The sequence below is a fragment of the Crinia signifera genome, chromosome 6, assembly GCF_055691185.1.
Source record: "Crinia signifera chromosome 6, ASM5569118v1, whole genome shotgun sequence".
NCBI classification, from domain to species: domain Eukaryota; kingdom Metazoa; phylum Chordata; class Amphibia; order Anura; family Myobatrachidae; genus Crinia; species Crinia signifera.
Window position 1 is genome coordinate 222,532,100 of NC_139222.1, and position 72,089 is coordinate 222,604,188.

General features: G+C 43.2%; 2 protein-coding genes across 6 annotated transcripts; one reads left to right on the plus strand and one right to left on the minus strand.

The window, feature by feature from the left end:
* Positions 1 to 352: 352 nt before the first annotated feature.
* RUFY2 (RUN and FYVE domain containing 2) lies at positions 353 to 47,043 on the plus strand. Of its 2 annotated transcripts, none has more exons than XM_083148954.1 (14): positions 353 to 470; positions 4,956 to 5,070; positions 13,107 to 13,280; positions 14,252 to 14,369; positions 14,484 to 14,585; positions 17,073 to 17,196; positions 18,536 to 18,600; positions 19,537 to 19,602; positions 22,366 to 22,435; positions 27,848 to 27,949; positions 28,689 to 28,802; positions 29,643 to 29,807; positions 38,709 to 38,803; positions 46,721 to 47,043. In XM_083148954.1, the coding sequence occupies exons 2-14, from the start codon at positions 4,995 to 4,997 to the stop codon at positions 46,821 to 46,823; spliced, it is 1,374 nt and encodes a 457-aa protein (XP_083005080.1). In that variant the 5' UTR covers positions 353 to 470; positions 4,956 to 4,994; the 3' UTR covers positions 46,824 to 47,043. The 2 variants fall into 2 exon arrangements, with proteins under 2 accessions (XP_083005080.1, XP_083005081.1); XM_083148955.1 differs by having other exon boundaries at positions 13,110 to 13,280.
* Positions 47,044 to 53,557: 6,514 nt separating this feature from the next.
* On the minus strand, positions 53,558 to 60,398 carry HNRNPH3 (heterogeneous nuclear ribonucleoprotein H3). 4 transcript variants are annotated; one of them, XM_083148958.1, is made up of 12 exons: positions 60,246 to 60,398; positions 59,559 to 59,651; positions 59,261 to 59,419; positions 58,746 to 58,889; positions 58,280 to 58,418; positions 57,737 to 57,933; positions 57,502 to 57,588; positions 56,316 to 56,431; positions 56,055 to 56,190; positions 55,819 to 55,923; positions 55,650 to 55,739; positions 53,558 to 53,881 (listed from the first exon to the last, which is right to left on the minus strand). In XM_083148958.1, the coding sequence occupies exons 2-12, from the start codon at positions 59,635 to 59,637 to the stop codon at positions 53,871 to 53,873; spliced, it is 1,263 nt and encodes a 420-aa protein (XP_083005084.1). In that variant the 5' UTR covers positions 59,638 to 59,651; positions 60,246 to 60,398; the 3' UTR covers positions 53,558 to 53,870. The 4 variants fall into 4 exon arrangements, with proteins under 4 accessions (XP_083005084.1, XP_083005082.1, XP_083005083.1 ...); XM_083148956.1 differs by lacking the exon at positions 53,558 to 53,881 and adding an exon at positions 54,267 to 54,545; XM_083148957.1 differs by lacking the exons at positions 53,558 to 53,881; positions 60,246 to 60,398 and adding exons at positions 54,267 to 54,545; positions 59,990 to 60,013.
* Between the last annotated feature and the right edge of the window lie 11,691 nt (positions 60,399 to 72,089).

The following is a 72,089-nucleotide window of genomic DNA, read 5'->3' on the forward strand; positions in this document are numbered from 1 at the left end:
CCCATTTTCTGCCCAAATCATTGTTGGTCAAAAGAAATTGCAAGTGGGTCATATGTAGGCAACCCCCCTGTGTTGATTTCTGCAGTGAAATTTGTGGTCCATGATTCATTAACCCTTGTAAAAGTGATTGTTCTGAATAAGAAGCTGGAGCTCGAATAAGAAGCTGGAGCTCGAATAAGAAGCTGGAGCTCGAATAAGAAGCTGGCCGAATAAGAAGCCAACTTCAGCCTCGTTCTTGTTCAGCACATTGGACAGCAGCCCCTTCCATATATCAGCGTAACGAGACCTCGCTGATTTATGTAGCTTTGCGCAAAAGTGCTATTCTCGAAGCTGCTGCGCAGAGTGGCGTGCCTAGCTGCGATGGTACGGGGATGCACTGCGCATGCGTGATTCGCACAGTCAGTCTCTGGGCGGACTCCCGGTAAACAGAAGGAAGGTGGCGGCCGGCTGGCATCATCTTGCTGAGTGAGGTGAGGTATGAGCCGGGGTTCCTGGGCATTGCCAGCAGTCATTAGGGGACAAGTAATGTAGCTGCACTTCATTGCCATCATTGGCTATAACTGCAATTGCAGTCATCAATAGAAGAGCAATTGCATTCCCTGTATAAGATCTATAACCATCCGCGGTCATGATGTAGCAGGGTGTTTTATAGTAGCGAGCTGGGCAAGGGCCAGACTGACACCAGAAGGGCAGAGAATTGCCCCATCCATCTGTGTCCCAGTGATTCCAGGGGTGCCCAAGGGGTTGCTATTAAATAGAAGGTTCCATGCAATTAAGTGTATAATGGAAGGAGATGCTGGAACCCCACCCAACTAACTCATATTATGGGTAAACTAGAAGTTTAGTAATCAGGTGTATTTTATTTATACCATAGCAACTATAAACCAGGCTTTCCTGCACCCGGTGGTGCTGAAATAGTTTATTTCTCTAAACTTAATGATTCCTATGTTGCTATCAAATGCGTGCCATTATCAGCACTTTGCATGTTGAATATAGGAATGAGCTGACCCTAGTAACAATAGCCATAATTAACATGGCAGTTTTGTCCATAGCAACGTAGAAAGATAGAATTGACATTCATATGTGTACTGTAGTAATACTGGTGATCAGGGACCTTCTGGTCATCATGTGCATACATAGAAAACGTTTAAAAAGAACTGTTGTGTGATTTGAAGTGTGACATAGGGCCTTATTTTAGTTCACTCTTTCTGACAAATTCCTTCTTAGATGGACAAAACCATGTGCACTGCAGGTGGGGCAGATGTAAAATGTGCAGAGAGAATTAGATTTGGGTGAGTTATTTTGTTTCTGTGCAGGGTAAATACTGGCTGCTTTATTTTTACACTGCAATATAGATCTCACTTTGAAGTAAAACCCCACCCAAATCTAATTCTCTCTGCACAAGTTACATCTGCCCCCCTGCAGTGCACATGGTTTTGTCCATCTAAGAAGGATTTTGTCAGAAAGAGTGAATTAGAATAAGGCCCATAGTTTGTCATGTTTGAGCGTATTGTATGTTTACAGTATACGTCAGAGTGTGTACAGTTTATCAGTGTAGATATTTGTGTATGTACGGTAGGGATGCTCCATATTGAAAATAAAAAAATGGAACATCTACAGACAGCAGTGGCATGGGTCTTGAATATGATGTTAAGAATGTTTTATCTTCCTGTATCAGACTACCGGTGGCTTGTTGTATTAGTGCACAGTACATAATGATACTGTTCTGCTTGTATCTTCATGTATGTTACAGTTCCATACATTTCATGTAGTAATATGTTTTAGAGATATAATTGTCGGTGGAGGTCACCTGAGCTAAGACAGACATACATAAATCATTGTGAGCAATACTCATTCTTAAACTGTGCAGAATAACATATTTTTGTTCAAACATATTTGCCAATATTGCAAAAGGAATGATATAGATTTTAATTTATGCTGAAATACATTGCCAGCCTCAGCTTCAATTTCAAACAGCATTTAAGCTGGCCATACATCAGAAAGATCGATCATAAGATCGATTGCGCTCATGATTGTGTACAATTTCCCTTGAAATCCCCGGCAGTCCTTGGTGGTTTTTGGACACACAATCTACTCACAATCCATCATACAATCAGTCATACAATCTATCTGTTGCATGATTGTATGATTGTGTACACAAGATATGCACACAATCTGCATACAATCCATCTTACAATCAATTGAGATTGTATGATTAGGTACAATATCTTTCTGATGTATGGCCACCTTTACAGAATGTGACTGTATTTCTGAATATGACCCACTACAACTGGCAGCATTATAGAACTCTGCCACTAGTGTTATGTAAACAGGCATGGTGCAGTGCAGGCACTTCTCCTGGGGGTTCCGTTGTTATCAGTTGTACACAAGTATCTGAGAAGCCACATATCAGTCAGAGGACCCTATTCAATTACATCACTTTATCTTGTCTCATTCTCTGACTGAGTTGTGGCTTCTTGGATCTTTTTACATAATTAGGGCCTAATTCGGGGTCGCTCGCAGCAGCGTCAATGTCTGCATATTTTGCACTGGCATGCCTGCTGCTTTATGCAAATACCCAGGGCCGTAACTAGATATTTGTAGGCCCCATAGCAAAGGTTTGTAAGGGCCCCCTATTGAACAACTGATGGTGACAAATGTATGTAAAACATATTACTTTGACAGTAAAGATTGTCCCCCTTTAGCTCTGGACCCCATAGCAGCTGCACCCCTTGCACCTATGGTAGTTACGCCCTTGCAAACAAGCCCTTACCTAGTATACAGCCCAGCATCTATACTGAGATGGCGACTTTGAGAATCTTCATACTGGCCCTAATTCAGATATGAGCTCAGTACAAATTTGTTTGGAAAATGGGCAAAACCATGTGCACTGCAGGTGGGGCAGATGCAACCTGTGCAAAGAGAGTTACATTTGGGTGGGGTGTGCTGAAACTGAAATCTAAATTGCAGTGTAAAAATAATGCAGCCAGCATTTACCCTGCACAGAAACAAAATAGCTCACACAAATCTAACTCTCTCTCTGCACATGTCACATCTGCCCCACCTGCAGGGCACATGGTTTTGCCCATTTCCCAAACAAATTTGTACTGAGCTCAGATCTGAATAAGGCCCACTGTTCAATCATGTTTGGTGCATTTTTAGACCCAACCATAAGGTTGTAGCATCAAACATTACGTTGGCCCCATGCTAGGTGCAAATTGTCCACCAGAATATAGCTTCTAATATGGGCAATTATGAGTGAGCTTGCAACCACTTTATTGACACCTCTGCAACATTATATGCCCAAATCATAGCCTATCGCCGTGCACCCACATAGACCCCCCAGTCACCACCTATGAAAGCCCAATACATTTAAAAAAAATCTGAGGACACGTTTCTCAATTGCAACTGCAACTTTGGGTTTTTTTCAGACCTGACCACTGTTGTGCGCGTTTACAAGCCGATCAGTTTGAACGACTGCATATGGTCGAGGGCAAACTGCAACAAAAAATCAGTAATTACTTTTTTTTCACAATCCCTTCGCAACTTGACTGACGAAAAGCTGGTGTTTGGGGTGGTAACCGCCCATTTTCTGGGAGTGTCTGAAAAATGAAGGCGTGACCAGGAGTTTTCATGGAGGGTCTGTGACTTCCGCTCCAGCCTCGTTCTGCCTGTCTCTATCGCAGAGTAGTAGAAGAGTCAGAGTTACGCACACTTGGACAGACTGGGGAAATCATTCCATGGTGAGTGAGTGGCAAATAGATTTGCAGATCAGCTATACATCGGAAAGTCATTCTCAGACTTGCACCGGGCGGCATTTCACTTTGTTTCTGCGGCGGCAATCTGATCGCAGTCCTCTGAAAATGTGCACAGCAGTGATCAGGTTGGAATCAGGCCCTATGTGTGCATGGACTCTGCATATGCAGTGTAACTTAAACACATGCACATTGGCAGTGCAGCCCAGTCAGAATCAGGCCTTTGGGGTCTATGTACTAAGCCTTTGAAGTGAGATAAAGTGGCATGTAACAGGTTGTGTTTGAAAAATGGCAGTTAGGAGCTAGTTAGTTTTAGTTGTGTGAATGATGAGCAAGGATACTAAATCTGGGTACACACTAGACCACATGTTTTTTATTATTTTGCTGATTATAATGGTTCTGAGCAGCAAAACGTTGAGATAACCCAGTGTGTACGCACTACGTGGCTGACGAGGTGCACTCCCATGCATTGACATCTTTGTTGGCCCTACTGGCATCTCAATCTGAGGATGTCATCAATGACAGCATATTCCTAGATGTGGACACTGACGATATCTTTTGCCAGAGTGTGTACACACTATTTCATTGGTACGGGAGTTCAAGGAAAACCATGGCTGACATTGCATCATTTGCTTGTCGTCTAGTTGTCCCCCCTGTGACACCAAGCAGCCTGTAGCCGGGTTGCATCAGCTGATGCTTGAATCCTGCACACAGGAGATACAAGAAAATGGACTTTAGACAGCTAACATGTTTTTTTTTTCTTTACAGACAAATAAGTATGTTCTCATATCAGATATTTCATGTTAGAAATTGGCTATATCCTTTAAAAGCTGAATTGATCCTGAATGGCTGCTGAGTTTCTTTTTCCAGGAAGGAGACATGTCAGGGGTCTGCTGTAGACTTCCATTGCACTAGGATTCTTCCCTTCACACACACACACATAATTTCCTAAAAAAAAAAAAAAAAAAATCTTTTAATTGCCACCCTTACTGGGGATGCTTTATCCTGGTAATGTCCCAGTGGGGAGGTATTTTCCATCTTCTCAGCATGGCTGAACAGTCCCTTCCGAAAGGACCCGCGAAAATCAACAATCCTTTGATATAACTCCCCTTTTGGGAATAGTTTGTAATCTTGTTGAAGGAGGCATGGTGGAGGTGCACAGGGCAGGAATGCCTGTAACTAAGTTGTTTTTTTCAACAGATCATTGTAGTACAAAGAGTGTGACTGCGCTGCATCACCATGACTCAGTTCGGAGCACCAAGAAACCCTGTAAACTGGGTTTCCCACATCACAGCAGCTGTCGTATCTCAGCCAGGTACTGTACATCATTTTCATTGCACTGTTATAGAGAGAGATTGTACCTGATCCGTTTATCTGTAACCCTGAGGAGCTACACTGTATTTCTAGCTCATAAGTCATCGCAGCTGCAACTATATTATCCCTAACCCTTTGCTGATCTTTATATTGTGAAAAGGGGGCAAGTGTTATGTGGTGCACGCAAGTGATGGATTTTTCTATTCGATTTTACTTATATATGCAAAGTCGAATTGAAATCGAACAGAAATTTAACGCAATCATTTAGATTAGATTCCGATGCGCAGCCACACACCATCAAAATCGAATTGAAAAATAGACTGTGCAGGCGAGACTATATAGTACAGATCTGTACTATATAGTCCAAATTGAATGCAATGGCCTTGCCGTGCGATTAGATCAGGATCGAATCAGGATTGAATAGCAAGGCAATCGACCCATTTAACACCCCTATAGGGTTAAATGTATCAATGTTCTTTAGGAGTGGTGCAGTGGTATAGATATGTACAACTCTGCGTACAAGCAAATATCTCAATTTAATTCCTTGCAAGCAATCTAGATGCATTTTTGTGCAGCTCTGAATTGCTCCAGTATTTGCTGTGGTGGCATACACCTGCAGGGCCACATAAACATCTGCTACAAGTGTTGTTCCCCTTTAATACAAGTATTAATAATTGTACCTTAGTTGTTATTACTAATAAATGGGCCACCATTATTATTTTTCATTAATAAGTTGTCCCCATTTGTTGATTCATTTGTTAATGTTTTATTTTGCTCCCCTTATATACAGGTGACTATAAAAGAAATAGTCACTTTCAACGTTTTACACAAACCAAAGTATTACTAATATAGTGAAAATACTTACATGGAGATATACATTTTTATAAAGTAGATTTTTATTGTACAGAAGTAATAAATACAAGCTTAAGATAACAAGAGAAAAAAAACATATTTATTAGCACACGATAACAATATGTAGATACAAACACATCAATGTAAGAACAGAGAACAAGCATCTGAAATTATAAGAGAATAATTATCCATCATGTATACAGTATTGTAACCTGTATCTATCAATGAAGATTTAAATATATATATATATATATATATATATATATATATATATATATAAATGTAGAGATTGGTTGGCACTCCTCCTCCAAATAACGATAGTACCCCTGGTGCCCTTCCACAGCAGCAAACAAGCAAGCATGTAAATAGGAGATAGAGACGGATGGCACTCAGCGGGATTTGCGTTGAAAATAAACAGACCACACTTGGGTAGACTTCTGCCAATGTTTCAAATCTAATTGGATAGATTTTTCGTCAGGGATTTTTCCCTGACGAAAAATCTATCCAATTAGATTTGAAACGTTGGCAGAAGTCTACCCAAGTGTGGTCTGTTTATTTTCAACGCAAATCCCGCTGAGTGCCATCCGTCTCTATCTCCTATATATATATATATATATATATATATATAAAACCAAAATACCCTTTCAATGCGCTGGAAAATATGGAAGCAGCAACTCTATAGGTCCCCCCTGTTAGTGGGGGAGAAAGATAAATAGATAGACCAAGAAACACTAGAGTGCGCTTAAGTTAAATTCACCACCATTCACTCCAAAATGACAGATGATATACAGTTCTCTCCAAGCAATTTGGAAGATTTTAATAAAAATACAGATTAAAAAACCATAAAATATTGTACTCAATCATTTGGTACAATTTGAGATGGTCCAACAAACGGCAAACACAACCCAATGCGTTTCGTCCTAACGACTTCCTCAGGGGCAATGTTCGAATACTTCTTTGTAAGTGAACGCAGATACTTTGTGTCCATTATAGGCAAGTGATCTTGTATTCCGAATAGGCTTGGAACGCCTTTCTGTCATCCTTTACTTAAAGACCATTCAATTTGTATGAGAATTTTGGAAAAAATGAACAAGTCTGGAAGGAGACCACAATTGATGGGAGACCACAATAAATTGGTCTTTCACAAATACACCTCTTTGGATGAGAGCTCAGCGTGTGGGTCCTTCTCAGGCTGCACATCATATATATAAATCTATGTGTGTATGTTCCCTATGGACTCCAAAATGGCCTGACCGATTTTGATGAAATTTTCAGGCAATCTTCAGATTAGCCCAGCGGGTGAAACTGTGAAGTTTGGTAGCGATCGGATCAACAGATTTTTTTTTTTGGGGGGGGGGGGGGGGTTGCAATTAATTGATCGCTCCACGAATGAGATTTCGTTCCCGCCAAACTTTTGTCAAATGCAACTGAATATTCAAGCTGTTGTCAGCAACGTATTCCCAAATCTAACAACCAACTACAAAAATCCAGATTGGCTGTGTGAACGTGCAATTTTGGCACCAAAAAAATGATGATGTAAACAAGCTCAATGAGCAAATTCAATTAAAACTGCCCGGCAAAACAGTGAAATACAAATCGATCGACACCGAAATGGACGATGAACAAGCCGTCAATTATCCGATTTAATTTTTTAATTCATTGGAACCACCCGCAATGCCACCGCATGTATCAACATTGAAGGTTCGATCATACAATCTGATCTGTGAGCGCTGAAGAAATAATTTGATGGTCGCTGACCATCAATGATTTCTCCCCGCCTGCAAATGGATGATTATGTAAATCATCCGTTTGCAGGCATGCGGATATTCATTGGGGATCGCACATGCGAGGGGGGGGGGGGGGCGGCGTCTGGTGGATTTGCAATGCTGCAAAATTGACAGCCTTGCGGGTCAACCAGAATAAGGTCCATAGTAGCAATACATGTGAACTTGCGGTACTTGTTTCCTAGCACGGCCACAACGATCTTGATCGTGGGCATCGTGAGGAAAAATCGGGGGCATCGCGGCTAGGGAAAATTGAAAAATGCTCAATCCCGGGATTCCCGGGATCCCGGGATTGGCATCCCTAAAAGAAAACCGCCCCTGTCCCCCTTACTTTAGTGCGGTGGAGCGGGCTGGCGGCGGCTGTCCCCCAGGAGTGGTGGAGCGGGGCTTGCAGCGGCTGTCCCCCATGAGTGGTGGAGCGGGGCTGGCGGCGTCTGTCTGGCGGCGGCTGTCCCCCAGGAGTGGTGGAGCGGGGCTTGCAGCGTCCGTCCCATGAGTGGTGAGCGGGGCAGGTGGTGGCTGACAAAGAGGAATGCTGTGTGCGGCCGTGGCCCGTGAGTGTGTTCTGGCGCCGGAGGTGCAGCACTGCGGCCTGCGCAGCGTGACCCATAGGTCACGCTGCGCAGGCCACAGCGCTGCACCTCCGGCGCTGAAACCCGCTCGTCACCCCTCCCCTCCAGTCAGTGTCACGGACACTCTCCCCGTCTGACCCCTCTCGGCCGTACCCCGCGTCGGTAACAGCCGGGCAGCGTCTGAGCGTGTGCTCAGACGCTGCCCGGCAATAGACTGTACAATCCCGGGATTGGAGTTGAGAATAGAATAGTGTGGCAAGCGCAGCGAGCCACCGAGCCCGAAGCGTGGCGAGCGCAGCGAGCCCCGCGAGGGGACGCGGATACCTGTGAAGCCCGCAAAGGGACGCGTTTACCTGTGAAGGTATCCGCGTCCCCTCGCGGGGCGCGCTGCACTCGCCACGCTTCGGGCTCGGTGGCTCGCTGCGCTCGCCACACTATTCTATTCTCAACTCCACGCCGACGTGGATAGTGGGGGTATGAAAAGGTCGGAGGACGCGTACCGACGCCCCTCGCGGGCTCGCTGCGCTCGCCACGCTTCGGGTTTGCGTTGATCGTGGGGTGGCGTCAACTACTTTTGGGGTGACATTTCACTGTTCAGGGTTGTTTTGGGGGGTTTCTGGGCCATTTACCATTGGTCCCTATGATAATTTTGTGAAATTGAGCCATTTAACATTGATTCCTATGGGAAATCGGGGGCATCGCGCCTAAATTGAGGCATTTAACATTGTTCCCTATGGGGAAATCGGGGGCATTGCGTCTGCACCATTTAAGCCTTTTTTAGCCGCATACGACGCGACCGACACGATTTTGACTTTTTATAATGCATTTCAATGGGAAAATTGGGGGCATCGCGTCGGTCGCGTCGCAGACCACTAAAAATGACACCCGATGCCCACGATTGTGGCCGTGCTAGGAAACAAGTACCGAACTTGCTGACTAGGGGGGTTATTCAGCCTTGCGAGTCCACCAAGTCCCGTCTTGCAAATGGTGACCTGGCCGCTCTGAGGGAAGTAGGCGGGCAGCTGACATCCGGTGATGTCAGCTGCCCGCCCCCTGCACCCGCGTCATCATGCCCAATAGCATGAGAATGCCCAGCCTTCCCATGGAAACGCCCATGAAACGCTGGGCATTCCCATATGCAAAATGGCCGGCCTGCCGCCCCACGCCCCTCTCCGTCCCCCGTCTGCATACTTGGGTGCATGCGCCCCGCGAACAATCTGTTCGCCGTGGACGCACGCACCCGGTGTATGCACATACGCAGAAATGACCCTGTGCATGCACATACGCCCACCATCAATGCTCTTGCAAATATGGACTAGAATAAGGGCCTAGATCCCATTCCTTGTCACCCTACATCACCTTCCCAGTCCCCACAAAGACGAGAGAGAGGGTCAATATGATGTTTAGAGAGAAGAAAGGAATAATCTTGGGCAACAGATTTCATTCTGCCCAAGTTAAGGATAAAAGTGTTAATGGGAGAGGGCAGAATTGGCGAGTTCTTGAATTGAGCCCGCAGCGCATGTCTAAGTTGAAGAAAGCAGTAGAAGAGGAAATTAGGTGAACCAAACTCATCCTTCAATTGTTAAAATTATTTCAAAACACCATCACAATAGACCTGATTTATTGTTACTATAACTTGCATGGATATTTAGTATACAGTATGTCTGAAGGCTTCTATGACTAATGCCCCTTTCCCACTGCAGGCTTTACACGGTAAAATGCCGTTTTTTTAGCCTTTTTAAACGGCTAGAGCTGCAGTGGGAAAGCTCCAGGTTGCTTTACATGGGTAACAAATACCGTTTTTTGTTACCCGTGTAAAAAGCAGTGTTTTTAACGTGTAAGAGCCGTTTTTTCGGCAGTGGGAAAGGGGTAGCCCTTTACACGTTAAAAAAAAAACGGCATGGGGTCCCCCCCCACTGCCGTAACCAGCACCAGGCTGAAGGAGCCGGGGCTGGTATTAAAAAAATCAGGAAACCCGACAAATAGGGGTTCCCTGATTTTTTTACAACCAGCCCCAGGCTCCAGGTCCGGGGCTGGTTCCCAAAATACGGGGGACAAAATGACTAGGGGTCCCCTGTATTTTAAGAACCAACCCCAGGCACAACCAGCCAGCAGGGTAATGCCACAGCCGGGGGACACTTATTATATAAGTTCCCGCGGCCAAAGCATTAACCCTACCGACCAGTCAGCCTGGCCAGGGGCCCTGGGGGAGTGGGGACCCCCCCAATAAAGGGGTCCCCCCCCTCCAGGACTTACCTGACCAGGCTGAAGCCTGGTGCTGTCCTCGATGCCCCTGGGCGGTGGGCATCGAGCTGATGGTATGGTGTAAAAAATAGAATAAAAACCATTGTCTTTTACTGGTGAACTATGAGTCCCAGCAAGCCTCCCCCGCAAGCTGGGACTTGGAGAACCACAAGTCCCAGCCTGCGGGGCATTAAAGGGCCCGCTGGGTCTTGCAGTTCCACAGTAAAAGAAAGAGTTAAATAAACACACTGACACACGTGAAAAATAAAAGTTTAATACATACATAACACATACATACTGATACTTACCTATCTTGAGCCCGTAGGTAGCCCTGGTCCTGATGTCCTGGTCCGTGTCGGCGTCTGTATCCATGTCGGCATCCCTGTCGGCGACGGCGTCGGCGGTCCGGAGTCCGAAGAAATCCATTTGGGAAGCTGTGGAAGGAAACCATACTCACCTGTCCCAGCGCGACGTAGTCCAGGTAAGGTCTTTGCAAAAAAACCGAACCGAACACCCGAACCAAGCGAACAGGCAGAGAGCCGCACGGTGTGTTTACATCGTGCGGCTCCGCCCCCGAATGCCGCTATTGGCCGCCTTGTGGCCTAGCGGCCAATAGCGGCATTCGGGGGCGGAGCCGCACGATGTAAACAAACACCGTGCGGCTCTCTGCCTGTTCGCTTGGTTCGGGTGTTCGGTTTTTTTTTTTTTGCAAAGACCTTACCTGGACTACGTCGCGCTGGGACAGGTGAGTATGGTTTCCTTCCACAGCTTCCCAAATGGATTTCTTCGGACTCCGGACCGCCGACGCCGTCGCCGACAGGGATGCCGACATGGATACAGACGCCGACACGGACCAGGACATCAGGACCAGGGCTACCTACGGGCTCAAGATAGGTAAGTATCAGTATGTATGTGTTATGTATGTATTAAACTTTTATTTTTCACGTGTGTCAGTGTGTTTATTTAACTCTTTCTTTTACTGTGGAACTGCAAGACCCAGCGGGCCCTTTAATGCCCCGCAGGCTGGGACTTGTGGTTCTCCAAGTCCCAGCTTGCGGGGGAGGCTTGCTGGGACTCATAGTTCACCAGTAAAAGACAATGGTTTTTATTCTATTTTTTACACCATACCATCAGCTCGATGCCCACCGCCCAGGGGCATCGAGGACAGCACCAGGCTTCAGCCTGGTCAGGTAAGTCCTGGAGGGGGGGGACCCCTTTATTGGGGGGGTCCCCACTCCCCCAGGGCCCCTGGCCAGGCTGACTGGTCGGTAGGGTTAATGCTTTGGCCGCGGGAACTTATATAATAAGTGTCCCCCGGCTGTGGCATTACCCTGCTGGCTGGTTGTGCCTGGGGCTGGTTCTTAAAATACGGGGGACCCCTAGTCATTTTGTCCCCCGTATTTTGGGAACCAGCCCCGGACCTGGAGCCTGGGGCTGGTTGTAAAAAATCAGGGAACCCCTATTTGTCGGGTTTCCTGATTTTTTATTACCAGCCCCGGCTCTTTCAGCCTGGTGCTGGTTACGGCAGTGGGGGGAACCCCACGCCGTTTTTTTTTTTTAAATTCTCCCCCCCCCCCCCATCTTTACACTGCTTAAACGGGTTTTTAAACGGGTAAGTGTGAATGTGACAAAAACAGCTTTTAAACGGTAATTTACCGTTTAAAAGCTGCAGTGGGAAAGAGTCTTTATGGCTCTTACCCGTTTAAAGACCCGTTTAAAAAAAACGGGTCATTACCCGTGTAGGCAGTGGGAAAGCAGCATAAGGTAAAACTGTTCTGTGTGAACCTTTTGTCACACTCCGATATCAATACGATTCCAGTTTGTTCCAAACACATCAGCGCATGTCCTCATCAACACTTGCAACAGATACTGTGACGGTTGCTACAGATTGTTGACACCTACAGGAAGTTCAAATTTATCTGGATCAAAATCTGCCTCAACAGACCAGAACATGGCACTAAAACATTGGCCACCAGAAGTCCGGATCTAACCATTCTCGACGGAGACCCCAATTCTGGCATCTCCTATCCTCTTACACCAGAGTGTTTGTTCTACTGCTTGTTCTTGCAATTTGTGGTTTATATAAAATGTTGTGCCTATTTCTTTTCTCCACTGATGCAGCAGCTTCAGTGACAGTTGTTAGCACAGTGAGGAGCTGGATCTCCCAGTACTTCTCCAGCATTATTTCCGCTCCATCGATACATAAGTTATGAAGGCAAAGAGTACATTGTACTTTACGGAACATGTTTTGTTCTTGTACAGGGCTCGTGTATTTCATATATATTGTGGTATTTTCTCAGCTTACAAATTACTTATTTAATGATATGTTTACACATATATGAAATGTATATTGAATGATGAATGATTTAGTTGTGTATGTACAGACCTAAACAAGCTTTCTTATGGGGGAGGGGGGGTGTATGCATGACTCCTGCACACAGACTGTAGAGACTGCATTCGATACATATTTTTTTATTGATTATTAGATATCTTTCTCTCTGTTTTATATTGACTTAGCAATGTGATTAAATAGTCTCATTAAATACATGAAATAGTATCATTGTCTGTATTTACTTGTGTCCTAGCAGCGAGGGACCCAGCTGTGGTTGAGAGGACAAATCTGCTGAACATGGCTAAGCTCAGTATAAAAGGACTTATTGAATCGGCTCTGAGCTACGGCCGTACCCTGGATTCGGATTACCCTCCTCTTCAGCAGTTCTTTGTTGTGATGGAACATTGCCTGAAACATGGACTTAAAGGTACAGTATAAAACTAACACATGTATAAAAGACATTATTTGTAGGGATAGGATTAGGCTAAACAGACACAAAGTGGTATACATATTAACATTCTGGTACCAACATGTTAAATATTAACATTATAGACATGTTGACATTATGACAACTTTTCCTGTCCACTTAATGTTCATGACGACATCAGACCATGTTGACATTTTGCCAGACCCAGGAGTTATCTCAATAAATACAGAATATAAGTGAAAGGGTTAGGGGGGGGGTAAGTGCTTTGTGGGGAGTTTATCAGCAAGAACGGGTGCTCATACTGTTTGAATTAGATGGGTGGCTAAATAATATTTGTGAAGGCAGAAGCCTCCATCCCTGAAGTGCATATAGAACCTGGGCGCTCAGCTACAAGAAACAGGTTATATATAGTAGAGGATGGTCTCGAATAGTCAGGGCCAGATTAACTATGGGGCAAATAGAGCTGCAGCTCCAGGCCTCCATATAAAAATAGGCCCATCATCATAGCAGCGTGATAATCCTCAATCATATATATTACAATACGGAGCTGAATTGGTTGGTACCTTATCTCTCTCCACTTTTTCTTAGTTCTTCTGCTTTAGATCAGAAAAAGAAAACTAAGGAATTCAATGAGCCGTGGTCATTTACCTCAGCCGATTGATCCCCTTGGGGCTATCCAGTTAGCCTTCAAAGCCGACACCCATCATGGATTTTTTTTTTCGGGACCTGCTGAGGTCCTTCCAAAAAAAGCCATGATAAGTGCCCTGTTTTTTTTTAAATTGTGGCTGTGTTTTTACCAAAAATTTGGGCCCAAAATCATGTTAAATGTTTTTCATTTTTCTCCAGAAAATATATTTGGGGCTTCTTGAATTCTCTCCTAAATATGACTGAACAGAAAAAAATCCCAAAATGCTGTATGGGCTACGTGTAGCGTGCAAGTGCAACCGATTTACAAATGTATTTTTTTGCAGTGAGAAAGTCGTTCCTTAGCTTTAACAGAACAATATGGGGTCCCTTGGAGATGGTGGAGAAACTGTGTCCTGGAGCTGAGGAAATAGCAGCCAGTGTGAGAGATTTACCTGGGCTCAGGTGCGCCATTTCATGTTGCTTAGCAACCTGTTACAGTGTGCTTGCTCTGTAGAAGCCTCACTTGCTGTGACATAGCTTTTGTACTTAGAATCTAATATGTTATTTTCATTCTAGGACACCTCTTGGTCGAGCCCGAGCCTGGCTGAGGTTATCGATGATGCAGAAGAAGTTGGCGGACTATTTGCGTTGTTTAATTATGCGGAGGGATATTCTTAGGTCTGTTGCTCAGTTTCATGAATTTATTATTAAATCAGTGGTCGATAAATCAAAGTTAAAAGTCGGCTATTGAGAAACCTAGTTCCAACTCCCATAAATTTAGAACAGTCAAGCCTTTCGCTGGAGGAGGGTAGGGAAGGGGGCGGTAGCAGAGGAACGCCCAGCGTTTTATGGGTGTCCCCATAAACACGCTGGGCGTTCCCCATAAACACGCAGGTGTGTTGATGCCTGTGTGGGGCAGCTGGATGACGTCACATTATGTCAGCATCCGCCCGAATTTGGTGGATAGCGGGCATCTGGAAAGTGAGTATGGACCAGAGCGAAGGCTGCAGAAATTATTCGATGGTCAGCGACTATTAACTGATTTCTTGCTCAGGCAGCCGCATATGAGAGGATGTTCACATCCCGTCACATGCGAGCAGGCAGCGGGGGCGTTTGGTGGGACTGCAGTTGGCGCTTACCTGTTTACCCTAAGTACATGCTGTAGCAGAAAACACTACACTACTAATGTGGGTAAAACCGTAACACGTAGGTACCACTGTGCTAGCTATGAAACCTGGCATGCCTTGGCTATCGGTTCAAAAAGAGAAAGAATTGCACTGTGGATGCACACCTGAAGAAAAGAATATTTCAAAAGAGTAGAGATATTCTGTTTTTATTTTTTAAAACTTTTAACTTTATTGGTTTAGTTCAATGTAAAAAAAGGGAAGATGAACAACCTGTCAGGATTTTTTAGCATATAGAATCCGTATGGTGATCTCCCCTTATTGCTTGTGAGATTTCAAAAAGAGATTAAAATGCACATACAAACATACAACATATAGTGTAATGTGCTATTGCACGAAAAGATAGAGATGGTGAATATAGGGATTTAAAAGAGTTCCCCTTTTGCTGGCTTACAAAAAGACGTTGTGTCTGAGTTAGGCTCTCTTTTTGAGATGCTCAGATGTTTTGAATATTACCCTTTTTGTAGGGTTTATACCTCCTGGGTTTACTAGCCCCCTCTCACAGGGATTTGTAAATACTGGAAGTGATTTTTAATATATGTTTTTGAAGATTTAGTATCACCTTAGTCGGAGTGTTATTTCCCAGACAGTTTTATTACTGTATTCCTGGTCTCCTTTTTCTGTATTCAGGTGATTGACTACCATCTGATTATGTATCATTTAGTATACTTTTGGTTTCTAGAGAGATTTATCTCTGACTTCAAAAGAATGCAGATTTAGTGTCATATAATTACATTGGTCACACAAAAATTCTCTTTTAATCATATGGTACTTTCTTTGTATGCAGGTTTATGTACAGTGCAGCTCTCTCTCACTGAGTTGTATGCTGTTTGTGTTTTTCCCGTCTGGGCTAAATGCCCTTAGGAAGGTTGTTTATGTGTGGGTTGTGGTGACTCTAATATTAGAATATTGTGATGCCTCTTACTCTCACTGAGTTGCTATCACTAATATTACAATACTGTATTGTAATATTAGTGATAGCAACTCAGTGAGAGTGAGAGGGGGCTAGTAAACCCAGGAGGTATAAACCCTACGAAAAGGGTGATATTCAAAACATCTGAGCATCTCAAAAAGAGAGCCTAACTCAGACACAACGTCTTTTTGTAAGCCAGCAAAAGGGGAACTCTTTTAAATCCCTATATTCACCATCTCTATCTTTTCGTGCAATAGCACATTACACTATATGTTGTATGTTTGTATGTGCATTTTAATCTCTTTTTGAAATCTCACAAGCAATAAGGGGAGATCACCATACGGATTCTATATGCTAAAAAATCCTGACAGGTTGTTCATCTTCCCTTTTTTTACATTGAACTAAACCAATAAAGTTAAAAGTTTTAAAAAATAAAAACAGAATATCTCTACTCTTTTGAAATATTCTTTTCTTCAGGTGTGCATCCACAGTGCAATTCTTTCTCTTTTTGAACCTGTACTCTAACCCTATTGCCTGGATAGCACCCGCTGCCTAACAAACAGCAATTAAAGGCCACCCCCTAAATAAAATACAGGGGATATTTCCAAATAAAAGTGTGTGCGGACTCCTAACTCCCCTCCCCCCACCCCCCTTATTGCATGCCTTGGCTATCACCAGGACATCCTGCTTCTAGTCATTCTCATGGTTAGAAATATTCATATCTGCATTGGTGAGTCTTAAAGATACAGGGGGCGATTCTCTAACAATCTCCGCCCCCCTTCGCCTCTCTTCGCAATTATAATTATCGCATATGTTCTAACATATGCGATAATTATAGCAAAGGACAGCTCTTGCGTTAAGAGCTGTCCTTTGCGGTGAGAGTCGCCGGATTTTTCTGGCGATGCCCCCCGCCACGGTAACTTGGCGGGGGATGCTTACAGCATCCCAAAATGCGGTGAAAACACTGATAATGGGTTTTTTACCGCATTTTTAGCTTAGGGAATCTCCCCCATACACTTCCAGCCTTTATGATACATACATTGCACTCGTTGTTTTTCTTTCTTTCAGTGAGTTTTATGAGAATTATGCCGTAATGATGGAAGAGGAAGGCACTGTAATCGTTGGGCTTTTGGTTGGGTTAAATGTAATTGATGCCAACCTATGTGTAAAAGGAGAAGACCTAGATTCACAAGTATGTTACACATTGCATTGCACTTCGTTGTGCGTACCTACTAATCTAATATGATATTGCATGCTGCTGTTGGCTACATCTGGCCGCCTTTGCCTCTGAGCACCTCTCTTTGCGCCTATTTTCTGAAACCATTCTATTTCTCCTTCTGGTGCTGTCATTACTTATCTGTGCTTTGATGTTCAGTTTAAGATGGGTGGATTACAGTAAGAGAAGTAAAGATGTAGAATTTTCTACTTGCAGCGATTAGTTTATTACAGGGGTCCTCAAACTATATAGCTCTGGGACCCCATCTGCAATTATACAATCGGTGATCTGTACCTCAATCATAGTCTGGTATGGCTAGGCCTCGGCTCATGACAGAATTAGATTACAGCGAATTGTAAGAGCAGCGGAAAAAATCATGGGATCGGGTCTCCCGGCGATTGAGGAGTTGTATAGGTCAATGGTTACAAAACGTGCTGAAAGAATTATCAGTGACCACTCCTACCCTGCTCATGAATTGTTCAGGAGGCTGCCATCTGGGAGGCGATACAGCTCTCAACTGGCGAGGACAGCCAGACACAGAAACAGTTTTTTTCCCCAAGCAACTTCCATAATAAACTCAAAGGTCAAAAGTCAGTGATTCCACCCCATTGCGCTAATCTCGGCACTCGACACATGACTCTAAATACAACCTTGATGCCCTCACCTTGAAATGATCCTGTGTGTATTGGTCTGTTATGTATGTACACTGTTTGGGAGCAGTGGTTATCGGAAACAAATTCCCTGTGTATTATGTATGCTGTATATACTTGGCAATAAAGTGATTCTGATCAGACAATGACAATAATGACAGGACCCCAGCAAGTTACTGCAGAAGGTCATCATATCACATGTGTAGTCAGCAGACAGCACATACATGGCAGCATTGTGGAGGCACAAAATGATGGGAGGAGTCTAATATACCATAACCCATCACATCACACGTGTAGTCAGCAGACAGCACATACATGGCAGCATTGTGGAGGCACAAAATGATGGGAGGAGTCTAACATAACAGACAATTCAACAGATGTTTCAGAGTTCTTGAATCACTGACTGAGATTAGAAAAGTCATCAGCCTGATGGTCAGCAACATGGAGTCGCGACCCAATGCTAAGAAGGTCAGGACCCACTTTGGGGTCAGGACCCACAATTTGAAAACTGTTGGTTTATTACATGCAAATGTTTCTTACGTCTCATGTGATAATGATGATATGTGGCAGCCGTCTTACTTTAAGAATATGTAGGGCATCATGAATTCTTTATTGGATGAAATATAATAATTAATTCATGTTTATTTGTACATATCCTCTGGTAGGTTGGGGTGATTGATTTCTCCATATATCTGAAATCAGAAGAAAATGATCATGACAGAGAAGGAAGGTAACAAGGCAAAGTGTTTCTCTTTTCTTTTCATATATCTCTTTATTCAGCAGGCAAATTCGTACAGATGTATCACGGTAGTTTATAATACCAATTACTGTTATATAGGATATATAGTTATATATATATAATCTATAGATTGTAAGCTTGCAGCAGGGCCCTCCAACCTCTATGTCTGTCTGTTTTATCCCAGTTTGTTCTTTCAGTGTTGTCATCAGTTGTAAAGCGCAACGGAATCTGCTGCGCTATATAAGAAACTGTAAATAAAATATATTATATAGGAATTATACAGCATAGGAGGAATTTCAGAAGTGGATGAAACATACAGTACTGCAGAAGATAAATGTAGAGAGACCAGACCAGTCAGGAAAACATGAGGCTAACATTATAAAGATGTTTCCTAAAAAATCTATTGGCTTTATGTGATCTGTTGTATAGTGATGATAGTGGAGCATTTGAGCTTTTTTGTTTCATTTGGATTCACAAATGTTACACTGAACTGTTGCTGCTATACTTTGGGACTGCTTCATATGAGGCCTCGATTTACAGAGTCCACATCAGTCTGGCCCTTAGATGACCCTCTTTTATTCTTAATTTCTAGATTAATAATCAACTTTTACATGTTACAAAAAAAATGAACAAACATAACCATACTTTGGCCAATTTATTTGCTTGTACTGTATTTAATGCAAAACAAAGCACTGGGCATTGGATTGATGGGAGAACTAGAGCATTGGGGAATGTGGACGAAATTTGCAACACAATACATTGCCCCTATGGTGGCACAACATGTAAATCCCAGGCCTGCTTCCTATTATCACTTATTAATGTACAGTACTGCCCACTCTGCATGCTATGGCACTGTGCATCCAGCCATAGCTGTCTGTCATCTGTGTTTTTACAATTTTTCTATAACATTTCTCTCTCTTTTGTTAGAAACGTGCACATTTCTGCAATACTGGACCAGAAGAACTATGTTGAGGAGCTTAATAGACAACTGCAGTAAGTTTGGGACTTAGAGACAGTCTGTGTCAGAGAGGAACACGTGGCACATATGGGGAGGGGCCCCTGACTGCACAAGCTATGTAATGAGAGGTGCTAACTTGCTGAGGCTTATAGTTCCACACACAAAGAGGAAAGAAATACAGGTGCACTGTTTAAACATAAACAACACTGTTTAAACAACTAATGACCCTTCGACCTAGAACCATGTCGACCTTTTCCCATGTTGACCTAATGGTGTCAACCTAATGAATGTTGACCATCATGCTGTAGACCAAATGATCCCAACCCTTTTCAGCATCTAAAGATGTTCATATGAGTATGGCCTCCAACACAAGTGATTAAGGGACTTATTCTGGTTAGGTCGGTGCAACGTACATACGGTCTGTTTCACCGTACGTTTCCCGTACGCGGACGGTGAGCGTAAGTCCGCCCACAAAACAGCTGCACACGGATGGTCACAAACACCGACAAATGGGAGTGGCATACACTTGAGCGTACGCCACCGTACACGGACAGATCTCCTCTTAGCCACCAATAACTGGCATACAACAGAGCGTACGCCACCGTATACGGACGGGTATCGTCCGTTTTCCCACCGACATCTTGCGTATATCTGAGCGTACGCCACAGTGCACGGACTGGTCTCGCTTTTTTTCAATGGAAAACTCAGCGTGTGTCACCGATCGTTAGAGTGAGCGTACGTCCGTGCAAGGTGGCATACCTTTCCCATATATGGCACTGCAAATCTTGCCTTTCATCTATAATTAAGACAATTAATTAATTATTCTGTTATTCAATAATTGTTTTCTATTAACTCAATTGTGTACCTTAATAAACACCCTAATAAAACAACATTTTAACCCTCATTACATGTATATTTATTATGTTCTAATGTGGCATTTTACTGACTATCTATGTGTCCCCACATTGGTTTTACTTGTTATGTTGGTGTTACAGTGAAAAAGTTGACACATGTCGACTTCTGTGAATTGAGTGTCCTGCTTTTTAAAGTATACAAAAACACTTACTGAATGGGTGTAGATGGTTATAAAATAACTACCTTGACATATATAAGCAGGTCTTAGAATGAATCTTACCTAAAATTAAAACAACCTTAACATGTAGAGAACTGTAGAAAGATATGCTTCCAATGTGTTTGAGGGCTGTGTGTGGCTTGCAGGTAGTGAAATCATGGTTTTCACTTAATAGGCTGCAGCATTGCTTATTACATTCAGGTGTAGTAATCAGTGTTAATTAGCAGACCCAGGCGTCCGCTCTCATACGATATCTCTAGGGGAGGTCTGGAGCTATCTTTGGCATCTGCCTGTTTTTGGCCCAAAATGCACGGTGCGTTTGCCGATCGAGCGGTTGTAGCACCGAAAATTTTTGGTGCACACCCCCGTGTACGCCCATGTTTACACCCAGTTTTCCTCATTATTCCGGCCGCTCCCCTAAAAACGCGCAGATATAATGTGCAGAGAGAGTTAGATTTGGGTGAGTTATTTTGTTTTTGTGCAGGGAAAATACTGACTGCTTTATTTCTACACTGCAATATAGAAGTAAAACCCCACCCCAATCTAACTCTCTGCCCCACATGGTTTTGTCCATTTGAGAAGGAATTTGCCTTTGCGAGTGAACCAGAATTAGGGCCACAGTATAGATTAGAGAAAAGTAAAGTGCATTGAGACCTATGATTAAACAGATAAGTGGCTAGGGCAGTTTTCCCAAACTCAGTCCTCGGAGACACACTAACTGTCCAGGTCTTAATGATTACCATGTTTGAGCACAGGTGGCTACATAAAAATAACTGAGGCACTAATTAAGTCACTTGTGCTCAAGCATGGTGACTCGGTGATGCTTAAAACCTACACTTTTAGTGGACCATGATTGGGAACCACTGGCCTAAGGTATAAGCATAGTTGCCTACCCTCCTGCATGAGACTCCCTGAAATAACAGTAATCTCCCTCTCTCCCTCATTAGTCTAGGAATCTCCCTCATTTCACCTAACCCAGATTACTGTACAGTACATTGTTAAATGTTTTGGGGGAAAAGGAATGAGAGAAAGATACTGTACATTTACATGGGAATCATCAGCGCCATTTCTCTGCACATTACCATGTACTGTATAGTAGCTCTTACTAACTGCTTTGGGGCTCATCTACATTTGGATATAATATACTGTACATTTTAAATGACTATTTTAAAAGATTCCTCTCAGATGTAGCAGTACACACCCACGCTTCTACTGTAGGTGCCATGTTCACAATCTCTTTTCACAATATCTCCATATACAGTATGGAACTAGACAGGCCTTTTGGGTGGAGCATGACATGCCCTCTCAACCTGTTAATCTCCCTGAAACTCATTTTCAAAAGTAGGCAAGTATGGGTATAAGTGGGACCTTGGTTGTGAACAATGAGCTGACTCTGTACAAGACAGTTGGTTCCATACAACAGAAGACAGGTCAATATTTTTATTATTATTTTGAGCGCTATTAGGATTCCACAACATATTCTTTTTCTTGTATTGTCTATTTGGAGGGGTTGAACTATCCCTCATTGTTGTGATTCCCATTGCTGCTCTAAGCGCAGTAGGCACAGTAGAAAAAATGTTTTCTTTGTTTCTGTACAAGACATGTTTGACAATTCAGCATCTTCTTGCGAAGTTTGAACCTAAGTGAAGTGACCCCTGCCTCCATCTGTATCACACAGGAATGTAGTATCGTAACACACCAACATGATATTTCTTCTTCTCTGCAGTGGCACTGTGAGCAGTCTTCATACAAGAATTGATACAATGGAGAAGTCAAACACAAAACTTATTGAAGAGGTGAGGCTTTGGCACTGAATGGCTGTGAGGCCCCATAAAGACTGTAATGCCAGATAATGAACCTAGTGAAATTGATATGATCACTATTGGACATAAATAACATGGTTGTCCGATGACCACAATCAGTCAGTATGTGTAGTCACCCATAGGTGCGGAGAGGAGGTGGCGGGGTACTGATTACTGTGGCTCAGGCTTGTTAGTTAGTCAGTTAGGATAGGCTCAGCTCTGTCAGTTGCTGATAGGACATTCCATTGTAGCATTCCATTCCATTGTTAATTTCCTTGTGTGTATAGGTGTGTGTGTGGTGGTGGTGTGTGTGTGTGTGTGGGGGGGGGGGGGGGGGGGGGTGGACGCATCTCCTTTATTTTGCCCCACCCACCTTGGTATCTGGCCTTCACTAAGCTCTCGCTAGCCCCCGGAAATCATCATATGCCACACTAATAGACTGCAGTAGCCCCAGTGTTGATTGACTGCTCTATTCCTGTCAGATAGGTATTCAGACCTGATTGCAAAGCCCTGCGACCTTGTAATCGACACCATGCAAGACAGAAATCCTGCCCTGTGCAAACCTGCAAAATGTTTAGCTGGATCGGCAATTTGCTGCAAATTCATTCGGAAGACATCAAATAATTTTTCTACTGTGTGCAGTCTGTGCGTGGCTCAGGACTTACTCGGCGGCTGTGATAGAAGCAGTTGGATCAGAGCCAGAGCTGACATCACACAACTTCCCCTCAAGTGCCTGGGCACGCCCGCGTTTTCCCTGACACTCTCTGAAAACAGACAGTTACCACCAGTGGTGCAAGTAGGAAAAAGTTCTTAGGGGTACTGTGCAGCGCGCCGGAGGCGCGTGTCGAAAAATGGGCGTGGTCAGGGGGTGTGACCAGGGGCGTGGTCATATGACACTAGGGGGAGTGGCTGGAATATTGCATGCCGAAGGCACTTGGCCAAAGTTTACACAGTAATGCCTGTTACGCGTCACACACCCAATACATATGACCCATGCCATAATGCCCGTTACACATTATTCCCCACACCATAATGCTCATTACACCGCACAACTGATGCCCATTACTAATATGCCCACACAGTGCCAGATATGCCCCCACAGTGACCCAGTGCCAGATATATGCCCCCACAATGCCACACATATGCCCCCAGTGCCAGATATGCCCCCACAGTGCCACACATATGCCCACAGTGCCACACATATGCCTCCAGTGCCAGATATGCCCCCACAGTGCCACACATATGCCTCCAGTGCCAGATATGCCCCCACAGTGCCACACATATGCCCCCAGTGCCAGATATGCCCCCACAGTGCCACACATATGCCCCCAGTGCCACACATATGCCCCCACAGTGCCACACATATGCCTCCAGTGCCAGATATGCCCCCACAGTGCCACACATATGCCTCCAGTGCCAGATATGCCCCCACAGTGCCACACATATGCCTCCAGTGCCAGATATGCCCCCACAGTGCCACACATATGCCCCCAGTGCCAGATATGCCCCCACAGTGCCACACATATGCCCCCAGTGCCACACATATGCCCCCAGTGCCAGATATAGTGCCACACATATGACCCCACAGTGCCACACATAAATGTCCCCACAGCAGCACAACTCACCAGTGCTGGCTGTGTCCGGTCCAGTCAGGTCCTCTCCCCCCTACAGTCCCCCTCTGTTCTGCTTCCCTGGGGAGGGGAGGGGGAGGGAGCGCATCTCCCGTCCCTTCTGCCTGGCTCTCTCTATCTCGCGGGCTGGCTCCTGATTGGCTGCCAGCCCGCGAGCTCTGATTGGCTGTCGCCTGACAGCCTAGTCTGAGTGACACACTGCTGAACTCCACCCCACATGAAGTTACACATGGTGAGAGATTAGACATAGACAGCCAGCACCAGAGCTTCTTGGAGCTCTGGTGCTGGCTGTGTCACTATAGGGGGGAAGCAGGGGAGCTTTACACACAGTCTGATTTCGAATGGAGGGGCTGCAGTCATGCATCCCTAGAGCAGGAGCCGTCACTGTATGTAAAGTAAAAGAGTGAGTACCAACCAATAAGCTCCTGTCCAGGGCCGGTGCAAGGCACCAGAGCGCCCCAGGCAAGTCGGGGTGGGGGCGCCCTGGTGTCTGCCGCCCGGGTACCTGTCCTGCGGCGCTGTAAAGCTGGCGGCGGCGGCAGCGGGGGGTCCCTGCAGTCAATAAGAAATAACGAGCGCTATCCGCCGGGCTATGCGGAAGCGCTTCTGTTTTGGAAACACTGGCCGCACGCTGATTGGCTGAATCTCAGCCAATCAGCGTGCGGCCAGTGTTTCCAAAACAGAAGCGCTTCCGCATAGCCCGGCGGATAGCGCTCGTTATTTCTTATTGACTGCAGGGACCCCCCACTGCCGCCGCCAGCTTTTACGCACATATACGCCGCGGGACAGGTACCCGGGCGGCAAGGGGGGACGAAATACCGCCCTCCAGTGGCCGGCGCCCTAGGCAAATGCCTAGATTTGCCTAGTGGTGGCGCCGGCCCTGCTCCTGTCTAGTACTTTATCTCTCACCACTTAGTACATCTTCCGCAATGGGGGATGTATTGCAAATTACAGGTGCCCTAAATCCACAAATACAGATTAAAACATGAAGACAATCTTTTGCATTGTGTCTCCTGTCATCGCACAGGCCATTGTTTGGGCTTTTTTTGTGCAAAGCCTTGTGATTTGCAGAATGCTATATGTATATAATGTTGGTTATATACAATTAATCACACAATAGAGATATCAGCCCAATTGCACAGTTGAGTAAATTACTCAAATTTTAAATGTACAATTGACTTTGGCTGATTTGGCAGTGCAATTTGCACTTACAAATCTGTCTATAACTTTTGGGGGTTACTAATGTGAATGGAAGTTACTTGTAGCAAGAGTTAAACTAACATTTAACACAGCATGACCTGATTAATACAATGTGCTAAGGAAACACAACATATCATTTCCCAAAGCGTTGTATTGAAAGACACAGCAATACAATTGGTTGATGGTACCTTCACAGAACCATGCCCAGATGTCAGATAAATATGAAATGTGCAGTGTGTACATAATGTTCCTTATGAAGCCGATTACTGTTTGCATCCCAGATAAAATTAATGTATTTGCAGCGTCTTTGGTCTGAATGAAGGTAACTGCCAGTCACTTTCATAAAACCATCAGTGTTCCTGTGCCTCTTCATGGACAGCCAGGCTGCAAAGCACAGTGGGGGAAATTCAGCTTGCCCTCATGCCCAATTCTGCATTACTGGGGGTATGCATGTTATCGGCCCCCGCTGTATCCAAATAAAAAAATTCACACAGAGTCTTCAGCTCTAAGACACCCATAGCGTGAGTAAGAGAAAAAAAAAGATATTTACCTTTTCTGATGGTATCTGAGGCTCCCAAAGGTCTCCCATCCATCTTCCAACCGGGGAAGGAACTTCTGGGTGGCGAGGTGACTGCTGCTTCCAACCGGGGTAGGAACTTCTGGGTGGCGAGGTGACTGCTGCTTCTCGCGGGCTGGCTCCTGATTGGCTCCTGATTGGCTGCCAGCCCGCGAGCTCTGATTGGCTGTCGCCTGACAGCCTAGTCTGTGTGACACACTGAGGGGAGGGAGAGAAGCGCAATGCGCTCCCCTCCCCTCCGCTAGCAATCAGCTGTGGCGGGGCGGCGAAAACCACGCCCCCCGCCACTTACATATGCGCGCATGCGCAATAAACACTTTGGGGGCAGATTTGTTATGGCTGTACGGGGTACCGGCAGTATTTCTTTTAACGGTACGCCGTACCACCCTGTACCGCCAAACTTGCAGCTCTGGTTACCATCCCCAAATGCTGGATTCATGTCAATCAACTTGCGTACAGCCAGCGAAAAAAAAATGTGCAGGATTTTAGCTCAGGATGGCCTTGCATGCATGCACATTCTATCAATTATCGCCCAGCCTGTGAATTTGCAGCTGTGTGATCAGGTCTGAATAACCCCATTAGTTACTGTAGATTGAACAATGATCATTCAGTTTCAGTTTGATATTTTGTCTGTGTCACCAGTTTGATCATGTTGATATATGGAAGGTGTTGACATTTTAACCATATTCACATTATCAGTCGACATTGTGACTATCGACACAATAACTAAATACCATTTAAACACAGGAAATATTTCCTTTTATTGAGTTTAACAAGTTGTTTTTTTTTTTTTGAGGAAATTTCCAAAATTTTTTACCCTGTACATTTATTGTGATCTTCCATATCCATCCCACTATTATACCAAATATAAGTTCACTTTTCCCATTGCCTGAAGTACCACAGAAGGACCGATGGTAAATGTTGTAAAGTTTGCAGAGAGATAAAGTGAAGAAAGATAAGATACCAACCAACCAGCTCATTCTTTTAAACATAGACTAACATGACAATTAGGAGCTGACTGTCTGGTACTTTGGGGTAGATGTATTAAGCCTGATGAAGTGATAAAGTGGTGATAAAGCAAATGGTAATAATGCACCAGCCAATCAACTCCTAACAGTCAAGTTACAGGCTGGGTTGGAAAAATGACAGTAGCTGATTGGCTGGGGCGTTATCACCTTCCACTTTATCACTTCTCCAGGCTTTATACATTTGCCTCTCGATCCCTGCCCTCTTTATCGCTTTCCAAGGCTTAGTACAAACATCGACCCCAGAGTTCCTGGATTTAGGTAGTGGTAGAACCATTCCTGGGGAGGGACTCTGATTCAGTGAGTAATGGAAGTGGGTATTAACAATTATACAACTCTTCTTCTGCAGTACACAACCACTGTAAAGCAATGCGTTGTTCTTAAATTATACTAATATTATCAATGTATTTACTATTTGCTCATTTATTAAGATTATGCTTGACGGGCCAAAAATCACGTAATTCTACTTCCAAGTAGCTTTTAAAGCTTAACAATTACATCAGTTTACTCATCTTTTAATCATTTTCCTTATTTCTATATGATTAATATAAACCTTGGTGGGTGTGGTGTAGTGACCTAACAGTAGAGAGTCTGACGGTCACTTCCGGGCTCGCTCTGCTCTCAGTGCTGCAGGCTCAGTGACCCGCCACAGGATCTATTTTCCCTCTATGGGGGGTCGAGGGAGAATAGTCCCTGTAAGTTGGGATCCTGGCTGTCAGGCATTTAACAGTCGGGATTCCGATAACGGGATACTGACCGTTGGGAGGTCATCCGGCACCCAGCCTTGGTACAGCAGACACCAGCCCTATAACGTATTCGTGTGTATAGCTGAGGCATCCTCTTCTGTTGTAGAATGTTATTGAGGAGCCATTAACAGGGACATTTTTTTTTTTACTTGTTTTTTTATTTTTCAAATCATGTTTTAGTTTGTTTTGTAGCACTTAAAATTTAACATTTGTTGTTTGTATTTTAGTTAGCTATAGCCAAGAACAATATTATTAAACTCCAAGAAGAAAACCATCAATTAAGGAGTGAAAACGCCATGATATTCCTGAGAGCTCATCATCACCTAGAGGTACAGAATTTACTGTTACTCCTGCAGTGCAGCTCCTACGCCTCTCTGCCTTTCTCAGGCCACAGGGATAGGTGCCTACCCTCCTGTATTCTGCAGGAGACTCCCTGAAATAGCAGCAATCTCCCTCTCTCCCTCATTAGTCTACCAATCTCCCTCATGTCACCTAGCCCACATTACACTGTTACATTTTTTGGGAAAAAAGGAACGAGAGATAGATACATTTACATTGAATCATCAGCACAATTTCCCAGCACTTTACCAAGTATAGTATCACTTACTAACTGCTTTGGGGATCATCTACATTTGGATATAAGTAATTGTAAAAGATTCCTCTCAGATGTAGCAGTACACACCCACGCATCTAGGTGCCATGTTCACAATCTCTTTTCACAATCTCCATATATGGAACTAGACACGCCCTTTGGGTGGAGCATGACACTCAATGGGGCACTTTGCAAAATGCTACTACCAACTATAATCTCCCTGAAACTAGTTTTCAAAAGTAGGCAAGTATGGGCCACAGCGATGGGTGCTGCTAGGACGATCCTCATAGGAACACCCAACCCCTGCTCTCTTTTCTCAGAGCAGTCTACTGAATAATGTATTTTTTGTTATTAATCTAATATTAAATGAGTTTTAAACACATTGTAAATAGTTTTAAAGTTCTAATTCATTCATATTAAAACAATGCATTTTAGCTGTTTCTAAATATATATACATTTCTGTGGTATATACACAGGCCGCAAAGGCTGGCATTGAAGCTGAACAGATGTACAGACAACATTCAAGACATGGACTGAGTGAAATCTTTACTGACATATGTACTCATCATGAGGAACTGCAAATGAGACAGGTGGGTCTAGTGTAGCATGGTGTACCACAGAATCCTGCCTGTGTTACTATTCCCGTTCTAGCACATACAGAAAATCAATAAAAGAGCACTTTGAGGCTTTTGCACTTAGATGAGGACAGTGTTTCAGCAGTTGCTGTAGCTTACACTGCAAGGAAGCTTTGCAGCGACTGGGCCATCACTGCTGACTACAGGAAATACAGTATCGATTCTGATATCAGCGTAATGTAATATGCTTGGGTTATTTCTATTGATAGGTAGCTGCTAGATAACTGATTTGTATTATTTTTAATTAGCAAAAAAATGTGAAGATGTAGTGACAGAATATTATCAGAATTTTAGGATACATTTGTAGAAAAAAAAACACATTACATTCTCCATATATGTACAGCAGACATATGGGACCTCATTCTGGTCCATTCGCACCGACCAGGGCGCGTGGGGCGGCGGGTGGTAGTCACGCCTCATGGGAACACCCAGCGTGTCATGGGCGTTCCCATGAAAGTGCTGGACGTTCTGATGTTAATGGACTGATGATGCGGGTGCCGGGCAGCTGACATCACCGGATGCCAGCTGCCCGCTGTGTTCCGATCCAGGGCACACGCTAGCCTAAGACACTTGAGATCATCTTAGATTTGCATGTGCGAACTTTGCAGCGCTGCGTGTCAACCAGAATAACCTCCATGGTGATTTTGGGCCAACTACACACATTGCAATTATATAGTAAATTAGTAAATAGAAAGAACTTACAACACTATCTACTGGCCATGAGTGGTAATGCAGTAGCCCTTTCTCTTTCGTTATGCTACCCTGGAATCCTTACAATGTTTTACCCTCATAAAGGACTCAGAAGCTGATCTTGTGAAAGTAAGGGTGCAGCATGAAATGGAACTTGCCGTGAAGTTGTTGGAGAAAGACATTCACGAAAAACAAGATGCTCTCGTTAGTCTCAAGGAGCAACTGGAGGAAGTGAAGGCGATAAACTTTGATACGTATCAGAAAACGCAGGTATGACATAGTCACGGCTCCCCCATCCTCCGTACTTCCTGGTTTGCTACAATAGTAACTGTCTGGCAATGGCTTCTAGCATTTCAGATCTTAACCCTTTCAGTGCCAAGTGAATTTGTCAAAAATAGGTGTCAAAATTGTCAAGCAAACATTTGAATCCATCATAATGACACAACATTTTTTACTTGAATTTATATAACAAATGTGAGTGAATCTGACATTTTTAGTGGATATTTTGCACATCTCTCACAGAGATGTTGGCACTCAAAGGGTTAAAGTAGAATGTCTGCCTTCGGCAAAACTGTTAACGGTACTTGTGTCCTAGCACAGCGCCCATCACATTGCAGACCATAAGGCATACGATAGTATGCGATGTGATGTTACGCGATGGCAGGCGATGTTATACAATTTAAACTTGTATACCATCGCATTGTATGCCATTGTATCGCATATACAATGGTATGCGATTTAAAATTGTATAAGCACCCTAATGGGTTTTTCAATGTTAAAAGTGCCCCCTATAAGATAATTAACCGTGATGGGTGCTTAGTATGTTAAAAGCACCCCCACTATCAACACCAACCCGAAGCGTGGTGAGCCCGCGAGGGGGCGGCGGTACGCGTCCTCCGACCCTTTCATCCCCTCACTATCCAAGTCGGTGTGGAGTTGATTTTCTATAGTGTGGCGAGCGTAGCGAGCCACCAAGCACGAAGCATGGCAAGCGCAGCGAGCCCCGCGAGGGGACGCGGAATACATGATAAGTAATACCCGTCCCATTGCGGGGCTCGCTGCGCTTGCCACGCTTCGGGCTCGGTGGCTCGCTGCGCTCGCCACACTATATAAAATCAGCTCCACGCCGACGTGGATAGTGGGGGTATGAAAAGGTCGGAGGACGCGTACCGTCGCTCATCGCGGGCTCACTGCGATCGCCACTCTTCGGGTTGGCGTTCATAGTGGGGGTGCATTTAACATTGTAAGCCCCCATTAGGGTGCTTATACAATTAAAAATCGCATCGCATCGGAGTGTATGGCATGCGATGGGATGCGATTATATGTCGTACGACTTAATATCGTGGGCGCCGTGCTAATACACAAGTACCCTGTTAACATATTGTGGTCTAGAGATTGTTTTTTAATCTTATTGAACATGTGTGTGTGTGTGTGTATACTTCTGTTTACTGGATATACTGGAGGAATTAACCCCTCATGTTGCATGTTGGTGGCACGAGAGCAAGTCAGCTATTTGCAAAGCATCTAAGTCCTGAGTGACGGGTCTTCCTTCTTCTGTGTGTGTGTGTGTATATATTTATATATATATATCATGTAGGGTTGGACACACAACACTTTCCAATGCACAAATGACCGTGCCCGGTTTTATAAAATCATAGTAGACATATCATCATATCCAGCAAATAGAAGGATAAACCAGCACCAGTCTTTTGAACCATGAACAAGTGAAATATTTAATGAAGCTCGCAGGCTTCAATGGTAAAAGGCAAAACAGCTTGAACAATCACATGGCAAAAATGTACGTTACTTGTACTGTCCCATTCTGGACGGCAGCCGTTTCAGTGTATCTACACCTTTTTCAACAGAATATAGCCATTACACATGATTTTAGAATGTAAGCTCTCACGAGCAGGGACCTCTTACCTCATGTGCTTATCCTTTCTTACTTCAGCAGTCTTCGACTGCACCAAAGCATGCTGTTTGCTGCCACTTTGATACTTGAGACTTATGTTGCAGCAATCGGCTGATGTTCCTATAATCATTTACCCTGTATTGTCTTCAACTGTAAGTTACTGTTTTCCAGTTTGATTATGTGTACTCTGTAACTGGGTGCTGCGGAACCCTTGTGGCGCCATATAAATAAAGGATAATAATAAATCACTAAGTGCCCGCTAGATATAGAACACATAATTACCTGCACCCGGGCATCATCATGTAGTCTGGGAAACTCATTACTCCAGTCTCTGCAAGCCACCGCACACGTGTCCGGCGCACCGAATATGAAACCGGGAAACGGATCAGATGTGCCAGGACCTGTGTGCTGGATGTATATATATACACACTACCATTGTCACCCAAACAAATTCGTGTTTTACATTTATTCATCAAATGAGTTGCAAAATGAATAGAACATACAGTCAAGACATTGGCAAGGTTAAAAATAATGATTTTTACTTGAAATAATAATTTTGTCCTTCAAACTTTGCTTTCGTCCAAGAATGCTCCTATTACAGCATTGCAGACCTTTGGCATTATAGCTGTTCATTTGTAATCTGAAGAAATGTCACCCCACGCTTCCTGAAGCAGCTCCCACAAGTTGGACTGGCTTGATGGGCACTTCTTGCGTACCATGTGGTCAAGCTGCTCCCACAACAGCTCAATGGGGTTGAGATCTGTTGACTGCGCTGGCCACTCCATTACAGACAGAATACCAGCTGCCTGCTTCTTCCCTGCAATAGCACTGGCATAATTTGGAGGTGTTCTTTGGGTCATTGTCCTGTTGGAGGAGGAAATTGGCTCCAATTAAGCGCTGTCCACAGGGTATGGTATGGTGTTGCAAAATGGAGTGATAGCCTTCCTTATTCAAAATCCATTTTATTTTGTACAAATCTGCCACTTTACCAGCACCAAAGCAGCCCTAGACCATCACATTAGGACAAGTCGGACTAGTCTATGGGCACCTTTTTTTTTACACTTATCACCTACATAAGCATTATTGGAGACCAAGTACACCAGTTTCATGGTAATGATATTTCTAGTTGGCAATGGCTTTGCAGCAGGATATTGTGCTCTGTTAGCTGCAAACATAGTTCAGGAACGGTCAGAGGAACATGACAAAAAAGGGGGCGACTTGGCCTCTATATAATTGCTGAAAAAAACAAGCCACTAACATGACTACCCAGAACTGCTGCTTGGTGCCAGGTAATACTGGACACCTTCAGAGGTCTTGTGGAGGAGGACCTACACAATATTAGGCATGTGGTTTTAATGTTATGCCCAATGGTTGTCTGTATTGTGAAATAAGTGGACACCTGCACTTACAGATGCATGGTGTGGGTGAGCCGACAGGTCCCATGCAACTCCTCTAGTGTCAGGTACCTTTTTTGCAAAAGAGTTTCTGTTGCAAGGTGCTACATCACCAGGAGACTTTTATATATGTAACATAGAAACATAGAATTTGACGGCAGATAAGAACCATTCGGCCCATCTAGTCTGCCCCTTTTTTTTACCCTTCAGGTAAACTCAACCCTTTTTACTATTTATTTCTTTGTAAGGATATTCATATGCCTATCCCAAGCATGTTTAAATTGTGCTACTGTCTTAGCCTCTACCACCTCTGATGGGAGGCTATTCCACTTATCCACTACCCTTTCTGTGAAGTAATTCTTTCTAACATTTCCCCTGAACCTTCCTCCCTCCAGTTTCAGTGCATGTCCTCGTGTTTTATTACTTCTTTTCCTTTGAAGAAAATTTCCCTACTGTACTATGTTAAAACCCCTGATATATTTGAAGATTTCTATCATGTCCCCCCTTTCCCTTCTCTGCTCCCAACTATACATGTTAAGATCTTTTAGTCTATCCAGGTAAGTTTTGTGATGTAGGCCATGAACCATTTTAGTTGCCCTTCTTTGTACACTCTCCAATGTATTTATATCCTTCTGAAGATATGGTCTCCAGAACTGGACACAGTATTCCAGATGAGGTCGTACCAATGACCTATAAAGTGGCATTATTACGTCTTTTTTTTTATGCTACTGATTCCTCTGCCAATGCAACCAAGCATCTGACTAGCCTTCCTCACTGTTTTTTTACATTGCCTCCCTGCCTTTAAGTCACTTGAAATAGTGACTCCTAGATCTCTTTCCTCCTCAGTAGTTTCCATTATAGTACCCTTGATACTATATTGAGCCTTTGTGTTTTTGAGTCCCAAGTGCATAATTTTGCATTTTTTAGCATTAAAATGTAGTTGCCATTCACTTGACCAATTTTCAAGTTTACTTAGATCATCAGTCATTTGATTTACCCCTCCTGGTGTGTCTACTCTGTTGCATATCTTTGTGTCATCTGCAAAAAGGCATACTTTTCCTTCAATACCATTTGCAATGTCACTAACAATGATATTAAAGAGCACTGGTCCAAGTACAGATCCCTGGGGTACTCCACTGGTAACATGTCCCTCCATAGAATGCACTCCATTTACTACAACTGTCTGTTTCCTATCCTGCAACCAGGTTCTTATCCATTTAATTGTTTTATAATCCAATCCCACACTTTCAAGTTTATTTAGCAGCCTGCGATGTGGGACTAAAGTCTAGATATGCCACATCTACAGCCCCGCCCTTCATCTAGTATTTTGGTCACGGAGTCAAAAAAGCCAATGAGACTTGTTTGGCATGATCTCCCTGCAGTAAAACCATGCTGTTTTGGATCCTGTAAATTGTTTAATTTAAGATATTCCACTATTTTTTCTTTTAATAGAGTTTCCATTCATTTCCCTACTACCGATGTAAGGCACTGGTCTGTAGGTTCTTGCTTCTTCTTTGCTTCCACTTTTGTGCAGTGGAACTACATTTGCGTTTCTCCAGTCCTCTGCAACTGCACCTGTATCTAGTGACTGGTTGAATAAATCTGTTAATGGCGCTACCAACACATCTTTTAGTTCTTTTAGTATCCTTGGATGCACTCCATCTGGCCCCATTGATTTATCCACTTTCAGTCTTGAAAGTTCTGTTAGGACTTTCTCCCTAGTAAATGTACTTCCATCTACCTTATTTTTATGAATGTCCTTGAAACTTAACTGTGGTCCCTTCCCTTCTCCTTCTATAGTGAATACGGAGCAGAAGTAATTATTTAGATGATCTGCAATTGCCTTGTCTCCCTCCACCAAATTCTCAGTATGTAGATCACTGTGTCTGTATAATGATGTGTTAGTGATGTGAAACTGAGATGCTTAACCAACTTGCTACATTGGGTTAAGTGGTAGATCCACTTGGGTCCTTGTTACAGAAGTTTGACTTTCATTATCATTACCAAGTCAGAGGTGGTCTAGGACCATGCTGTAATAGGCTTGGTAGAAATATTGTTACAGTACTTTGTGAAGTGCTGGATCACAGGTTTACCAAAGAGCCTTGTTCATTATTGTCATCATAGGGGCAGCTCTTTTACTTTGGAGAACAGCTACTGTCACAGGAACTTCTGTACAGGTTAGCTGTGACAAATTGTAACTACTCTACTTGCCAATCCTACCTATGAGTGCAAGAAATTAATTAGCCACAACATTACAGAGGGGTATTTCCAATGTGTGGCATTTCTCCAATACGTTAAAGTTCTCAGCTACCAGCCATCTGACTTTCCTTTTGATCTGCAGCATCCCCAAGAGGTTTTTTTTAAACGTATATTTTACTAGAATAGCCAAAGACAATAACAACAAAAAGGGCAGTACATTATAGTAATGTTAAGAAAAGAGCAAAACATATAGACAAATAACTGGCCAACATATAATAGCCTTACAAATATGGCTATTAGTTTTCAATTGTATTAATTCATTAACAAAATATAATAAATAAATAATAAAAAACATATTATATCTTTATCAGACATATGTACTATTCATATAAAAAAAAAAAAGAGTTTAGAAAAAACTGGAAAAAGGGAGGATGAAAGAATAGAATTTTTTTTTTTTTTAAATAAAAAAAGGACACTACAAAGCTAAATGGGTCTGGTGTGAGACCAGCTCACTCCTGGCCAGGTATTTGCCCCAAGTTTTATAATGGTATGGTCCATCCTCTGGGAAGGCAATTTATGTCAGTCACAAGGAACTTGCTGTAAATTATCTGCTAATAACTTCTGGAAGTTAATACAAATATGTATGCCAGTCAGAACCTTAATTGATTACTACCTTGCAACCACTTGTTCAGAATATGTTATGAGAACTGTAGGTATCAATATCATTTTGTTTCCAGTGTAATACAAAATATACATAGTAGCATTTATGACAGCATAATAATGAATACACAGTTGCAAATAAAATGGACATCTTTACATCACACCCCTGCAATAGCATTGGCAACATTTAAAAAAAAAAAAAAGGACAGGAAAGTGCATACGGGGGTAAAAACATTTGTTTTTAGTAAATATATTGTAATGATATTGTCACCAAGTGTCAGCAACAACCCATGCAATCCACTCATGCAAAGAAATCAAACTATAGATGTTCATAAATTAAGTTGTGTGCAGTAAAGTGAAATGAAACAGGGAAAAGTTTTGAACAAGCTTAAGGCTTATACACACTGGGCGATATTGATCTAAAAGCGTCCTGCTTATGGAAAGCCGTCCACCCCCATAAAAATCTCTGGGCCGGGTGAAAATCATGCAATGTGTATGTACTGAGCGATTTTCGAGCCAACGATTTTCACTACATTGCAGGCGATACATGCTGGGCAAAAACACCCAGTGTGTATGGACCTTTACTGAGATGTATTCAATACTTCGTACAAAGGCCTTTGTTGGCAATGACAGCTTCAAGATGCCTCCTAGTCACATGCATTGCTCAGGTGTGATTTTGGCCCATTCTTCTACCCCACAGGTTCCCAAAGTCGGTCCCCAGGACCCCACACAGTGCATGTTTTGCAGGTTTCCTCAAGAATCACAAGTGAAATAATTAGCTTCACCTGTGGATCTTTTAAAATATGTCAGTGAGTAATTAATGCACCTGTCGGGTGACCTGGAAAACGTGAACTGTGTGGGGTCCTGAGGACCGAGTGTAAGAACCACTGTTCTACCCTGTTGTTATGGTGTTTTGGGGGTGATTGGCAGTGCCATTTCTCCTCCAAACATGGGCTGTATTATAGCCTTCAAATAGTTCAATTTTGGTCTCATTTGACCAGGTTATACTCTCCCAGTATTTTACAGGCTTGTCCAAATGTTGTGCAGCAAACTTTCAATGAGCTTTGAGATGCTTTTTGTTCTGTGGGGAGTGAGCATACAGGCCATAGTGGTTGAGTGCATTACTTATGGTTGTTTTTTTTTAAACAATAAGACCTGCTAATTCCATCAGATGATCTCCACAAGTGGTCCTTGGACAACTCTTCTGACAATACTTTTCTCCCCTCTGTCACAAATCTTACGAGAAGCATCTGGTCGTGGCCGGGTTATGGTGAAATTATGTTCTTTTCACTTCTGACTTATGGGCCCAACAGTGCTCAGTGGAACATTCAGATGTTTAGAAATTCTTCTGTAATTAATGCTTTTTGCTTTTACCAATCACGAGATGTTTCTTGTGTGATACCTTGTTAATGAGACACCTTTTTTATAGGCCATCAGTTGAGACTGAACATCTTCTATTAATTTGCACTGACAAGGGGCATGATTGCTGATTACTAATTACTGATGTGTACATCTGCACTATTCTATGTGCGGTTGTATAGGTTTGTGTTTTTTCAAATGCTAAATATTTGTATTGTGGCTTTAAAAAAAACCAATGGGCTGGATGTAATGGAGTCTGAGTTCGGCGGCGGACAATCATTTATAAGGCAAAACCATGTCTTGTAAATGATCATCCCTTTACATACGTCCGAGTTCAGGCGGATTCCCGTGCGGCCGCCAAACTTGTACTTCATTACATTGGGCCCAATATGTATGATACATCACCAAAGTACAACAAATAAAAGTCAGATTATAGTTGGAGACAGTATACAGTCTTGTAAGGCTCTATCCTTGAATAAATCACGTATGAGTTCTGGGCTGTTTGCAGGAAACCGTATAACCAACTTTAAAAGTTAGAATATATGAAGTGGTATAGACTGACTAATGCTGCTTTCAGACCGCAAAACTGGCTTTGACCCTGTATTTGGAAACGTTTCCAAAAACGGGTCTGCCAGGTAAAACCCCTTTCACACCGCATCTCTTAAACGGTGCCCCCCCTCCCCCGGGGGTTAACACCCCCAAATCCCCCCCACCCCAGGGCTAACAAACCCCCCCCCCCCCCCCCCCCCCCCTGTGCAGCCGGTACCTCCGTTGCGTGATCCGGCACTGCAGTTGGTCGGGGAAGCACTTACGAAAAAAAAACGTCTTTCAGAAAATGGCTGCCCCATAGGAAAACCAGTTTAAAAAAAAGACAGTTTTTTAAAACAGGTTTTCCTATGGGGCAGCCATTTTCTGAAAGACGCTTTTTTTTCATAAGTGCTTCCCCGACCATACTTCAATGCCGGGATCCACAACGAAGGTACCGGCTGCACGGCGGGTGTCGACACACGCGCCGCGTGGGGGGGGGGTGTCGACACATGCGTGGGGGGGGGGGGAGGCGGGGGGCGGCTCCAGTGCTGCGAATATTTAATAAGTGCTCATTAAATATTCGCTGCTCTGAATTTAGGACCCAGCTCATTGGCTGGGTCCTAAATACCGTTTCAGACCCGATTTTGATGCAAAAATACTGGGTCTGAAACAGGTAGGACCCTCCATTTTAACCGTTTTACAAAATCGGCTTTTGTAAAACGGTTAAGGGGTCCTGCACCTTTCAGACCGCACAGATTACCGTTTTAAAACGGTAAAAAAACGGCAATATACCGTTTACAAAGTGCGGTCTGAAAGGGGCATAATAGGATTCTATACATGGTTGTATGTAAACCTGGGGTAGCCAACCCTAGTCCTCGAGAGCTACCAACAGTGCATGTTTTGCAGGTCTCCTCACAGAATCACAAGTGAGCTAATTAGCTCCATCTGTGTATCTTTTAAAATGTGTCAGTGATTAATGAGTGCAGCTGTGCAGCAGCTAGGTTGTCTGGAAAATGTGAACTGTTGGTAGCTCTCGAGGGCTAGGGTTGGCTACCACTGATGTAAACTTTTAATCTAGTGCAGGTTGTTTAATCAATGCTTCTTGATCTCCTTGCATAGCATTCAGTAGAGGATGGCAGGGATAGAGATGGAAATGAGAGGCTGGATGGGATGTCCAATCAAATGTCAGCTGCCATGAAACCTCAGGAACACAGGTAAGTGATGTATTATAACAGCATTCTATTATGACCTATTATTTGTAAAGCACCAACATACTCAGCAGCAGGGCATAGTGTAGATGAAGGTACATGAGTAGCATTACATGAAGAGGAGGTTAGTATGCTCGGTACTTATGTATTATCTGGGCGCCCGATTTTTTCATTGCATGCCATTACTTAAGGCATGCGATGCGATTTTTAATTGTATAGTCACCCATAGGTGATTTCATACCCCCACTATCCAACTATGTATGGAGAATTTTATATAGTGTGGCAAGCGCAGCGCGCCACCGAGCCCGAAGCGTGACGAGCGCACGCGGAATACTTAACATGTATTCTGTGTCCGCTCGCTTCGGGCTCAGTGGCTCGCTGTGCTCGCCACACTATATAAAATCAACTCTATGCGTAGTTGGATAGTGGGGGTATGAAATCACCCATGGGTGACTATACAATTAAAAATCGGGTCTTTACAATGAAAAATCGCATTGCATGAATTGTATGCCACTATATTGCATGCGATGCGATGAAAAAAATCGGGCGCCCAGATATTACATAAGTACCGTATGCTCATTAGAGTTTACAAGCCATTAGCCTAAAAGGTGCGTACACGGTGCAATATGGTCACTGAACCATTATGGCTTATATTGCTCAGTGACCATATTGCACGTATGTTCTGTTTTTTTTCCCATCGACTTTTGACTGACAAGTCAGTACTGAATAGTCGAAATCACAGGACCATGCTCCTGCGACCATTATGGACTGACGTTCCTTGTAATTTATCGCCCTGTACATACAAAAACACAGGCGATATGGTCACTCAGCAACCACTAACCAGCGATACTGGCTAATATTGCCCTGTGTGTTTCAAAAGCTATATTATGTTTTATATATATTTTTATTTACAGTAACAGAAAATGTACATAAACAGTCTTCAGTAACCATAAAGAATAAATGTCATAGGTACAAGTACATGCAAGTAAAAAACATGGGTATTGACAACCCTGAGTAGCACAAGTGTTTTAGCTCAAAAATGTCAAATGAGTAACTAAGCCCACAGATCAATGGGTAGAGCGACAGAAGGTACAGTACTCGCCTAACAAGGAATCGTTTGTGCTGTAATATTCTGTGGGTTTATAAAGTTTGTGTAAATTGGTTTGGGGGATCAGAAAAGATGGCAGGGAGGAGGGGAGTGCTGATCATGAGTGCCTGGGCAATCCTTTAAGAAGAGGGGTATTTGGAAACAAGACGATGGGAATGAACAGTCACATAGATGTACTAAAAGTTTAGTAAAGCCCATTCACACTAAGCGATATTATAAATGATATTGCTCATTTTGTCCAGTGGTATAGTTTATAATAGTTTATAATATTGCAGTGTGTATGCTTAATATCGTTGACGCACGCCCCCCCCCCCCCCCCCCCCCCCCACACATGTCTGTGCTGCATGCTCAATGTTGCTTATATCATCAACAATGCATGCTAGGAGCACGGGGACAGCTGATGTCACTGAACAATATGGTTACCAATAACCTGTAGTTAACCTGCAATATATACTATAAACATAACGGTGGGGTGTCACGCTTGAACCATTGACCCTGGAAATCCAGATAAATGTTTCAAGAAATAGATAGTCCTGCGCAATAGTGGATAGAAAATATATACCATATGCCCCTTGTAGATTATGGGCATCTCCTCTTCTCCAATATAGAATGCTTAGTTTGAATCCTCACACACATAAGATATGGGGGGTTATTCTGGTTGATTCGCAAGGCTTCAAATGCACAGCCTTGCGAGTCCACAAGACGCCGCCCTGCAAATGCGGATACGCATGCCCCCTCTTGCACGCCGCATTCGTACCCACTGGCTGTGAATGGCTGTTTAACATAAACATCCATTCGCAGGCTGTGGGGGAACACCCACATCATTCAGTGGTCACCGACCATCGAATGACATGGAAGGCCCACTCACATCTAAGGTTACTCTGTGGTAACCTTAGATCCGCTTGGACATCCAGAAGGAAGTGGGCGGACAGCTGACTTCCCCTGGTACCCATGTTACTGGGCAATTTCCATGGGAACACCCTTGAAATGTTGGGCGCTAACCTGGGCATGACTATACGCTGCCGTTCCACGCCCGAAATCTTGGGTGCGTGCACCTAGCGAACAGTCTGTTCACCATAGTCGCACGCACCCGGCATATGCACATGTGCAGAAATACAGCTGCGCATACACATAACGTCGGTCCCTTTGTAGACGAGCAGCCTCTACGAACGGACCAGAATAAGGTCCAGGGAGTATCGAGGACCCGGAAAAATGGAGAGAGCAGAATATAGAGTAGTACCTTTTTTTAATAAACACACAAAGTTTAAAACATCATAAAATAATCTGAACAATGAATAAAAATGGATTCCAAAGGAAGGGCATGAGTGGCGGTGAGATGGTAACAAGTGCCGGGATAGCTCCACTCGGTGTTATAGCTGAGAGTCCCCCTTTCCAATGGTAGATGATCAGTAGAACAGCACCATCCCGTTTCAAACCTTTTGCTAGGTTCTTTTTCAAGGAGCAAGTATGTTAGTGTGTCCCCTCTGGACTAATAAAGGAGTGCAGATCCAATCCACATCTCCCACTGTATAGCGGGCGTGTACTTCCGGCCCCGACTTCCGGTCACAGCGTGCTTTATGTGGGAATGAAAGCGTTACTTATAATCAAGTTATAATTTGGATAGCACCTGTGTTTTATGTAATGAAAAGCACTAAGGGTGTAGAAAAAAAGAAAGTAAGTTAAAATAACTATTGGGCTGGCAGGGCTAGTGTGAATACTTGACACAGGTCATTTACTACCTTTATTTAGATGTTTGCCTCTTTTACTGTCTGATTAAATAAAATCTTGATACTTTGAATGATCTTTGGGTGAAGGATGAAATCAAGTAAGGGTAATGAGATTTATGATTTTGTTCCAGTTGTTATCTGTCCTGGCAAATCCTTATCCTCCTTTAGACTGAACAGTTTTTTAAGTTGACTTCCATGTTGAATCCAGGGATGCTTTCCAGTTTATTTTGGGGGAGTAGAATTTTGTGGAATAGTCCAAAATAGATGGTTTGTTATACAAATTGGATCCGGCAATAAATCCTTGGTTTTAACGCCATAGTCATGAACCTAAGGGAAATAGAGGACTATTCTGCTTATTGTATTAGTTGTAATAATGGTGGAGCAAACTTGAGGGAAATATATGACACTATTTAAGTCATGAGTTACATTAATACTCAAAGATCTGACCCTCAGACTTTTGTTTACTGCAGTTTATTCGCAGTGATATTTTGTGAGGAAAATATTTTCTGTTTAGCTAGATGCTGAATATTACCCTTGCAGTAAATATAACATTACTGTAATCGGTTACTATGTTTTTAGCCAGAATGTGTTTTGTCTAGGAAGGAATTTTCTAGCAAAATGTAAAAACCAGGTAATCCTATGACTAATACTTTGGTCACATGACCTCGTATTACTCACCTGTTGGTGATTAACTCTCTTTTATGATTTGGAACAATAACATTAATGCAGAAAAACCGCTTCTGTTAGTTGGTACAGATTTTCCAGTATGTGGGTCTAACCTGGAATGTGACTTTAGTGGAGAAATGTATTGTCTGTCAGTAACTTACTATTTATTTAACCTTTCCAACTTTAACATACTATTTTAGTATTGTAGCGGCAATAAAATGCTACTTGTGCCTTTTGTGTTAGTAATGTACTCTATATATTGTAGAAACTGGTGCCTATTTTGCCGTTTCAGGGTTTTACCTAAAATACAGAACACCACAGTAATGTGTGTACATCCCAATTAATGCTTTGAAGGGCAGTTTATTCTGGTGATTCAGATTTACAAGGAGAAATTAGTGTAAAACATACTCTACCTTTTATCCCTACAATTGCTATGTACTGTGAGGGATCAGATGCCAGGATGCCAACATTGCTTACAATGTCAGCAGCAGAATAACAACTGTTGGCATCCTGATAGTACGTTTCGGTTTAGGCTCTAAGGGGGTATGTATATTAGGCTGCAGGGAGGACAATTAGGGTTAGGCTGCAGGGGTGGATGGGGGTTTAGCATACATTACATTTTTTCAATCCCAGGAATCAGGATTGAAAACTGCTTAATCCCGGTATTGGCATCCCTAAAAGAAAACGCCCCCATACCCCACTTTTACTCACGAGGGGGATTGGGGCAGACGGGTGTTGCAGGTGATATAGCAGCCGGGAGGCAGTCAAGCGGGGGGGGGGGGGGGGGGGTGTTATGTGCCACCAGGATTGCAGCCGCATTTGGGGAGCACAGGGGTCGCCGGGAGTGCAGGTGGCAGAGGTGCAGCTTGCATAGCATGACCTATGACCAAGTCACGCTGCACAAGTCGGGAACAGCCGGGTGGTGTATCCACCACTGGCTGTGAGAAAAAGGTTTTTCGACTGTTGAAAAATTTGCCACCTACTTGAATACCCCCTTAGCCTGTTAACTGGAAACCAGGTGTCCGCAGTCTAATTCCAAATCCCTGGATTGAATACTACAATCCCAGGATTGAAATTGCGGACATTTTAGGGCCAAATCCCAGGATCCCGAGATTGGCCACCCTACTGGGACCTGTTCGTATTCAGGGGCTGGAGGACCCAGGCAGCAAGGAGACCATTTTTTCCCTTGGTGCTCTGAGGAAAAGGGCACTTTTTAAAGGAGAGGGTTGTTTCAGCCCTGATTTAAACTTCTTGTTCTTTTTTAAATGTTATTCTAAACTGGGCTGTTGGTGCCGCTGCTTCTGTGACGAGCTCCTAAACCACACCTGGGTAGCCGGACCTCACGGCCACTCAAACCAACATCTCCCGTCACTTAAAGGAAGCCACGGGATGGAGGCACAAGTTAGCAGTACTTCACTCAGTGGGGAACCGACAAACGTCTCACACCGCTAGACCACCAGGGACTTGAAGGCTGTATTCAGAGTGCATTTTTTGACAGCGGCCTATTGGTTCCAGGAGGGGGGGCAGATTAAGCCCTGTAACTCTACCCCCTCTCTTCACACACACACACACACACACACAGGAAATGGCCTGACCTGGATTCCCGCCAAGGGGGTTTCTCTCCTCCCCCCATTCTCACTTTCATCTCAGGACTCAGTTCCTCTTATGGCTTTCCCTCCTGTGGTAGCTCCAGTCATCCAACCTCAACAAGGGTTGCATGTTGACCTCAGATTCCAGCCTCCATAGGTGGGGTGCTGTGGTAGAGGATCACTCCTTCCTAGGTCACTGGTCATGACAAGAAACCTTTCTTTCTATAAACATAATAGAGCTGAGGGCCATCCATTGTGCATTGTGTCACATGGGATGCAGCTTTATGGCAGACCTGAAAGGGTACAATAAGAAAAAGCAATGGCTGTCGTATACGTAAATCATCAGGACGGAATGAAAAGTCAGGTAGCCATGAGAGAAGTCACTCCGAATATTACATGGACCGAATGGTTTCAACTGGTTTTGAAGGCAGTATACATGCCAGGAGTGGTAAACTGGGAGGCGGACTTCCTGAGCCACCAAGCGAGGGTAGTTATCATTCCGAATAGTGGTCCCTTCATCACGACATGTTCTCCCTCCTGTCTAACCGATGTGATCTTCTGCAAGTGGATTTGATGGCCTCCCACAAAACAACAAAAAACTCCCCCTGTACAGACCCAGGACAAAAGACCCCTAAGCGTGTCTTGTGGATGCTCTCTTGGCTCCATGGCTGTTTCAGAAGGTTTATGTGTTCCTGTCTGTTGCTCTTCCATGTCTGCTACGGAGATTAAAGCACAAAAAGGTGGTAGCTGTTCTGGTCACTCCCAATTGGCCCTGGTGTGTATGGTACTCAGACCTTCTCCGGAAGTCCATTGCTCCTCATAGCCTCTACCTCTTCGGCCCGACTTGCTATCCCAGGGCTCATGTTGCCATCGCAATTTTCACAAGCTAGCTTTGAGGGAATGGCTGTTGTTTATAGCATAAGTACTTTCTTTGGTGTGCAACAAGGAACTTTAATCCTTAGATTTATCGTCTGTCCTGGCTTTTTTGCAGTCAGGGTTCGATATTTGTCTCAGTCGAGCTTCTCTGAAGGTTCAAGTGTTGGCCCTCTGTCTTATTTCTACGAAAATTGGCCACTTCCTCCACTAGCCATACCTTTTTGCAGGGCATTTTACATTTAGAACCACCAGTGTTGCCACCTGTACATACCCGGGATTTATCATTGGTTCTCCATTTGTGTAAACCTCCTTTTGTAGAAGTTGTTCCTATTGGCTATAGTCTCATTGAGTCTCAGATCTTGGGGCACTCTTGTGTCAATTACTGTTTTTAGTCTCCCATGACGATATGGCAGTGTTGCCTACCAGGTTGGACTATTTGTCTAATGTCTCTTGTTTCCATATTCGCCACGAGATAGTCGTATAGTATGTTTCCATTCCTTATCTGATTCCGTCGTCGGTGATTCCTTGGACGTCTTTAGGGCATTGCGCACTTATGTGTCCAGTATGGCTGATTTCTATCCTTAATGTCAGGGAGGCTGGCCGGCGTCTAAACGGACCTTGGCCGGTTGATTGTGAAATTTGATTCGCTAACCTTATCTGTTGGCTGGAAAGCATTACATGCCTATTACATGCGGTCGTTGGAGGCTTCTTGGGCCACGTGTGCTGGGATCTTAACGGAGAAGCTTTGCAGAGCAGCCACATGGTCCTCTGCTAATACCTTTGTTACGTTCTACTGATTTGACACCTTTGCCTCAAGCAATGCGGCTTTTGGTAGAGGGGTCTTACATGCAGCTCAAGGGTGTTCCCACCCATAGAGGGACAGCTTTGGGAAGTCTCACAGGTCCCAGTATCCACCTCTGGCTTTGAGAAAAACATAGAATTTTGTCCTTACCTGTAAAAATCCTTTTATTGTAAGCGAAGGTAGATAATGGGCGCTTACCCCCACGCTCCAGTTGAGCAGCTGAGTTTTTATTGTTCACGTTATGTGTTGAGTGGCATTCTTCTCTTCTATACCTATTCCTTGGCTTAAGTTAAACAGGTCTCTGAGGACAGGGTATAGGGGGCAGGTACCACAGGCTGCACTTCCTGAAATAAGTTTGTCCTTGGTGCCTGGGTCCTCCAGCTCCTGAATACCCACAGGTCCCAGTATTCACCTTGGCTACCTAAAAAATATATTACAGTTAAAGACAAAAATCCCCTTTTTTCTATGTTTTTAGGTCGAATTTACAGTCAACATATTCAATTAAAGTGTTTTTAAACTGTCAAAAACCACGTGGATCAGCACCGATCTATGTGTTTTTAAACCACTTTTGGTTGAAATTGTGGGCGTTTGTTTTCAGACATTAAAACAAAAGTGAAAAGTGATGGGCAAAAATGGACTAAGAAACGGGCGAAAACGCCTGCAATTGAATACCTCAATGGCCCGAATTAGTGGTGTTTTTTTGCCTAGCCCCAAAAAAAACAACACTAATTGAATATCCACCTTTGGGTTCTATTGTGCATAATCCTTTTAGTTTCCCAAGTGAATATAGATTCATCAAAGCAGCCTGTTCCCTCCCCAGATTGTCCTGTAGAGGGTTAAAATTATTTTAATTGACTATGGGAATAAAAAAAGGAATAAAACGCCAAATGTTTTCTTGACAAAAAAACAAAAACCAAGCAATGATAAAAGAAAAATTTGAATTGTTCAGAGATTAGAGATGTTAATTTATATGTGTAGGTTTCTAACGGCACTGCTCTAATTTGTAGAGCTACTGAATATGGCTGGTGCTTTTACAGATGAATAGAAATATATATAATAAAGTTCTCATAAATCTACATTACACTAATACTTGTTTTTCTTTTTTCATTCATTTCTCTCCCATCTCCCACACTTGATGCATTTTATCAACAAAAGTGATAGAGAGGCTTTAAACCAGCCTAGAAACATTGATATACCCTACATGAAGTGTGCAGAATCTGCCCCACAATATAAACTAATTAAAGATATATCATTCTAGCATTGTATAAATAACATTTATGTAGTTAATACAAATATACATTTTATTGATCTTTATAGTATATAACAGGTAGAACAATGTTTGTTATACTTATAAGTTTGTATTACAGTCTAAAAAAGTACCTGTTACACATGAATGTTAGAAATCTGTACACATATATGATGTATAATGAATTGTTAATTAATACTCACACCATATTAAAGAGTATTTTCATATTGTTTGGACTTGTTGCTTTTTATATTTATTTCACTTGATGTCTATTTTGCCCCTTTTTACCTTTTAACCAGTTTTATTTAGCTACACAGCTTCATAGCAAGAAAAACATTTGTTCCCGGTGAAAAGAAGATCAAAGAATATATTTAACCAACTGGAGCAAAATGTTAATTATTGCAGTTGCAAATCCAAAAAGTTTTTTTTTTTTTATTAAACACATGTATACTACTTTATACAATGATGTAGGCCCAGAGCACATGCCTCAGAGGAACATGTAAGGCATGCAGGTAATTACATGGAGTTGCATGAGATGAGATGAACAGTATTAACAGCCCAGCAGCTAATCACTTCGATATGGTCATAAATATACCCTCCAGGAAAGTGTGGTTCTGTACCTACTGATCTCCTTCACATACTGCAGTGCATAGTCACTATGGAAATCCTACGTATCGGTGTATCCTGTAGGCAAGGATGTAAAATGCAGACAATTTTGATTTGGTCTTCATTTTCTCCTAATAACTGGAGGTAAAAAAAATATACTAACTTCATTTAGTTAGTATAAGTGGTCAGCATACAGAACTGTCCACTAGCCTGACACATTACAGCTATGCCTGGAGGTAGGGCCGATGCTGGGGTGTTCGGCGGTCTGCTGAAAAATATACATTTTCTGCCCTCCCATATGTAATAGAGATGGCACATATCCAAAAAACAGGGTGGGGTCTAACAAGGAAGAGGTGTGGCCACACAATAGTACCCACAAGCAAATGACGACACATAGTAGCACAATATTTCTCACATTATATAGCATGGTTTCAATTAATATTACACCACATAGAAGTGCCCCTTATACACCATGCCCACAGCAATACCTGCAGTAGCAGTGTCTCTTACATATAATGTCCACAGTGATAGTGCCCTTTACACTACCACCCACAGTAGAAGGTGGTAGATGTCGACCCAGTTGTGAGGTCAGACAACGGGCGGTATTTAATGCGGCCGGCAAAGGTTGCCATCCTCGCCATCTAACCCCCTCACCCTATTCTATGTTCCGGAGGATTCCTTGCCGCCGAGGATTCCCCTGAATGGAAAGAATATATAGTGTCGACCATTGCCATTTTGACGGCCGCACTCGCAGTTTCCACCTCGCTGGAAAAATCGAGCGACGTAGAAACGGGGAGTGCAGGGGGTCAGTTGAATACTGACCCATGAGCTGTGATGATGCGCTATCAGCACTGCTTGCCGTCACAGCTCACCAAAGCGCATTGAATATACCCCAATAAGTAACAAGTGTGCAGGTTTAGCAGAATGGCCACTCTGTGAAGTCAGATAAGTTTGGACTCAGCCTTAGGTTTCTTTGCTCCTTTTAGTTGTGTCTATTGGCACTTGCCAAGCATGGGTAATCAATAAGTGCATTCATTAATTGGTGCCCCAACTCTAAAAAGGATTCGGATATTACACGACCCTGTTGTTGGCCCCCAAACCAAAAGGGACTTACAGGCCCATTCTAAATTTGAAATCTTTTAACAAATTTGTAAAGGTGCCCAAGTTTTGGATGGAAACATTGCAGACTATAGTGTTGCCAATGGGGTCGTGGACTACATGGTGTCTCTGGATATAAGAGATGCGTATCTGCATAACCTTATTGCTCCATCGCATCAGCAGGTTCTCAGCTTTGCCATCATGTCCCAAAACTTTCAATTCCATGCACTCCCATTTGCCACGGCGCTCAGAATTTTTACAAAAGTTATGGTGGCAGGTCTTAGGGCCTTATTCGAGTTCACTCTTTCAGACAAAATCCATCTTAGATGGACAAAACCATGTGCACTGCAGGGGGGCAGATGTAACTTGTGCAGATCTAATTAGATTTGGGTGGGGTTTTACTTCAAAGTGAGATCTATATTGCAGTGTTAAAATAAAGCAGCCAGTATTTACCCTGCAAAGAATCACCAAAAAATCACCAAATCTATTTCTATCTGCACATGTTACATCTGCCCCCCTGCAGTGCACATGGTTTTGTCCATCTAAGAAGGATTTTGTCAGAAAGAGTGAACTCGAATAAGGCCCTTAGTCTTCAAAGAATAAGGGTGTTGTTCCCTTACCTTTTCCTCTTGGACGTTTTTCTGGAGGTGTTGCCTGAGCACTTGCAGACAACATTGACGATCCTAGGAGCAAAAAACAGAAAAACTGTATAGAGCGCTGGTCAGGGTGGTTTGCTCAGGGTGAGCAGCTGCAACTGGGGACTAGTCAGGTCCCTAAATGTATGTGGAAAAAATAGAGGGTGTTGCAGCGCTCATATATTTTAATGAGTCTACCAATCAATGGAATAAAAAACATTATTTAATTAATGACACATATCATAAAAACTGTAAGTAAGAATCACTTTTAAAAAAGTGGACCAAAGGTTATGACCTGCTCTGGTAGACCTCAACAAGTCTGGAGATAAAAGTGGAGAACTGGAGTCCAATCATATAGTCCCAATATCACTGGAGGTGTCCCGGTCCAATTAGGACCGATAAGCTTGGAGGGATCCTCTCTAAAGTGCGTTGCAGTATTGATGGGATAAGATACTCCAATAAGGTTCCAATGAGCCACTGTAGTTACCCCAATCCAGAGTTTGTGCGGGGGGGCTCCTTTAGTAAAGTGCACTGTGCAAATAATGGATACTCCAAGGTGTAGAAACTTGTAGATGGGGTCCCAGAAGAGTAAGCAGGTGAAGGACAATGTCAGCAAAGGTCCAGCTTGGCTACCAACGCGTTTCGCTGTCACTAGGGGACAGCTTTATCAAGGGGTTGACGATCCTCCAGGAACATGGGTGGCTTCTCAACTAGGAAAAAATCCTTCCTGGTTCAGTCAAAAAGATGCTGCACTTGGGGGCAGTACTGAACTCCACTGGAGCGTCTTATTTCTGACATAAAACAAGTGTCAGAAGTTGATGTCCTGGATTTGCATGTTTCTTTGTTACCCCAGTGTCACAATTCAACTGGCAATACAAATACTCAGCTTCATCGTATTGGTGTTCATCATGGTAGAGTGGGCGTAGTATCACTCACACCTTCTGCAACTCCTGATTTTGACCAGGTGGGATGGCAAGCCTCATCAGATCAGGTCGCAAACAATAGGGGGGGGGGGGGGTGTCAATCCTATTAGCTGCAACAGCACTCTGAATTAAGCTGATCTCGTACCCTTCGCTGGGTCGAATTTTGGATCCACAACTGGGTTCTTCTAACTACGGACTCTACAAGGCTGGAGAGCCATAGTAGAATCCAGATCTTTGCAAGGAAAGTAGACCTTGGCGGAAGCTCAATTGTCCATCAAGGCAGACCTGTACAGTTATGGTCAGACAACGCTAAAACAGTAATTTATATAAAGGCACCAATCACTGTCAGAGTTAGTATCAAGAATACTTACATGGGCCGAACAACACATACCATCGTTGTCGGCTGTGTTCATCTCTGGTATTCTGAACTAGGAAGCAGATTTTCTAAGTTGCCAAAACATTCACTCGGGAGAATGGTTGCTTCATCCAGAAGTATTCCTGCTGCTAACGCTGCACTGGTGTCTGCCAGACATTGACCTCATGGCATCACGCCATAATCAGGTGGTGTCAATTAGTGTGTCCCGGTCTAGAGATCCTCAAGCATTCAAGGATGTCAATACCGTGGAAATGTCATCTTCCATGCTCCCGAAACTAAAAACAGGAGGCTCTCAGACTGCTGGCTCTGGTGTGGCCCAGACATCATTGGTTCTGCAACCTTCACAGACTGTCACTCCCTTAATGACTGCTTTAGAACATCCCCGATGTGAACTATGTGGTGACCATGACACCCGAAAAAGAAAAATTAGCATTATGTTAGCCTAGCCTTCCCTTCAGTTAATTATATTTCCTCAAGGGTCATTGGAGCCACAGGGCACTGCATACCTACCCCAACATGCCCGATAGCATTATATTGGTATGTGTGTGTGACATGCTTGATCTTGGTCACTAGTTATCCCCATTCTGTGTGACTGTACTGTGGTGTCTTCACTTTTCTTCTTCCTTTTCCACTTCCTGCTGGTAGACAAAGAGCAACTGAGCATGGAGGTGGGACCGTTATAGGGGAAAGGAGCCGTGCATCCTGGAAAGCCTAGAAACTTTAGCTGGTTTGTACCTGGTCCGCTAGATCTGGCTACAACCATTGTTGACCCTGTAGCTCCCATGAATCTTGTTAAAATCAAAAAAGGTAAGTCTACCAGAACTAATTTTTCATTGCTACTGGTGTAAGAATTGCTTTTCATTCAGTCCAACTTTGCACACTGTACTCCCAATTGTAGACAGATCTTGTCTTAAGGAGCATACACACAATGAAATTTGTGCTTAACTTTTATGCTAAGGCAGTGATGGCTAACCTTGACACTCCAGCTGTTGAACTACACATCCCAGTATCCCCTGCTAGTTTTATTAGGGCATGCTGGGATGTGTAGTTCAACAACAGCTGGAATGTGTCAAGGTTAGTCATCAGCTAAGGGATATAAAGTAGGAGACTTTCCTAGAACATCCCAGTAACGTTACTGGGATTGCCTAGACACCACCTAAGATTTGTGCAAAGAAAGAAAAAAAAAATACTTAAAATGGTAGCTCACCATCGCTCATTCTGTACATACGTTGCAATTTTAAACGCACTTGATAAGCGATCTGACTAAATTTTGAAAGCTTGCACTTAAGTTTCTAAGCAATCTAGACAGATCACAGGTCCTCAGGGCCCCAACACAGTGCATGTTTTGAAAGTCTCCTCACAGAATCAATTGATAATTAGCTCCACCTGAGGATCTTTTAAAAGGTGGGTCAGTAATGAGTGTACATGTGGTGACCTGGAAAACGTAAACTGTGTGGGGTCCTGAGGACCAAGTTTGAGAACTGCTGCCTTAGAAAATAGGCAAATTTCACAATGTGTGTGTGTATGCCCCCATTACACTTTAATCCAGTGGTTCCCAAACTGTATGCCTAGGCACCTTGGCGTGCCTCAGGACACTTCCCTGCCTTGGATTGGTGGATCAGGATCAATTCATATTATGAATGGTCAGTGTAACAGGTAAAACCAGTACTGGTGGCTGCCAATCATAATATATGTGCACAAACAGAAGCAAATCCTGTCCCTCACCAGATAACTGTGACAAACTCAATGCACTTAAATTCAGAAAACATATAAAATTATCGATAAAAAGCATTTGGCCTAGGGGTGCCTTGAAAAAGGTTTTGATACTCTAGGGCAGTGGTAGCCAACCCTAGCCCTCGAGAGCTACCAACAGTTCACATTTTCCAGACAACCTAGCTGCTGCACAACTGCAATCATTAATCAATGACACATTTTAAAAGATCCACAGATGGAGCTAATTACTTCACTTGTGATTCTGTGAGGAGACCTGGAAAACATGCACTGTTGGTAGCTCTCGAGGACTAGGGTTGGCTACCCCAGCTCTAGGGTGCCGCGATTCAAAAAAGTTTGGGAACCACTGCTTTAATCAATCATTGCGCACAGTAACAGTGTTCAGTGTATTTGTGTGGTTTACAGTACTGAAAAGCATGGCTTTGAGTCGGCCATATAATTGGAAGTCACAAATCACTGGTTTTAAGACCAGACCACCCCAGACCACCAACTCAGGGCGCCACTATTTAGAAACAGAATTTGATGGCAGATAAGAACCATTTGGCCCATCTAGTCTGCCCCTTTTTTTTTTAAACATTTTACCTCAAACCATATTTGATCCTTCTTTCTTTGTAAGGATACCAATATGCCTATCCAAGCATGTTTCAAATGTTATACTGTATTTGCCTCTACCACCTCTGATGGGAGGCTATTCCACATATCTACTATCCTTTCTGAAGTAATTCTTCCTCAAATTTCCCCTGAATCTTCCTCCCTCTAGTTTCAGTGCATGTCCTCGTGTTCTGTTGCTCCTCTTTGTGCGAAGAAACGTATCCCACCTGTACCATGTTAAAACCCTTCATATATTTGAAGGTTTCTATCATGTCCCCCCTTTTCCTTCTCTGTTCTAAACTATACATTTTAAGATCTTTTAGTCTTTCCTGGTACGTTGTGTTGTAGGCCATGCACCATTTTAGTTGCGATTTATACAGTCTCCAATGTATTTATATCCTTCTTGAGATATGGCCTCAAAAACAGTACTCTAGACGAGGTCGTACCAATGACCTATACAGTGGCATCACTCCTTTCTACAATTGTAATAAAAAAGGTATTTCAATGCACCTGTTGAGGGATGCTCAATGAAACATGAAAATACTGTATGTAAAGTTAGATGTCGTTGGTATGCAAATTCACAACTATTTGAATAGTAATGCTCATTTAAATGCCACTGAAAGATCACCTTACAGTAGTGGATAAGATATTTCATTGCATTCTGGAAGTGTAATATAAAAGAACAAGTATAAATGCCTTTCTGGTCCTGCCTGCTAACAGTCTACTTCACCCCGTCAAGCCTGATAAAATTATGCTGTTCTACGTAAAAAGTTGGTTGATTCAACATTTATGGAAATCAGGTCAGTTTTATTACATGGGTAAAATACACAGGTAATTCTAGACTCCAAGATGCATTTGCTATAAGCTTAACTAATATAAAACCCATCTGGTTGAATGTTATAATGCAAGAAACTTGTAACAAGTGTGTTGTGGCAAATATACAAAATAAATCAGTACAGGTAATCAAATACAAAAACATGGCTTCAGTCATAGATGAAAAACAAAATACAACTTCCTTAAAACTGCACCCCACATCTTTTGTCTGTGAAACAGCCTTCAGGCATGAGAGCAAGGGAGTGGGATCATCTTCCTGAGACATTCATAGAGTTTCTGAAAGAAGAAACTGAAACTTAATCTAAAAATGCATTAACATAGGACGGAAGAGAACAATAAAGTATCCGTAGCACTTTCACAAGTGCTTGGAAGTTCTACCCCTGTGTCCTATTCGGTGGAGGCCATCTGTTAGGGCCACATGGGGCAGATTTAATGAAAACTTCTATAGAGAAGGTTCCAATAGCATTTAGATTCCAATTATTACTGTAACCAAAGTCTGGTAAGCTGCTTTGGGCAACCCCTACAAGGAATGATATCTCCCCCCACACACCGATCTTTATATGAATGTTTCAGGACAAAATGGCCACAAGCATTGTTTAGACAATGCCTACATTACTTCAGTTTAAGTTAACACTGTAGTAAGTATGAAGAGACACATCCCTTGATTATAAAAAAAATTTATTCAAAGTCAACGTTTGCATCCAAACAAATTAAATCCTACAGTAACAATGTCCACTGTACTCCGCTCACTAAAAATTTTAAGATCAACTTCCTTGTACAAACTTGTGTACAAGAGCTAAACAAAAAACAGAACTAACACTTTCTTCCACAAATTCTTTTAGACAAAGTAATATTTTCTAGTACAATCCACGCCATCCAGCTGTACTCATGCTATCGTGCTGCCCAAAGTAGCCCCCACTGTTTCCAGAATTGCCCCTTCCTGCAAAGAGAAATATATTCATAAAGCTTTATTATAACAATTTAAAAAAAAATTAAGCAATTGTAACAGTCTGCACCCATCCAGACACCCTCCGACCATTCTACTTGGCTCGCACAACGAAACCTACACATCTGACTTTACAATGGAGTTCATATGCAGGATAAAGGTGAGCGCAAGACCTAAAATTCTCACTATTCGGGACAATTCAATTGCATCTCTAGCTGCAGTATTGCACGATTGGCAGCTGCTATTCAATAGGCTCTGCCTATAGGCATGATACCACAATCTCTGCACTCAGCCTCCTGAGGTGGTGAGCAAAGAGTCCATGCTAACCAGGGCTTAAATAGGTTTATCTAAATGAGATCGGTTTAAGAATTTATGCAATACCCTTGTAAAAACGTAGTTATTGAAAAGTATTCAACAATGACTAGAGTATACAAGTTCTGCTTAAAATGACAAAACACAGAAATACAAGGCGCTTAATATGTGTGGCACTTTAAAAAAAATCTATACAAATTTACACTTGGCAGTACATTTAAAAACAGAATTTGCTGCACTATATAAACAAACATTTGCTACGTAGACAGGAGGCAAAACTACCATTGTATTTATTAACAGTTTCTTATATAGCACATACATATTCTGCAGCGCTTTACAGGCTATAGTTGAACATTCACATCAGTCCCTGCCCCAGTGGAGCTTACAATGGTACAACTAATAGTGCATGTAGCCTAAGCTGACATGCACTGACTGGTCTTCATGTGGAAATAACTGAGCCTGTGACCTGTTGCTTGTAAAAAAGGAACTTGTACAGTTATACATTTTGAGTAACTAGAAACTTCTGTATAGAGCTGCTTATTGTCAACAGAATAGGGTGAGCGGCCGACAAGGGGGTTAAACGGCGAGGATGGCCAGCTGCATTAATACATGCCATTATCTTAAAGGAGTAAGCTCCACTGGGACAGGGGACTGATGTGAATATTCAAATATTCACTGTAAAGCGCTGCGGAATGTATGCGCTATATAAATAGTGCTTCAAACCTCAAATAAGAATTGCAACTGCCAACAGAATACCGGACAAACATTACAGAGACCAATACATACCATAGCCACTTAGACCATCTGGATTTGCATAACATCCACTATAGTTTCCAGTCATTCCCATTCGGCCTACAGCACCATATCCAGCACCGTCTGGGGACAATACAGAATTGTTAAAAAAAAAAAAACTATAGCCACTTGCAGATGTATATTTAAGAAAGTTATTACATACCTAATGCTTCTCTTCCATAACAGCCTATTCCTGTGCCCATACCGGTGCCCATTCCAGCACCACCACCAGCAGTGGAGTTAAGGAATAACTCTATGTATCGATGTTCTGAAAAAAAAAATTATAGAATAGTCAGTATAAAATAATGGCCCAAACAGTTCACAAGAGTCAAAAAAAAAAAAAAAATGCAGAAAGATTTGCTTCAAAGTATTCTACATAAATAGATAAAATCCACTTACGCATGTTGTTTTTATCTTTAGACATGGCTGCTACTGCATCTTCATGTGTTGCAAATTCTACATCAGCTTCTCCAGTAGCCCTTCCATCTGCACCTATGTCAATGTGAACTCTGATTGGAGCAAGTGGGGAAAAGAACTGAAAAAAAAATAAAAAAATTATATAGTCAATCCAAGTTACCACAAACTACGAGCAGAAGGGTATGTCAACAAGGTTAATTTCAGAAGAATTCTTTTTTTTTTTTTTTTTTTAAAGATCCTTACATTAGCAATGTCGCTTTCTGTCGCACGGAATGGCAATCCACGCATATGAACAAAATGCCCACTGTGGAATCCTGTGCCTGCATCGCCGCTTGCACCAGGATAGCCTTGTGGAAGACCTAGACAATAAAAAACAGATACCTAGGTGTCATTTGGGAGATTCTGCAATTCCATTCAGTTCAGTTACATTGTACGATCATATATTTCCTGTATATATGAAGAGTTTTAAAATCGTAGAGGATCACCGAAACTGTTCTAGCACATGCATGAGTATTCATAAAGCTAAATGGGTCAGCACATAAGCTGCATACAGACTTGACTCTTAACTCCATGAGTGATATTGTCACATTGGGGCAGCTGTATGAACTAGCGCAAACTGCAGGTCTGCACTTAGAGGGTGAGGGGGGTATTTTCGGTGTTTTAAAATGTATCACCAGCACACCAAACATGCACTAAGGACCACCCCCGAGTAACGCTCGGTGGGGCTGTCCCCTGCAATTAGCTGCGTGGGCGACTTACAACTAGCCTCCTAGGCATACATAGCCCATTAACCGCACTGACCACTTCGCCTGCCAAGGGTTAGCGTTGTCCAATATCCATTGCAGGGACAATGCTAGCCCTGCTGCTGGCTCCAGGCTGTGCCCGAGATCTCACGATAATAGCAAGATCTGGCGCATGCGCAGTGAGTCGGCAGGGCGGACAGGGTCAGAGCATCAGTGTGAACTAATGCGCTGTCTCCAGGAAGGGGACATCGCCTGAGGGGGAGGGTGTTCACACTCACCCGCGTCAGTGCTCAAGATGTTAATACCAGTGCTCAAGATGTTAATACATCTGGTTGGTCCCCACTCCTGCTTTGCCTAGTCAATGAGGCGAAGCAGTAAGTATTATAGTGGCGTGCCAAGCGCTTTAATACATCTGCCCCACTATCTCCCAGACACAATATGTGCATACACATTGAACGATCTTTTTTCAGTGACATCACCGCGTCCCTTTACTGAGCATGCAGCTCAAGTTGACAAATGTCAGACAATGGAGGCTGTTGACCACTCACTGTTGAGCATCATTCATTGCGTACACACCAGGCGATATTAATGATATTGCTCATAAGGGCCAAATTAAACAATGTTTAATCTAGCATCTACTTAAAAAAAAAAAAAAAAAAAGCTGGTCATGTTGCATGCATACACACCTCTACCTTCTCTAAGCCGATCGTCAAAACCATCTGCACCATAACCATAGTTGTTGTAACCACTGTACTCATCAAATCCACCATAACCTTTGAAAAAATAAATAAATAAATACAAAATTATATACAATAGGATGGGACACGTCTCATGTATTGAGAATACACAATACTGGTAGTTGATTGTAGACCACTTAATCATATTTTACCAAGAAAACAATTTAAGAATAATTCTACTTACCCCCTGCATAACCACCTCCACCACGCATGCGGTCATACATGTTACCGCGCCCAGCTCCATAATAAGCAGCACCGGCACCACCACCACGGCCTCCCATTGGCCTGTCATATGGGCCTGGGCGCTGTCCCATCATTCTTCGTGGTGGATCATAAGATGACCGGATTTCACCTCTGCTACTTTTAAATATTTCAATGTATCTATACAGGAGTTGTAAAAAAAGATAGTCAGTATGGCTTAAACAAGCAGATTAAACCTAACAAAAAGAGGCTCCATTGAACACAAGCAGTAAAGGCAACTGTACAATTTTTAAAGAAATAAAACAAAAAAAAAAAAGTTAGAAAATGGAAAGCTGATTCTCATAGAAAGCATTTGAAGAGAAAATTAGTAGTTACCACTTTGCATTGTTTTAATGACTGCAAAAAGGAAAAAGAAAAATAATAAAAATTTACTTATGAAATCAGAACCCCCTCCCGCCACCATGGAGCCCAAAAATAAAAATAAACAACAAAACAGAAATAACCGTCCCGTTCTGTCCATCCCCACCTGTGCCCTATTCTTTCCTTGTGTTTCCCCAGAGCATTTTCTGCTATCTCCTTTGAAGCAAACTGCACGAAGGCCTCCCCTGTGCTTCTCCCCTGGTAGTCCATCGTCAATGTTATCCCATTTGGCACGATTCTCAACCCTTTAACCCAAGGACAAATAACCCCAATAAGGGGAACAGTGTTAAACGCTGAAACAAACCCATCTCAACAATACTAACAAATGTAAAGTTCCCAATAACCTAACAGCAGCTCAAATCATGCTAGGATTTCTCCCGCCACCCCGCAATGTTAGCATATCCACAGAAGAAAAACACGTACACCAAATTCATAATACGATAACTTCACATGTTAATTATGGCTAAAATGGCTTTTGAGTAATGATGAGCTGTGTTGATTTATGTGCTAAGTAGGTCATTGAAAATTTTAAAGGCTTGTTAAAAAGAATGCAGTTATGAAACTAAAATCACCTGAGAAAAACTGCACAATCTCCTCTTTGCTGCAACCAAATGGAAGCCCACGAAGCCGGACTGTTCCATCTGTGGCTGAATCAGCTTCACCGGTATTGTTGTGTTTTAAAACCCATTCCATCTCTGTATTGTTGGACTTGAAAACTGCAAATACATGACAAGTTGTTACATCACTTTACTAACAGCAGTTGGAATGTTGCTAATCAAAACAATTTAATTCTCCAGAAAATGCTGCCATTGTTATAGTGTACACACACAGTGTGATATGGCTTCCAATGTTGCCGATATAGTGAACATCAGAAGCCATATCCCATGCTGAGCAAACGCAAAATAGAGAGGGGCAGGCAAGACTATAGTGCAGATCTGCATTATACAGTCAAAATTGTGCATCTGCAGCATGCTGTGATATGCGAGTCCCGATACAATCAGATTGTATCGGGACTCGCATAGCACGGCATATCTGCTGTATGTACACACCATTAGAGGAAGTGAAATACTGGGTGAGTGATCCTTACCTTCAATGTACCTATGGCCCATATATTTGCGGTCTTTCTCCAATGCCTTCTTAAGATCCTCTTCTGTATCCAGTACAATGAAAGCTTCCCCACTAGGACGGCCCTCCTTAGACATTGTGAAATGAATGCCGCCAACACCATCGGCAATTGAGCAATCCGCTAAAATAAAAACACACCAGTTTAGGATCCCCAATGAATAATTGCTACAAGAGCAGTTGGTAAAATAACGTCAGAAGAGCATGAAAAATAGCAATAAAACAGACACAAGTGTTGTACATGAGGCCTATAAATATCTTACTAGAGAAGAACTCCAACACCTCCTCCCGAGTGCAGGACCAGGGCAAGCCTCGTACTCTCACAATGCATTCGTCTGCCATGGTGGATTACGGATCTGGACGGATAGTGGAGAGCGGATATTAAGAACAATGATGATCCCCAGCCACCCGCATGTGCGACTAGCGCTCGCCTCCTCCCCCCCAGAAGCGGCAGCAGAGCCGCCAATATGCACAGCTGCCATAGTAACCTGTACACACGTCCCCCCACCCCGGGGCAGCAGCTGCTATCATACGGCGACTACGCGCTGCTCCACGCGTGACTGCGGCAGGATTCGTGTGTGGGCTGGTGGGACCGGCGGCGATACCCGGGCACGTGCGCTACACGTATAGATACCCGGGCACGTGCGCTACACGTATTGGGGTAAAATCGGGATCTCTCCTGTGATTGCTGCACCTTCTCCGTAGATGACACGCAACTACCCGCCCGCACGGTGTGCTTTCCTCAGCGCCGGTTACCAAGACACCATGACGGACACGCTCGCGGAGTATTGTAGTGACAAAATGGCGGCAGCGGCCTACGAGCCGGTACGGCGAAATGCGCAGCACCATCCCCCTCCCACCGTATCCCGTCGCTACGGCCAAGAGCTCGGGGGTAGCTGCGCTCGGTGGCCACCCGAAAGTGTCCGGGCCCTCTCTATGCCGGCACTTACCTGGCGTGTTGGTGGACGCGCTGTGTGAGGGACAGGCCGAGACGCGGACACTCCTTTCATACACACACACGCGAGGGGAGAGACGTGCTGACGCCACATCCGCTCAGCCTACAGAGCGGGAACTCTAGACCGGAAGTGACGCTGCTAGATACAATAAACGGTCATCATCCTTAAGACACACAAAGGAAGCACGGCACTAGTGTGTGTCCCCGCATCTCGGGGGTGTATATGTACAAAAAGTTGATTTGAGACTAATTGCAATCTTACACAATGTTGGTGTTTACTGGACTAGAACTCACTTTCACTAACATTTTAAAGTGTATATATATAACATATGTTAGTAAATGGATTTTAGATCATTTATAATTGACATGAAATAAAAACTAAAATAAAAAAATTGACCTTTACTAAATATATGCCTCAGTCTCTTAAGAAGCCAGCATCTCACTTCACAGCAGTGGGAATCACAGCAGAGCACAGGATCAGATTATTATTATCATTCTTTACATATATATACACACCACAAGGGTTTCACAGCACAGAGCAGAAAAAAAAATCTTAAAAAATAATACATTACAGAACAAGGCAATTTAGGGCAAGTACATGGTAAATAAATATAGTTGCATCAGGAGACAGGAAGCTAAAGCAACTATTATGGTTTTGCAAAGATATATTCCAGGTGCCCATACACGTTACAATTATTGTATACAATATCGCATCTCGGTTTTGCGATGAGATGAGATCTAGTACAAAAAGTATGTGCAGCACATACTTTTTTAACTAGATCTCATCGCAAAACCGATATGCTATGAGATGCGATATTGTATACAAGAATTGTAACGTGTATGGGCACCTAAGAAAAGTAAGGCATAGCTGCCTATCCTGCATTCTGCAGGAGACTCCCTGAAATAGCAGCAATCTCCCTCTCTACCTCATTAGTCTAGCAATCTCCCTCATTTCACCTAGCCCACATTACACGGTTACATATTTGAGGAATAGAGGAATGAGAGATCAATACCTTTACATTGAATCATCAGCACCATTTCCCAGCACTGTACCAGTATACTTACGGCTTTGGGGCTCATCTACATTTTTATATAAGTCATTTTAAAAGATTCCTCTCCGATGTAGCAGCACACACCCATGCTTCTAGGTGCCACATTCACAATGTCTTTTCACAATCTCTCTCCATATATATTATTAATAATATATGGAGCACAACACGCCCCCTCAATGGGGCACATGCAAAATTCGGTATTATCACAGCGCCCCCTAATGGGTGCTTACAATGTAAAATGCACCCCCACACCACCCCCAGTATGAACGCCAACCCGAAGCGTGGCGAGCAGCGGCGTGGAGTTGATTTTATATAGTGTGGCGAGCGCAGCGAGCCACCGAGCCCGAAGCGTGGCAAGCCCCGCGAGGGGACGCGTATTACTTTACATGTATTCCGCGTCCGCTCGCCACACTTTGGGCTCGGGGTCTTGCTGCGCTCGCCACACTTCGGGCTCGGTGTCTCGCTGTGCTCGCCACACTATATAAAATCAACTCCACACAGACGTGGATAGTGGGGGTATGAAAAGGTCGGAGGACGCGTACCGCTGCGCTTGCCTTGCTTCGGGCTCACGTTCATAGTGGGGGTGCATTTAACATTGTAAGCCCCCATTAGGGTGCGTATACAATTTAAAATCGAATCGCATGGCATTGTATGCCATATACAATGCTATACAATTTTAACATTGTATGACATCGAGGGAAATCTCGTTGCATCGCATACCATCGCCTGCCTTATGGTCTGCGATGCGATGGGCACCGTGATAGTACACAAGTACCCAAAATTCTGCTACCAACAATAATCTCCCTGAAACTAGTTTTCAAAAGTAGGCAAGTATGAGTAAAGTAAGGATGGGTATCACTCACTTGCCGCAAAGACACGGTATTACTTCAATAACTCACTTGCTACTGGGACTCCGTGTCACTGCGATAATCCACACTGGATGCAGAGATGGGCAGAGTGTTACTGCAATAACCAAGTGCCTCCAGCCCCCTCTCCAGTAATATCCCCCTTGGACATGCATGTTTTGCCATATGTGCATTTGAGGGCTGTACCCAGAAGTTACTTGTTCGTGTTAGCGATTATTTTATTTTTTTTGAACATTGCATGGGCGACATCCTATCAGTGCTTTGTTATACATTGGCCCATTACATGATTTCTTATTGCCAATATAGTGGCAATAATAAATGATACAATTGGTTTAATGTGCATGCAAAGTCGTTGCAGTGAATTTGCACACACTAACACAGGGCTGGGCAACACCAGCCCTCCAGATGTTGATGAACTACACATCCCAGCATGCCTTGCATCAGTTTCAGCATGGCCACATAGCAAAACTAATGCAAAGCATCCTGGGATGTGTAGTTCATTAACATCTGGAGGGCCGGTGTTGCCCAGCCCTGCACTAAAAGATGCTATGCTGTAGGAAGGACATTGATGGTTATGCCATTCATGTTTTACAACAACAGGTAACCAATGAGCATTCCTGCCATCAGACACAGGAAGTTAGTGGCTCAATCATTAAAAGAGGCCTTCTTTTTGGCCCTCCAGATGTTGTGAAACTACATGTCCCAACATGCATTGCCACATTTTTTCCTATAAGAGCATGCCAAAACAGTCAGGGCATTATGGGACATGTAGTTCCACAACATCTGGAGGGCCACAGGTTAAAGACCTGTGGTCTAAGTGATAAATGATGCAATGAGATGGTGCCAAGCGCCATCGACCAGAAAAATAAATAAATCGGAACATATGCTATTGATTAAGGAAATGCATTGGACCACCATCATCGATTGTTAACCATTGATGGTTTATGGCCATCTGTAGTGTGCTTCAGACATAGCTTCCAGATGTCTCAAGCTGAGCTGTTTTCACTGCATACTGCATCGCCTCTGGAAGTAAAGCATGCTACAGTATGGTGGAAAACATTCCAACCTCCGCATCGAAAAAATAAAAACAGGGAATCCCTGCAACTGGATTGCCGATGTGAGAATTCACAGTGGACTGCGAAGATAAAGCCACTGCCCAGACGGAACGAAAATGCCCCTTGTTCATTTGAAAGAGAATTGCAAATGGATCGCTAATCACGACCCATCACAAATCCATATGCAGTTCCCGAACCATTGAAGAGTTTTTGCCACGTGTGCAATTGTGAGTAGGTCTGAAGCTGCCCATACACGGAGCCGTTCGCCGGTATCCGTTCTGTACTATGCGATGTGCGCTTCACATAGTACGGTACAAAAAGTATGTGCTGCACATACTTTTTGTACTAGGTACACATCGTATCGGATCGCAGTGCATACACACTGCATGCACAAGGGTTGCGATCCGATCCGATGTGTGCTGTTTAAGTCCCAAACGGATCCGTTAAATGTACCGTGTATGGGCAGCTTTAGACTTTTTGAAATGGTAGGATGGTGTCCCACTGTCAATGCAGCCCTAAGATCAGAATAAGATTTCCACCTGTTCAATTTTTCCCAGGTCAAGTCCATAGTGTTAAATCTAGCACGCTTCATCTTTGAAAACCTGTGCAGTTTATCTTCCCTACCTTTAGGGTCACTCTCTGCTGGGGTGGTTCTAGCACATGTCTGGTCTGCATAATGCTGAAATACAGCTCTCAATGTGCTAGAAGCAATACAGTAGAGCAGGCATGTCCAAACAATGGCCCTCCAGCTGTTGTGAAACTCCACATCCCAGCATGCCTTGCCATAGTTTTAGCATTCCATAATAGCAAAGCTATTGATGGGACTTGTAGTTTCACAACAGCTGGAGGGCCATAGTTTGGACATGCCTGCAGTAGAGTGTGACACCAAGGAAGAGGGACTGTATGGGTTTTGGAAGAAGCAGGGTGCTAGAATGAACACTAGGTCCAGTGTGGTTCTTAATACACTTTCTGATTTTCAGAGGTGATCTGTTTTAGTAAGAGCATTTGTGGGATGCAGCAACACAAGTAGGCCACGTGGCCAAGTAGGCACAGGTACCAGGAGAAAATAAGCTCTGGAGGCTTCACTAGGCAAACAGTACTGTATACTGCTAAAAGTATATCCTGCCATGGGTGCAACTAAAAATTTGTGGGACCCATAGAAAAACGTTTTAAAGATCAATACATATAATACTTGAGGGTGGGTAAAACTAACACATGTACAAAAAAACATGAACAATTTGTGTCGACCTTGCTACTGTAGACCATGTTTCTCTCAATCATTCACAGGTGTCAATCTCCCGTCACTGTCTATCCAGGCGCCGTCAACTAAGTTTAGGCATCTAACTAAATGCCTTCGACCCCTAGTTGTCAATTATGGTATTGTCGACCTAAACATGATCTATCCGCTGTCTGGATACAGTACACTGTGGCTTAAGTCTCGCCAAGTAGCCCCTGTTATAACAAGCTACTTTCTCAATGAAAATGTGCATCTTATTTGCATAATGTAAGCTCTCACGAGCAGGGCCCTCTCTCCTCATGTGTCTTTCTTAGAATACATAAACCTCTGCCACCCTGATGATTGCTGCAGTGTCCTGTCCCCTGATGCAACTATTCATATTTACCATGTACTTGTCCTATATTGTCTTGTACTGTAATTCGTTATCTGTTTTTGATCATTTGTGTATTGTTAGGCGCTGCGGAACCTTTGTGGCACCATATAAATAAACAATAATAATAAATAAAACAATTGGGATTGACAATACTATATTGCTAAATTCCACTGATCAATTTAATATGCAACATTTGTACATATCAGGAGAAACTTATATGAAGAACTATATTGTGGGGTGAAGGGATAGGTCATCCTGATAAGTCATTCTCACATGGTAAACATGGCTGGCTGATTCTAGCACTTATCAGCATGACACAGCAAGCATGGCTTCTAGTTCTGTCCTTAACACTGCCAAAACGATGGATAGAATATATATATATATATATATATATATATATATATATATATATATATATATATATATATATATATATTTTATTAAGCTTATTAGTTTAGTACTGATAATTAAGCAGAGCACATTAGAAGAGCCATTCTGGTAGGATTTTTTATCAAGGACCTATTTACCATATGGAACAGTTAGCTACTTAGTATACATCCCACAATGTATTATTTACACAAAGTACACACTGCAAACCCCTGCTACTTACCTTGTTAACATTCTTAGGGCCTTCCACCTCTTTATCAGAAACTCCTCTGTATGATAGCCATCCTCTGAAGTCATTATGGCAGAGTGCGAATCTTGTTTCCAGACATATATACAGTACATACCGTAAGTCAACCAAAATCAGAGTATAATCCTACTTCTCCAGTTTTTGTGGACATATAAAACTCATAAAAGCAGAAAACGAGACCGCCATAGTAATGACGATAATGGTCACAGGTGAAGCAGATGCAGGTGTCCTACCAGATCATGTGTATCTAATAAGGAGGAATACCACTGACACCTGATCCTGACTGTGGCGGACGTGTTGTGCCTACAGCACAAAAAGGATAAAAAAATAAATAAAAAAAAATGTCATTTTTAGGATGGAAATACGGGTTTTACTGCAGTCCACATCTTCACATGGCATATTAGTATTAGAAATATGCAGAATATTACGGTTGTCCTGCATCAAGGTAGTCTCAAAATGTATTGTATTTTTAGAAGATACTAAGGGGTCCACTCACTCCAAGACCATCTAATTCTCAGTTGCGTCTCACAGAGATATGCATGAAAATCAGCCAGACATTGTGCTGATATTCACTGGGAGGTTGCAGAGCACTGAATCAGCCTCCAGACATAATTATTGAACTAAGTTTATAGGAATGCACAACATATATAAAGGAAAAACAATATGGTAAACCAACATATAAACGACTAATTAATATCGGTGGTAATTGGTTGGTGATGTGCCCGGCGTTCAGTATGTGTAACTGGATAAAAAGGTTTGTTTGCTTAGACGCAAATGAAAGATGAAGTAGCTTTGTGGCGCACTCTTGAAACAATGATCAAATATTAAAATGTAACTTGTAATTCACCTCTAAAAAATAGCACCAAAGACAATACACATAAGAAATGAAGAAAAGACATAGTTTAAAATTAGTGTAAAAGTTAAAAGTGCACAATTGGACTGGGTTATATAAATCACCCTTTTATATAAAGGCAAAAATGATTGAACCCCTTTGATGCCTAAATGGCAAGTGACACATCAAATGATAAGGTCACAATCTGGTAACTCAGTCCAATTGTGTACTTTAATGTTTATTCGCCATCTCTTGTTATGTTATGTTTTTTTCATTGTCTGACAGTGAATTAAAATTTTTATAATAATTGATTTTTGTTTCTAGAGAGTGCCACAGCTATTTTGTTCTTTTGCTATTCTAAGCAAACCCTTCTATCCAGGAATTCATGATTTGCAAAAACCATAGATCCACAATACTGATTCTTATGTTCACCGTATTTAGTGGTATGTGATGCGATATTCGCGTTAAATTAACAGGAATACTTATACAATGAAATATCGCATAGCATTGCATGCCAGCAAATGGCATGCGATTTTTAATTGTACAAGCACCCTGATGGGTGCTTACAATGTTAAATGCACCCCCATTGTCAACTCCACCCCCACTATCAACGCCAACCCGAAGCATGGCTAGCGCTACCAGCCCACGAGGGGCGGCAGTACGCGTCCTCCAACCTTTTCATACCTCCACTATCCACGTTGGCGTGGAGTTGATATTAGTGTGGCGAGTGCAGCGAGCCACCGAGCCCGAAGCGTGGCGCGCCCCGCGAGGGGCTGCGGAATAAGAGCCTGAAGCGTGGCGAGTGCAGCGAGCCCCGCGAGGGGATGCGGAATACATGTAAAGTAATCCACGTGCGCTTGCCACACTTCGGGCTCGGTGGCTCACTGCGCTCGCCACACTATCTAAAATCAACTCCATGCCGACGTGGATAGTGGGGGTATGAAAAGGTCGGAGGACGCATAACGCCGCCACTCGCCACGCTTCGGGTTGCCATTGATAGTGGGGGTGGCGTTGACAATGGGGGTGCATTTAACTTTGTAAGCACCCATCAGTGCTTGTACAATTAAAAAACGCATTGCATGCCTCTATATTGCATGCAATGCGATAAGATGCATTTCGATCAAAATCGGGGGCGCCATGCTAGGAAACAAGTACCAAAGTCTCATCTGAGTTTAACCAAGTAATGCTTTAAGATCAGCCCACACAGCACAATATATTAGATCAATATATTTTGATTTATATTTATTAACATGGGGAACTAGAAACAGGCCTACATTTCATTTGCACACACAACAGAAACCACTAAATTATTAGTGGTGGATTGGGCGCTGATTTGAGAAATATCAACAAATATGTATACAAAAAAGTTTTTTGTATAGGGCGAAAAAGCCCTCTGAAGGGGCAAAACGCGTTAGAGGTCTACCCAGCAAACAGCCGCATCCAAGAGCCGTCAGGAGAACTCCAGTGAGATCAAGGAGATACGGCAGCACAGGTGAGAGCAGCGCTAGCCGCCCGGACAAACTGTATGGGTGAGTGACACGCCAGCTCCAAACATCTTCACGGCGTCCTCCCCAATAATCCGCTCACCGGAGGGACACTCCATATCGGCTGGGACTAAAACGCACAGTGGGTGCAGGTGAGAGAGACGCGCCGCTGTGCGCTAACATCATTTACCAAGCTATTCGCTTAAAACTCATCATAGACGCTACAGATCCTGTATTACACTTTCATTAAAAGGAACTGCGTCTGGAGAGAAAAGCTATTAGCACCCGGCAAAAGCAAACATACCTAACCTTTTCAAAAAAGAAATAAGCTTTCCATTCCTAGGTAAATGGACAGAGTTTTATAGTCCAAGGCTCATATTAATTGATTTTTTATCTGCTTAAATATCCATTGCACGATTGTTTATATGGCTATTTAATTATATTATTCTGTAAAGTTGTAGGTGGCCGCCTATAAATTTGTATTGTTTTTTTTTTTTTTTTTATAGGTTTCCTTTTTTACAAGAAAATAAATATACATAAAAAGTACTATTTAAAACTAATGAAAATGTGTGTGTGAAGGTACTTCATCCATGGTGCAATTTTTGAACATAAGAATAGCGCAGAAACTCCATTTGTTTTTGTTTACATTTCATTTGCACCTTGAAGGCATAAAAGGCACCCTGATGCAAATATAGAATGACACTCAGGACCATATAGTCATCTCAAAGGATGTTGGGAAAAACAAAACATAAAAAAGGGGGATACCCTTAATGTGCCCTCTTAATATCAAGGACTCATCATTGAAGTATACTATATAGGGATGTTCACCAGCCAGTTTTTGTGTTTTGGATCTGGATACTTCTTGGTCTTTTTGCCAAAACCACCCTTCCGAGATTTGTGTTTTGGATCTGTATTTTTTTTTAGCTCCTACGATATTATTAAGCTCAATAACATTCATTTCCAGTCTATTACACCTCACAATATTGTTTTGGCCAAAAGGTTGCACTGTGGTAGCTGAATGACTATGCTAAGCGACATAAGTGGGTGGCACAAACACGTGGCCCATCTAGTAGTGGCACTGCAGTGGCAGACAGGATGGCAGTTTGAAAAACTAGGCCCCAAAGAGCACATAATGCAAAGAAAGAGAAGAGGTGCAAGATGGATTTGTCCTTGGGCCCTCGCACCCACCCTTATGTTGTATAAAGTATAAACAGGACACTCACACTTTAACAAATCAATCATTTCAGCGGCAGGGTCTGCCACACAACTGTGATTGAAATGATTGGTTCGTTTGGGCCCTCCAAAAACAAGATGGAAATGAATCTGTCCCTGCACAAGCTGGCTCCACAGAGGTAAGATGTTGTCCTCATCCACTGATTCCTCACCCCCTTCATTGTTGTGTACATCCTCATCCTCCTCACAGAGTATTAATTCTTCCCCGCTGGAATCCACCACCACAGTGTACTTTCTGGACACTGATCTTCCTGTAAGAACTGATAATTTATTTTGATGAACATAATCTCCACATTTTCTGGAAGCATTCTCCTACGTCTTTCGCTGAAAAGGTTCCCGGCTGCACTAAAAACTCTTTCAGAGTACACACCCTGGAAGGGGGATGCTGCCACCCATGTAATCCTCCACCATTCTGTCAATGGTGACAGAATCATATGCAGTGACAGTTGACATGTCAGAAATTGTTGCCAGGTCTTTCCGTCTGGACCAAATGTCCAAACTTGGTCCTACCTGCCCTACACCACTGCCAGTGGGTTGTTTAGGATATCTCAGTTGTTTCCTGGCAGCCCCAGTTGCGGTAGAAAATGAAAAAGGAGCTGTTGCCGTGTCACTTTCCGTTTCAGATGACCGTTTTTTCACCAGCAGTTCTCTGCAGGCTTGTGTCCACCGGAAAGAGTGACACCTCGTAGGCTTTAACCCTAGGATAGAGCACAGTGGCCAAAATATACTCCTCTGATTTCAACAGTTTAACCACCCTCGGATACTGGCAAAGTGAATGAAGGGCTTCATCCACAAGTCCAACATATCGAACAGACTAACTCCATCTTAGCTCCTCCTTCAATTTCACTAGGTGCTTCTGCAAAAGATTGATGAGGGGAATGACCTGATTCAAGCTGGCAGTGTCTGAACTGACTTCATGTGTGGCAAGTTCGAAGGGCTGGAGAACGTTTCACAACACCAAACTCATTCTCCACTGCTCATGAGTCAGGGGCATACTCCCTCCTTTGCCTATGTTATGTGGCTGTATAGACTTGAATAGCCTTTTGCTGCTCCTCCATCCTTGAAACATATAGAGGGTTGAATTCCACCGTGTTACAACCTCTTGCTTCAGCTGATGGTGGGGCAGGTTCAAGAGTTTTTGCTGGTGCTCGGCACACAGGCGCTGAATGGCGAAAATGGCCCAAAATTTTTCAGGCCACCAAAATGAGTCTCCTGCGCGGCCTTGTGATTTTCAACCTTTTTACCTTGCGGCACACTTAATAAGATTTTAAAATTGCCAAGGCACACCATGAGATCCCCACAGGGCAAAACACATTGGCCCCCACAGGAAAAAAACAAACCTATTGCCCCCCCATATAAAAAAAACAATCACACTGGTCCCCACTGGTAACACAAATAAAATACATTGGCCCTTTAAATTAAAAGAAAAGACCAGTAAATAACACTTAAACTGGTGGTGGCTGTAAACTAGTTTGGGCATCTCTAGATCTGGAGGCACACTTGAGAACAGCTCAAGGCACACTAGTGTGCAACGGCACAGTGGTTGAAAACCACTGCTCTAGAAGATAGTAGACAGAATTTGATTGGTTGCTCATAGCAACATCACATGTGAAATAGAATACACATCTTCGTAAAATTTCCCCTGGTATGTGCTGGAATTCACCCAGACTTATTGCCTTCACAATATTGATGGCACTGTCTGATATAACAATCCTTGGGAGAGTCTAAGTGGGGTAAGCCATTGAGCAATGATTTAATTCAGTTTCTGTAAGGTTTTTGGCGGTGTGCCTCTTACTGAAACCGGTGATACACAGTGTAGACTGCTTTGGAACGAGCTGGTGCTTCTGAGATGCTGCTACTGGTGACAATGCGGTTGTTGCTGTGTAAGGAGATACATCTACCCACTGGGCTATCACAGTCATATAGTCCTTGGTCTGTCCATTCCACTTGTCCATGGTTAAGTGGACAGTGGTTACAACTGCATTTTTTAGGACACGGAGGACACTTTTTTCTAATGTCTCTGTACATTTTTGGTATTGCCTGCCTACTGAAGTGGAATCCAAATGGGTTTTGGTACTGGAGACACACTACTTCCATCGATTGTCTAAATTCCACTTCACTAATGGTGGATACCGGACGCAGATTTAATATCAAAATAGCTGTTAAGGCCTCAGTTATCTGCTTTGCCATAGGATGTCCACCATTTGTTAGTGAAAGAAGTAGTGGTGTTCCGACTTCCACTCATTGCAGCTTTACATAAGCTACAATTGTTGCCCGGGTTTGGCAAAAAATAATTTCAGTCCAAAAGGGTGGATTTTTTGGTCTTCAGCGCAAAGCTGGATTTAAACGACAAATCACATCTCCATCAGAATCCTCCCTCTTCAACTTCCTTCTCAGTGCTAGCTACACCTATGTCCTGCTCATCCTGGAGTCACATCTTCAATTTCAATATCATCAGAAAGTGGACTGTGGATGGTAATTCCAGCACTTGCAGAGGACAAGCAAATGGTGGAAGGAGCCACCTCTTTTCATCAGGGTTGGGAAGGTTATGCATCACAACTGCCTACACACTCGGACTCTCTTTGGCTCCTTGGAGTCTTGTGATACCATCTTAAAGTTAAAAGGCAAAGTTATTTGCCGTGCTTTTGCCAGATTAGCTATTTTCATTCCTCGAGGAGGACTTCCATCGTCATGTGAAGCTGAATCATTAGTCAGTCATGAACATAGGGGAGGGCCTTATGCTGGCCACACATCAGACCAACTCCCTCCAACCATCTAACTAGTTGCTTGGATGGAATAAAAATATGGTACTGGTTGGTAGCAAATGTAATATTTACTTCAAAAATTTGCTCCCAAAATCTGGTAAAGGACAAAAACTGTCGCTCAGACACGATACTGTAGTTGAACCCGTTTGATTTAAACAATTCGACTTAATGGTTTTGAAAAAATTTCTGAGTTTGTGAGCACATTTCTGATTGTCCTTTGCTCCCATCCAGTAACAGATTTGTATTCCATCCAAGCAACTAGTTGGATAGTGGAGGAAAGTTGGTCTGATGTGTTCCTTGCCACTCCA

Bases quoted from the DNA above. Each gene is read 5' to 3' on its own strand.
- RUFY2 (XM_083148954.1), top strand. From the start codon at position 4,995: ATGACTCAGTTCGGAGCACCAAGAAACCCTGTAAACTGGGTTTCCCAC. The intron at 14,370-14,483 runs GTGCGCCATTTC...TTTTCATTCTAG, and splicing joins AGAGATTTACCTGGGCTCAG to GACACCTCTTGGTCGAGCCC. The intron at 28,803-29,642 runs GTGGGTCTAGTG...ACCCTCATAAAG, and splicing joins AGGAACTGCAAATGAGACAG to GACTCAGAAGCTGATCTTGT.
- HNRNPH3 (XM_083148956.1), bottom strand. From the start codon at position 59,637: ATGGCAGACGAATGCATTGTGAGAGTACGAGGCTTGCCCTGGTCCTGC. The intron at 57,589-57,736 runs GTAAGTAGAATT...ATTTTTTCAAAG, and splicing joins TGGAGGTGGTTATGCAGGGG to GTTATGGTGGATTTGATGAG. The intron at 55,924-56,054 runs GTAAGTGGATTT...TTTTTTTTTCAG, and splicing joins TAAAGATAAAAACAACATGC to AACATCGATACATAGAGTTA.